Genomic DNA, 72,089 nt, shown 5'->3' with positions numbered 1-72,089 from the left:
AGTTTTACGTACTCCCACTAAACTTCTTATACATCTATAAGATTCATGTATATTTTATGAAACTAAAATACTTATTCGCTTACTAAAATACAGTTCTAATTCCCAATTGCTTGCTTATATCTGTACTTAGATTTCATAGGCTAGCTTTCCTTTTCAAGCATTATTTGGATCTGAAGGAAATAATGCCCTTGGTCCAAGTATGCATTCTATGTTAAGTCTAATAAATGCGGTTCAGTATTAATTAACAAGTTAATAATTCAGTGAGATCAAGTGAGCTGAATGCCTAGCTAGAGGCCGCTTCAGTTCAAGTGGAATTAATGATATTAATCCACAGCTTACTCTTGACTGAACCCGTAGGGTCACACAAATAGTACGTGAACGGATCAAGTATTTAATGGCATTAAATACTCCATCTATGGATATTCGGAATCGACGGATCTTGGTTTCAATGGGAGCGGAGATCGTCACAGGCAAGAAATGAATACTCCGGAAACGATGATATTGTCGGAAACGGAAATATGGATCGTATCGGAAATATAAATATTATCCAAGTCGTAGATGTTGCCGGAAACGGAAACATGGTACGTATCGGAAAATATTATCGGAAATGGAAATATTGCCGGAATCGGAAATATTGCCGGAAACGGAAATATTGTCAAAATCGGAAATATTATCGGAATCGGAAAATAGTTCCGGAAACGGAAATATTAAATATTTGTTCGAAACGGAAATTAATTCCGGAATCGAAAATATTAAATATTGTTCGTATCGGAAATGAATTCCGGAATCGGGAATTTAATCGGAAGCGTATCGTACGAATTAGCATCGGACGAGGCCCGCTAGACGAAGGCCCAGCACGAAGCCAGGCCATCGCCCAGCGAGCCAACACGCACCATCGCGTGCCAAGCCTCGACCAGGCCCAGCGCAAGGCCAGGCCCAGCCAAGGCCTGGGGCGCGCGCGCGAGAGCACAACAGCAGTGGGCCGAGCGCTGTGCGCCTAGCGTGGGCCGAAAGGCTTGCGCGGGTGTACGGTGCTCGTGCAATGCTTGTGCGGGAATCCTAAAGCAATCGGGATTCGAAATATGATTAAATCCTAAAACTATTAGATAATGATTATTTAATTAGAGTCCTAGTAGGGTTATAATTAAATAAATTAGTATCCTAATAGGATTCCAAAACCTTTTCCATAACTCTATAAATAGGTGCCTAGGGTCACATATTTATAGAGAGAATTCAAGTATTCAAAGTGAGTTTTTGAGAGAAAAATTCAGTCACACATTTGCCTATAAAGTGCCGAAAATAATAGTACCTTAAGGGCGATTCTAGTTGGTCAATCTTAAGGCGGATCCGGACGTGCTGTGGACTATCTACGGAGGGACGACACTTGGAGTCCTAAAGACTTGTTCTTGTTCGGTTCGGGCGCAGCTAGGGAAGGCAGCATCAAAGAGTATGCATCTAAACTATGCTAAATGATTATGTGTAAATAATATGTTTTCCTGGCGTTATGGTTTTTCCGCATGATTTATGAATTGTCATATGTATCATAACCTAACAGTGGTATCACGAGCCCCTTATTATTTTCATAATCTAAATTGCATGAACATGGTTAAATATTACAAATTTGCAAGAATTAAAAGGGGTGATTAATTTTCGTAATTGTTAATTAATTGCAAATTGCGTTTATTTAATTATACGTACGCAGTTTTTCGGCATTTTCTTCGTTACTCGTCCAAATCGAGTGATTTATGTGTCAATTCCGCATGTAAAAGGCATTCTAAAATTTTGACAAAAAAAGTATTTTTCTGCCGAACCCAGAATTCTCAAATTCGAAGCCTAACTATGACTTTTCGGAGGTTTTAGTTTTTCGAATGCAAAATTTCGTAAATTTAAGATGTTAAATTAAATATTTGTGATTCTTGTTGATAAATCTTGAATTTTTGATTGACCTACTGTATATGTTTAACAAGTTTGAATGCCTAGCCTTGTTAATTATGCAATCTAATTTGTAATTATGATTAATTTGTTGAAAATTAGAATAATTTAGAATTAATTTGATTTTCATAATTAATTATGATTTAATTAGATACCTATGATTAAAAACCACCATAAAAATTGTAAATTTATGATAAATTTTAAATTTTTATGACCTAGACTTGAATCCATGTTAATCGGAAATCAATTGAATAATAAATTTTCGATTTTTTCGCCCTAAAATTATGAAATTAATATTATTTATTAATTTGTCATTAATTTTAAATATAAATTTTTTAAATTTTATGCGATTCGTTCATATAACTTGCACGCACAAAGCAATGGACGCTACGTGTAACCCTTAAGGGGTGTTGTATAGTGCGGGCATGTGACGACGAGCAAGGGAGCTCGTCGCCCATGCGGCACGAATGCAATGAGGAAGGCCATGGTGCACGAGCACAAGGCAGCAGCCCTGCCTTGTGTCGTGGGCTATGAGCAATGGACGAATGGGCGAGGGCGAATGCAAGGCACAACAGTCGCGTGTGGGCAGCAAGCGAGCTGCGCCACAACGCGCACTGCCTCGCGCAAGCGCGCGCAGCCTCGCGTGCCACGAGTGCTGCGCCCAGCGTCGATGCCTCGCGTAGCGAGCGCTGGCTCGCACAAAGCAAGCGCTGGCGAGCGCGCGCAGCGAGCGCTGGCGAGCGCGCATAGCGAGCGCAGCGAGCGCGCGCAGCGAACGATGGCTCGCGTGCATCGAGCGCTGGCGCGCGCGCAGCGAGCACCAGCTCGCGCGATGGCTTGCGAAGGATAGCAGCAGCAGCTATGCGACGCAGCGCATGGGCTGCGCGCACATGGCCAGCGATGGCTGTGTGCGTGTGGCCCATGGGCGTACGTTGCGTGGGGTTGTTGCGTTACGATTAGATCGTTTTGAAATTTTAATTTGAAATTTTCAGTTTACGTAATTTTAATTAATTTTAAAATTAATAATTTAAATTATTTTCTTGGATTTTAATTTTGAATATTGTAATTATAATAAATTTTATTTATTCTAATTATTTTACTAAAATTAAAATCATGAATTAATTTAAATACGACTGAAATTAAATTAAACCTTTTGGATTCAATTATAAATTTATATGAGCTTTAAATTTTAATTAAATTTGTATGTTTCCGGTTAGACTAGAAATACATTTTTATGTTTAAAATTAGTAAAGCATATGAATTTATTGGTTTAAGTGGGAGCCCTTTTAGTCATAAACTCTTGATTAGGTCTACAAATCCTTAAGGTTAAAACAACTTGATTAGAATTAATAATGACTGAATAATTGGTAGATTATTGGTGCCCTTGATTAATTGCTGCAAATGTTTATGTGATGCATAATGTGTTTTACTAACCAGCTATGTGGGCCATTCATGATAATGAATGGGTGAATGGTATATATTGTATATGTACTGTTTTGCAGGTTATGAAGTGACTAGTATGGCCCAAATAGGATAGAAAATATGGTCTGCGTACCATTAATTTGAATGTAATTGGTCTAAAGTACCAAAATTATTTTTCAATTCAAATATGGTCTGCGTACCATCAAATAGTTGTAATTAGTTTTAATTATAGCTTATCCTATTTGAAGAAAATGGTGCCTCCCACGGAGATTTTCAAGACGGACTTTGAAGTTGAAGCTTCAAGATGAAGTCGGGCCATACTAGATCACATTTATCTTATGCATGTTTTAAGTTATTTATTGCTTTTAAATATGTCTTAAATATGCATGAGATCAAAGCTTGATTATGTTGCATGATTAAGGATTTTAGTTCACTTAAAATCTAACCAACATAGTAAGAGCCTTAAGTTCCAAACTTAAAAATTGAGTTAAAAGGTGCCATGCCAAAATATACACTTGCTTGGATATCCTTTACATCAATCTAGTAATAGTTTTCGCTCAGCGAGGTGTTACTTATTGGTCCTAAAGGGGCAAGGTACACAAATAATTGTGAGTACATGTTAGTTTTGGTGAAACTCAACGATATAAGTAAGGAGTCCTTTTATGTCGTGGCAAAATCGATAGGTTTACCTAATAAGTTCTTATACGTACCTATCAACCAAGAATAGTTTCTAGACTATTAGCAAAAGGATTTTGCTTACCTAAGATGTTTTAGGATTAAGTCGACAAACTTTGCTTAATTCTTCAATGGTTTTAGGGTCTTGGAATCATTTTATTCACACCTGCCGGAACACATAATTCGAATAAAATGCTAATGACTTGTTTAAATTGCATGATTGCTTTCATTTTCAAGTTTATTATTCATGATAAATGTTTAGACTTTGCATGCTTCAATGAATTTTTTAATTATTGTTTATAATTAAAAATCTTGCACTGCAGTAAACCCTTTTAGAAAGGTAACAGTAAATTTCCTCGATTGGTAGTGAATCCAAGAACGATTCACGGAAAAGAGAGAAAGTGAGCAATTTAAAATGTACGTTTCTTATATCAACTTTTATGGTTGTTTTCGAATGTCAAAATCGAATGACAAACCAATTGGTGCTTGTGAATTCAAATTACAATGTAGTTTTGAGATCACAAAGCATTGAGTTTAAACACTCAGCTTTACCAATGGTTAACAACCTAATATCTTTGTCCATTTAATTCTCGAATGAGTCTAGTCCCTAGACATTCGAATAGATCGATGCTTAGAGAACTTTAGAAGCTTCTGGTAAGATCATGTAGTTGAAACTTAATATTCAACATAAATTAAATGGTAAGAACCTTGTTGGTGACATTGGACATGTCTAACAAAGTATAAAAGTCAACACTAGAGAATTCAATTCTTAAAACTATAAGAAAGGGTACAAGAAATAGGAAAACAAGGAACAAGTGAAAGGAACTTACAATTCCGTTTCTACCTAAAAGTTAATGTTTAAAGAAAGTGACCTGGCAATCAAACTTCCTTGGTATCATATACCGCTTGAGGTTCTTACTTCGGTAATAACTCAAACAATGGAAGCTAGGCTACACTAATGGCCTACAATTGGGAAATGAAGCATGGCATTGCTACATTAATTGTAGGGTCATCTAAGTTTGTTTTAAGTCCTTTCAAAGGCTGGAACTTAATGGCTATTTTCTTCCATAATCAGCATACCTAAATTTCTGTTTTCAAACACAGAAAGACTCACATTCAGAAGAACAAAAACAATGTTCGTTTGTTTATTTGAATGAAATGGTCATTTACGGGTTGAGTCAATATACTTGATTAAAACAAACAACTCTTTAAATAAAAACTTTACTAGGTTCAAATCAACCCCTTGATTTGAGTTCCACTAATCTTTGGCATTGTTGCTTAGACCATATCAACAAGTTAACATTCATAAGCTCTATTTCGATGGACTTTTGAAAGTTGATTGATTTCTAGATCAATTTAAGACAAGCTAGTCTTACTTGTTGAAAGTAACAAAAGATATGAACTATTGTTAGAACGCCTAGACAATAGAGTTTAAAGCTAAAGAAAGATTTTATGACTTTATTATTTCACATGGATTTGAGTGAATATAGGTTTATTTACTCAAATGTGATATAAGTTGAATCTGTTTGGCTAGTTCAAAGTTTCAGAAGTATAAAATCCACTTGGCAAGAAATCATAAAGATCTAGGTTAGATCATGTTGATGATTACTTGAGACCAAATATGATCATCAATGATTGTGTGTTGTAATTTCACAATCTAGGTCCATAAGATATGTCATATCTTAGTTGGAATAATCGAAGTCAATTAGTACTTGATTCGATTAATGATGAATCATAAAGGCTTTTCCTATAATTTCTAAAACAAAATGCTCAACCACCACCAAACTAAACCAAATTCGTCAAAGCTATTGAAAAGTAATTTCAGAATAACTTTTCATAAAATATATCTAGAGAGTTGCAAAACTCAGTGGGAGCTTAGTGTTTGTCATTCGACAAACTAAGGCCCAAGTATAGATATATGTTTCATTGTGATTTATTCAAATGAGACACAAGGGTATTGTTTCTACCACGAATTTTTGAGAACATAATGTGTGTTTGCTCGAAATAATGTCCTTTTGGAAATTCGTTTCCAAAATGACAAGTGGGAGAAAATAGACCTCGAAAGTTTTCGAGGCGAACAACAAACATAAACGGACATTCCGGAGGCTTTTCGAAGTACTTCAGAAAATCCGAACTTATCCTTTAAAGACTTTAGAAGTGGCTTTAAAGAATAGACATCTCTTAGAAGACTTTACAAGTGCTTCAAGGAGAACAGAATATTCAAAGGACTTTCAAGTGGCTATTGATATTCTATTGTTTGATGTTCTATACCCAAGTAGGCATAGAGTTCAAATCACTGAAACTATGAGATTCTTCTATTAGATAGTAAAGAAACATAGAGTTCTGGTCAATGAAACTATGAGATTCTTCTATTAGATAGTGAAGAAACCTACAACTTGCAGTCAAACTATTATCATGTAGATTAATGAGTTTGTGACCTGTAAGAAAGCTATGACGAAACCCAGATTCCCTAAAATGGTTAGAGGCTATATATAGACTCAAATGTTTTAAATGGTTAGAGGCCATAAAACATACTCAATGTTTTGATGACAAAATTGAAATTTTGTTGATTTGCAAGAATAGTTTCACACCTATTGGTTGCAAGTTTGTTTTAAGGATAAAAACCATCAAACATGAAATTGTGTTCACACACAAAGCTAGATTAGTTGCTAAAGGTTACAAGCAAATTCACGGCGTGGATTGTGTTGAAACCTCATGCATAATCGTAATGCTCAAGTCTATGATTCAAGCAATGATTGCATATTGGTACATATGACAATTGGATGACAAAACGTATTCCTCAATCAAATGTTGGAATAAACTATGTACATGGTATGTCATAGGATTTGTGGATCCAAATAAATGCTTGAAAGAGAAAGCTAGCTTATAAAATCTAAGTACAGATTTAAGCAAGCAATTGGGAATTGGAATTGTATTTTAGTGAAGCTAATAAGTATTTTAGTTTCATAAAATATACATGATTCTTATAGATATATAAGAAGTTTAGTGGGAGTACGTAAAACTTATTTGGTCCTATGTGTATCACACATATCTCTCTATTGTGAAATAACATTCAAATGCTAATGACTTAGGTTTGAAATTATTCATCAATGATGGACCAAGGCGAAACTTAGTACATACTGGGTATTAAGATCTATTTACAAAGATCTTATGATATTGTTTAGTAATGGCATTTACTAAATCAAACACGAAAGACTCCATTGGAGATATTCGATCCATATGAATAAATCTAAGTAATGAATGTTTGAACTATGTATAAGCATTTACTAAGTTAAACATCAAAGAATCTAATGAGATTCTTCACCTATATTATATGTCAAAGAATTTAGTTGGATTCAGTATCTACTGTAACTGAATGAGCTAACGTTACATGAATAGAATTCAATTAGGAATTATTCTGCAAAAGAATTTATCATGTATATAATATAATATTAGGATCGCCAAAAACGTATCGTATGACTTTAGGCATGACGAACATATACCAATCTCTATTGATCTAAGTGAAGATCAACTAGATTGAGATCAAGAACACTTATGGTACTTGAAAAGGTACATAGGAATAGTTCTTGATTCAAGGAAATAAAGATATGCTAAATATTGATGCTACACGCAGAAACACTGGCAAAGGATCAAGCAAGATCCCTTTGGAGTTAACCATTGATAAGGACGAGCTATAGAGCATCGTGTTTTGAAATGGCAACATGGATTGGAGACCATGAGTTGTTGCGTGGGATATTAAAATATTAATTTCTATGTTCTAAGATACAGCTGGAAAGTATTCCACATATATGTGAACTGCTTGGATAAGTAATTCCAAACAAAGCATCACTAGCAACCTATAAAGTTGAAGTAAAAGTACTTATTGCCTAAGAAGCAATAAAACAGGGTTGTTTATGTTAAAGAGTTCTTCACTGAACTTGGGTAGATCACATGTCTGCTGGCTTGATGGTTCTTCATTGAAAAAATGCGTAGAACCACTCTTGAAGCAAGAAAAGACTAGATCACAAAATAAACATACTCAAAAGATCTTATCATCTATCTCGAAGAACATTCGATGAAAAGGATATTAAGATTGGCAAAGCATGATAACTAAACCTATGCAACAAGTGAGAAACAACACTCACATTGTAGCACTGGAAATCAAGCATAGCTTTGAATTCCATGAATTGTTTTAAAGATGGGTTTGAGGCCCATGGTTGTAAAACAATGGGGTTGAACATTTATCATATATGAAATGTATTTTCATATTCCATGGGGTTTAGTATTAAATGATGAGTCCCTTCAATTTGACGATATATTCAAGATAGACTGTCAGGACCAGTCCTGTGACTAAGAAATGTCTATCAAGTGAACTTGAATGTCAAAGGTTGAAAATGGTCCCTAGTCGGAGTTTTCTATAAAATTGGACGCATAGAAAACGTTAGACGACTAGAATGCAAGATGACTAGTAGTTCTGTTTCTTGAACTATGTGGACATGGCAATGTCATAATCATTTGCATAGATACTTACTTTGGGAAGACTAGTATCGGACAAGACCTATGAAACTTTACTGTAAGAGATGAAAATCTGTCATAAGTAAATTTCATTAAAATTATTAGACACTAAATCCTCAATACCTGAGTGATTTGAGATTACTTGTTTGAGAACTGGTTGCTTTGACGTTGACCAACCGTCCGCACCGTAAAAGGAGGCCATAAAGGCAACGCTCAGGTAATCACCTATCAAACGAAGTCTAATCTCAAGATCGCAAGATTGGGATTGTCCTCCCATAAATCGGGATGAGATGCTTAAAAGTTGTACAAGGCCACTCGGAGAGCTAGAAACTGTGAAATGCATGGCCGTGCTCGGATGAATCATAGGCTATGATTATCTGTTTATTTGATTAGTTGAACTCTGAAACCGAGGAACACCTCTGGACATAATAAGGATGACAACTCTTACCTTATGTTCAAGAGCAAGCATCGAGCGACAAAGGAATTAGGAAATGCACACTTTTCCCTAAGGACAAGTGGGAGACTGAAGGAAATAATGCCTTGGTCCAAGTATGCATTCTATGTTAAGTCTAATAAATGCGGTTCAGTATTAATTAACAAGTTAATAATTCAGTGAGATCAAGTGAGCTGAATGCCTAGCTAGAGGCCGCTTCAGTTCAAGTGGAATTAAGGATATTAATCCACAGCTTACTCTTGACTGAACCCGTAGGGTCACACAAATAGTACGTGAACGGATCAAGTATTTAATGGCATTAAATACTCCATCTATGGATATTCGGAATCGACGGATCTTGGTTTCAGTGGGAGCTGAGATCGTCACAGGCAAGAAATGAATACTCCGGAAACGATGATATTGTCGGAAACGGAAATATGGATCGTATCGGAAATATAAATATTATCCAAGTCGTAGATGTTGCCGGAAACGGAAACATGGTACGTATCGGAAAATATTATCGGAAATGGAAATATTGCCGGAATCGGAAATATTGCCGGAAACGGAAATATTGTCAGAATCGGAAATATTATCGGAATCGGAAAATAGTTCCGGAAACGGAAATATTAAATATTTGTTCGAAACGGAAATTATTTCCGGAATCGGAAATATTAAATATTGTTCGTATCGGAAATGAATTCCGGAATCGGGAATTTAATCGGAAGCGTATCGTACGAATTAGCATCGGACGAGGCCCGCTAGACGAAGGCCCAGCACGAAGCCAGGCCATCGCCCAGCGAGCCAACACGCACCATCGCGTGCCAAGCCTCGACCAGGCCCAGCGCAAGGCCAGGCCCAGCCAAGGCCTGGGGCGCGCGCGCGAGAGCACAGCAGCAGTGGGCCGAGCGCTGTGCGCCTAGCGTGGGCCGCAAGGCTTGCGCGGGTGTACGGTGCTCGTGCAATGCTTGTGCGGGAATCCTAAAGCAATCGGGATTCAAAATATGATTAAATCCTAAAACTATTAGATAATGATTATTTAATTAGAGTCCTAGTAGGGTTATAATTAAATAAATTAGTATCCTAATAGGATTCCAAAACCTTTTCCATAACTCTATAAATAGGTGCCTAGGGTCACATATTTATAGAGAGAATTCAAGTATTCAAAGTGAGTTTTTGAGAGAAAAATTCAGTCATACATTTGCCTATAAAGTGCCGAAAATAATAGTACCTTAAGGGCGATTCTAGTTGGTCAATCTTAAGGCGGATCCGGACGTGCTGTGGACTATCTACGGAGGGACGCCACTTGGAGTCCTAAAGACTTGTTCTTGTTCGGTTCGGGCGCAGCTAGGGAAGGCGTGCAACAAAGAGTATGCATCTAAACTATGCTAAATGATTATGTGTAAATAATATGTTTTCCTGGCTTTATGGTTTTTCCGCATGATTTATGAATTGTCATATGTATCATAACCTAACAGGATCCACAAATCCTATGACATACCATGTACATAGTTTCTTCCAACATTTAATTGAGGAATACGTTTTGTCATCCAATTGCCATATGTACCAATATGCAATCATTTCTTGAATTATTGAATATAGCATCACGATTTTGCATGAGGTTTCAACACAATCCACGCCATGAATTTGCTTGATACCTTTAGTAACTAATCTAGCTTCGTGTGAAGACACACTTTCATGTTTGATAGTTTTTCAACCTTAAAACCAATTTGCATCCAATATGTGTTAATCTATTCTTGCAAATCAACAAAACTTCAAATTTGTCATCAAATTGTCATCAAAACATTGATTTTGTTTTATGGCCTTTAACCATCTAAAACATTTGAGTCTATATATGGCCTCTAACCATTTTGGGGAATCTAGGTTTTGTCATAGCTTTCTTACACGTCACAAACTCATTAATCTTCGTGATAATTGTTTGACTGCAAGTTGTAGGTTTCTTAACTATCTAATAGAAGAATCTTATAGCTTCAGTGACCTAAACTCTATGCCTACATGGGTTTAGAACATCAAACAATAGAATATCAATAGCCACTTGAAAGTCCTTTGAATATTCTGTTCTCCTTGAAGCATTTGTAAAGTTTTCTAAGAGATGTCTATTCTTTAAAGCCACTTCTAAAGTCCTTAAAGATAAGTGTTCGGATTTTCTGAAGAACTTCGAAAATCCCTCTGGTGAGAACCTACCTTATAATGAGAACCTCTGATAGCCATTGGATTAAAACAAGGTTCTGGTGAGAACCTACCTTATAATGAGAACCTCTGATAGCCATTGGATTAAAACAAAACGGACAGTTGAGATCAAATCTCGCAAATTTGGTTGCGCGATTACTTTCTCTCTGCCTCGCAAGAAATGATAGTTTCTCTCTCTTCACCACTCCTCTATAGTCTTTGGTTTCCTTCTGGTTCGTCGAAATTTCGTCAAAAATTGCCCAAAGTCGATCTTGATACGAGTTTAAAAACTCGTTGTATAAACAAGGATAGTTGATTAACAAGCTAGACCTTTAACTCGTTGATCGTGAATGCAAGACAAGACCTATTGACTCACAATCAGTTCTTTGAATAGGAAACGCGTCCAAAATAAAGAAAAAAAGCTGAATTTTAAACTATAATTCGAAATGTAACAAACAAGTGTTTTAATCATCCAGTTGGTTGTTTATTCCAATCAAGAAGCTGACTATAAATAGCCAAAAACCAACAGCTACAAGAGCTTTAAACGGCTAATTAAGAGCCATTTAAGAGCCTTTAAAACTGGCAGTTACAAGCTCTAAAGCCTCCTAATTCAGTCACTAAATTGGAGGTTACAAAGGCTTAAAACTCTCCTTACAAACAGCAATAATCAAAGCTAAGTAATGACTGAATTTAAATTGGGGATTTAAACAAATATCCCTTTATTAAACCGACTTTAACCAAAGCAATTAAAAATAATAAGTGCGTACAATCTGTTTAAACAAGCGGACCAATGTGATTAAACGGACCAGTTTGATTAACGTACCACCTGATAATAAGGACCATATAACGAGCTCACTCAATCCAAGTCACCATGCACACAAAATGAGCCATTGAACCCAAATCAGTTTTGGTTCCAATTGCTAGCATAAGACTATCACTTTCATCCATAACCGTATCATCCCCTACCCCTTTAAAAGGAATTGACCTCAATTCAGCAAGGCCATCATCATCAAGATAAAGTGAAAGATCACCTACATTGAAAGTAGCATGGACACCATAGTCTCCCGGAAGCTCAATCTTGTAAGCATTATCATTCACACGTGCAACCACCTTGTAAGGACCTTCAGCCCTAGGCATAAGCTTGTTCTTGCGTTTGCTTGGAAAACGCTCTTTCCTTAAATGAACCCAAACCAAATCACCTTCTTCAAACAACCTCGGTTTGCGATTCTTATTTGATTTTTCTGTTTATAAGAGGCATTAATAGCTTCAATTCGCTCACGAACTTGTTGGTGCAGTTTCATCATAGACTTTAACTTAGCATCGGCATCCTTGTGAACCAACTCATCTTTTGGTAATGGAATTAAATCCAAGGGCAAGTATGGATTAATCCCATATACTACCTCAAATGGAGAATGACCAGTAGCATAAGTAGGAGACCGATTATAAGCAAATTCAGCGTGAGCAAGCTTGACATCGCAATCCTTTTGCGTTTTACTTACCAACCCTCTCAATAGCGTTCCCAAGGTTCGATTTATCACCTCTGTTTGCCCATCAGTTTGAGGGTGATGTGAAGTGCTAAACAACAACTTGGTTCCCACCTTTCTCCACAATGTATTCCAAAAGTAACTCAAGAACTTGGAATCTCGATCAGAAACAATAGTCTTTGGAATTCCATGCAAACGAACAATCTCCTTATAATACAAATCAGCCACATTACAAGCATCATCCGTTTTTTGAAAATCTATCCACCACGACCATAATAGCATCCTTACCTCTTTGAGTACGAGGTAAAGCCACTATAAAATCCATGGATACATCTTCCCAAGGGCGAACTGGAACCGGCAAAGGTGAGTATAAACCGGGTTTGAAAGAACTCTTGGCCATATGACAAGTCACACATTTATTCACAATGTTCGTTACATCACCTAACATTTTAGGCCAAAAGAAATGTTCTCTCAAGATTTCCAAGGTCTTGGCTATGCCAAAGTGACCAGCCAATCCTCCACCATGAGCCTCACGCACTAGTAACTCACGAATTGAATGCTTAGGAATACAAAGGCGATTACCTTTGAAAAGAAACCCATCTTGCAACATGTACTCCCCATAAGCACCAACTGCACATTTCTCGAATGCAACTCCAAAATCACCATCATCATGATACTAATCTTTTAAGGTTTCAAACCCCAACAAACGAACATCAAGTGTAGCAAGCAAAGTGTACCTTCGTGATAATGCATCAGCCACCACATTGCTTTTACCATCTTTGTATTTCGAAGAAAAATGAAAGGATTGCAAGAACTTAACCCATTTAGCATGCCTTGGGCTCAATTTTTGTTGCCCATTAATATACTTCAAAGATTTATGATCAGAATGCAAAACAAAGTGGCTAGAACGCAAATAATGACTCCAATGATCCAAAGCTCTAACAATGGCATAGAACTCTTGATCATAAGTGCAATTATTCAAACGAGCACCCCCTAACTTTTCCGAAAAATAAGCTATGGGACGCTTACCTTGGATCAAAACAGCACCAATCCCCACTCCACTAGCATCACACTCGACCTCAAAAGGTTGAAAGAAATCTGGCAGCGCCAAAATAGGAGCAGCACACAAACGCTCTTTAATCACATCAAACGCCTTTTGAGCGTCCTCTCCCCATACAAAAGCACCTTTCTTCAAGCAACTAGTGATAGGACTAGTAATAGTACTGAAATCACGAATGAAACGTCTATAAAATGAAGCAAGACCATGAAATGAACGCACCTCACTTATAGTTTTAGGATTAGGCCACGATTTGATAGCCTCGATCTTGGACTGATCCACGGACACTCCATCTTTCGAAACCACATAGCCCAAGAATACAACATTGTCAACAAGGAATGAACACTTCTCTAGCTTCCCATAGAGTCTTTGAGCTCTAAGTGTTTCAAAAACATCCCTCAAATGAATCAGATGCTCCTCTTCGTTCCTACTATACACCAAGATGTCATCAAGATATACCACAACGAATCTGCCCAAAAATGATTTAAGCACTTCGTTCATTAGCCTCATAAACGTACTAGGAGCATTAGTGAGACCAAATGGCATGACGGTCCACTCATACAAACCATGTTTTGTCTTGAAAGCCGTTTTCCACTCATCTCCTTCACGCATCCGAATCTGATGATAACCACTTCGCAAATCAATTTTTGAGAACAACTTCGAACCATGGAGCTCATCTAACATATCATCAAGTCTCGGAATTGGAAAACGATACTTGATGGTAATGTTATTCACAGCCCTACTATCAACACACATTCTCCATGTTCCATCTTTCTTAGGCACAAGCAACACCGGAACAGCACATGGACTCAAGCTTTCTCTAACATAGCCTCGATTCACAAGTTCATCAATTTGCTTTTGTAATTCCTTTGTTTCCTCCGGATTGCAACGATAGGCAGCCTTATTAGGCAAAGAAGTTCCTGGAATAAGATCAATTTGATGTTCAATACCACGAATAGGGGGCAAACCTGGTGGTAATTCATCCGGAAATACATCGTTGAACTCAAACAGCAATTTGGCAATGGGACTGCCTTCTTTCCAATTTTGGCCTTCAATTGGACTCTCCTTAGCCACGAGCAAATACACCAACTCTCCATGATCAAGAGCTTGCTCAATTTCTCGTTCACTAGCCAACATGGTGAGATTCGGCTTTTTCTTTTGTTTCACACTCATGGATCGAACCGCTTGAGATGACATAGGCTTTAGCACAATTTTCTTGCCTTTGTCTCTCAATTCATACTCATTGCTTCTCCCTTTATGAATCACGTCCCTATCAAACTGCCAAGAACGACCCAACAAAATATGACAAGCATCCATAGGAATAACATCACAAAGAACTTCATCCACATACGAACCCATAGTCAAACCAACCCTTACTTGCTTCGACACTTTTACACTATTACCATCATCAAGCCAATGGAGTGCGTATGGCCTAGGATGGGCAGTAGTGATTAAGCCTAATTTTGACACCATTTCACTAGAAGCAGCATTGGTACAACTCCCCCCATCAACAATTACACTACACCACTTATCTTTCACTAGACATTTAGTATGAAATAACTGATCTCGTTGGTCTAGATCAGTAGGTGAAATTTGAGTTTGTAGCGCTCTAAGAACCAGATTTGTGTCATAAATTGGAGCCTCATACCCTTCCTCTTCCTCCTCATCACCACTCTCATCAAACACAAATACGTCCCCCAACCTCTTTTCCTCTTCCAACAACTCCTCACGACATTCAACAGCTTCTCTCAAGGTCACTACTCGTTTATTTGGACACGCATTTTGATAATGCCCAAACCCTTGACACTTAAAACAACGCACCTTGGACAGACTTGTTTCTTTGGTTGGGTTAGATAGTTTAGGGGCAGCCGTAGAATTACTTGAACCTACGGTACTAGGTGATGTGTTTGGTTTCAAGCTAGGTTCGGATTTAGCCCAAGACTTGGATTTACCATCCATACTAGACCCTCCCCCATATTTTGCCTTCCCTTGATTTTCCAATTTTAAACAAAGTCCACAAAGAGTGTCAAAATCAGAATATGGATAAAGGTCTACGGTATTGGCAATATTATAATTTAGACCCCTTAAAAATCTGGACTGTTTTTGTTCCTCAATTTCCTCAATTTCTCCCATTAAGGATAACTTTTCAAACTCATCAATATATTCAGCCACACTCATTTTTCCTTACCTCAATTCGGCAATTTTACGATAAGTTGTTATTCTATGAGTTGTTGGCACATACCTTTTACGTAGCTTACGTTTCAAAGACTCCCAAGAGGTAATTTTCTCCTTGCCTTCACGTATTCTCTTGGATTTCAGTCCCTCGAACCACAATGAAGCCCCTCGTCCTAGCTTCAATATGGCATATTTGCAACGCTTCTCATCATCAATGTCCTTGAAATCGAACATTCTCTCTATTTTGCGCTCCCACTCCAAATAGGCTTTCGGATCTGTTCCACCAACAAATTTAGGAAGTTCGGTGACCTTGAATTCATCCATAGCCCGTAGATCACGCCTAGGAGGCCTACGATACCCCCCATCTCTAACGTTCTTCAAGGCTTCTTGGAGATGTTATAGAAAGTCAGGATCATCAAAATCCATATTTCAGTTTGTAAGAATTACGAACAGCAGCTCTTTTTTTTTCTCTTTTTTTTTTTTTTGGGCGGATCACACGAACAGCAGCTCTGATACCACTAATGATACGAGTTTAAAAACTCGTTGTATAAACAAGGATAGTTGATTAACAAGCTAGACCTTTAACTCGTTGATCGTGAATGCAAGACAAGACCTATTGACTCACAATCAGTTCTTTGAATAGGAAACGCGTCCAAAATAAAGAAAAAAAGCTGAATTTTAAACTATAATTCGAAATGTAACAAACAAGTGTTTTAATCATCCAGTTGGTTGTTTATTCCAATCAAGAAGCTGACTATAAATAGCCAAAAACCAACAGCTACAAGAGCTTTAAACGGCTAATTAAGAGCCATTTAAGAGCCTTTAAAACTGGCAGTTACAAGCTCTAAAGCCACCTAATTCAGTCACTAAATTGGAGGTTACAAAGGCTTAAAACTCTCCTTACAAACAGCAATAATCAAAGCTAAGTAATGACTGAATTTAAATTGGGGATTTAAACAAATATCCCTTTATTAAACCGACTTTAACCAAAGCAATTAAAAATAATAAGTGCGTACAATCTGTTTAAACAAGCGGACCAATGTGATTAAACGGACCAGTTTGATTAACGTACCACCTTGATAATAAGGACCATATAACGAGCTCACTCAATCCAAGTCACCATGCACACAAAATGAGCCATTGAACCCAAATCAGTTTTGGTTCCAATTGCTAGCATAAGACTATCACTTTCATCCATAACCGTATCATCCCCTACCCCTTTAAAAGGAATTGACCTCAATTCAGCAAGGCCATCATCATCAAGATAAGGTGAAAGATCACCTACATTGAAAGTAGCATGGACACCATAGTCTCCCGGAAGCTCAATCTTGTAAGCATTATCATTCACACGTGCAACCACCTTGTAAGGACCTTCAGCCCTAGGCATAAGCTTGTTCTTGCGTTTGCTTGGAAAACGCTGTTTCCTTAAATGAACCCAAACCAAATCACCTTCTTCAAACAATCTCGGTTTGCGATTCTTATTTGATTTCTGTTTATAAGAGGCATTAATAGCTTCAATTCGCTCACGAACTTGTTGGTGCAGTTTCATCATAGACTTTAACTTAGCATCGGCATCCTTGTGAACCAACTCATCTTTTGGTAATGGAATTAAATCCAAGGGCAAGTATGGATTAATCCCATATACTACCTCAAATGGAGAATGACCAGTAGCATAAGTAGGAGACCGATTATAAGCAAATTCAGCGTGAGCAAGCTTGACATCGCAATCCTTTTGCGTTTTACTTACCAACCCTCTCAATAGCGTTCCCAAGGTTCGATTTATCACCTCTGTTTGCCCATCAGTTTGAGGGTGATGTGAAGTGCTAAACAACAACTTGGTTCCCACCTTTCTCCACAATGTATTCCAAAAGTAACTCAAGAACTTGGAATCTCGATCAGAAACAATAGTCTTTGGAATTCCATGCAAACGAACAATCTCCTTATAATACAAATCAGCCACATTACAAGCATCATCCGTTTTGTGACAAGCAACGAAGTGAGCCATTTTTGAAAATCTATCCACCACGACCATAATAGCATCCTTACCTCTTTGAGTACGAGGTAAAGCCACTATAAAATCCATGGATACATCTTCCCAAGGGCGAACTGGAACCGGCAAAGGTGAGTATAAACCGGGTTTGAAAGAACTCTTGGCCATATGACAAGTCACACATTTATTCACAATGTTCGTTACATCACCTAACATTTTAGGCCAAAAGAAATGTTCTCTCAAGATTTCCAAGGTCTTGGCTATGCCAAAGTGACCAGCCAATCCTCCACCATGAGCCTCACGCACTAGTAACTCACGAATTGAATGCTTAGGAATACAAAGGCGATTACCTTTGAAAAGAAACCCATCTTGCAACATGTACTCCCCATAAGCACCAACTGCACATTTCTCGAATGCAACTCCAAAATCACCATCATCATGATACTAATCTTTTAAGGTTTCAAACCCCAACAAACGAACATCAAGTGTAGCAAGCAAAGTGTACCTTCGTGATAATGCATCAGCCACCACATTGCTTTTACCATCTTTGTATTTCGAAGAAAAATGAAAGGATTGCAAGAACTTAACCCATTTAGCATGCCTTGGGCTCAATTTTTGTTGCCCATTAATATACTTCAAAGATTTATGATCAGAATGCAAAACAAAGTGGCTAGAACGCAAATAATGACTCCAATGATCCAAAGCTCTAACAATGGCATAGAACTCTTGATCATAAGTGCAATTATTCAAACGAGCACCCCCTAACTTTTCCGAAAAATAAGCTATGGGACGCTTACCTTGGATCAAAACAGCACCAATCCCCACTCCACTAGCATCACACTCGACCTCAAAAGGTTGAAAGAAATCTGGCAGCGCCAAAATAGGAGCAGCACACAAACGCTCTTTAATCACATCAAACGCCTTTTGAGCGTCCTCTCCCCATACAAAAGCACCTTTCTTCAAGCAACTAGTGATAGGACTAGTAATAGTACTGAAATCACGAATGAAACGTCTATAAAATGAAGCAAGACCATGAAATGAACGCACCTCACTTATAGTTTTAGGATTAGGCCACGATTTGATAGCCTCGATCTTGGACTGATCCACGGACACTCCATCTTTCGAAACCACATAGCCCAAGAATACAACATTGTCAACAAGGAATGAACACTTCTCTAGCTTCCCATAGAGTCTTTGAGCTCTAAGTGTTTCAAAAACATCCCTCAAATGAATCAGATGCTCCTCTTCGTTCCTACTATACACCAAGATGTCATCAAGATATACCACAACGAATCTGCCCAAAAATGATTTAAGCACTTCGTTCATTAGCCTCATAAACGTACTAGGAGCATTAGTGAGACCAAATGGCATGACGGTCCACTCATACAAACCATGTTTTGTCTTGAAAGCCGTTTTCCACTCATCTCCTTCACGCATCCGAATCTGATGATAACCACTTCGCAAATCAATTTTTGAGAACAACTTCGAACCATGGAGCTCATCTAACATATCATCAAGTCTCGGAATTGGAAAACGATACTTGATGGTAATGTTATTCACAGCCCTACTATCAACACACATTCTCCATGTTCCATCTTTCTTAGGCACAAGCAACACCGGAACAGCACATGGACTCAAGCTTTCTCTAACATAGCCTCGATTCACAAGTTCATCAATTTGCTTTTGTAATTCCTTTGTTTCCTCCGGATTGCAACGATAGGCAGCCTTATTAGGCAAAGAAGTTCCTGGAATAAGATCAATTTGATGTTCAATACCACGAATAGGGGGCAAACCTGGTGGTAATTCATCCGGAAATACATCGTTGAACTCAAACAGCAATTTGGCAATGGGACTGCCTTCTTTCCAATTTTGGCCTTCAATTGGACTCTCCTTAGCCACGAGCAAATACACCAACTCTCCATGATCAAGAGCTTGCTCAATTTCTCGTTCACTAGCCAACATGGTGAGATTCGGCTTTTTCTTTTGTTTCACACTCATGGATCGAACCGCTTGAGATGACATAGGCTTTAGCACAATTTTCTTGCCTTTGTCTCTCAATTCATACTCATTGCTTCTCCCTTTATGAATCACGTCCCTATCAAACTGCCAAGAACGACCCAACAAAATATGACAAGCATCCATAGGAATAACATCACAAAGAACTTCATCCACATACGAACCCATAGTCAAACCAACCCTTACTTGCTTCGACACTTTTACACTATTACCATCATCAAGCCAATGGAGTGCGTATGGCCTAGGATGGGCAGTAGTGATTAAGCCTAATTTTGACACCATTTCACTAGAAGCAGCATTGGTACAACTCCCCCCATCAACAATTACACTACACCACTTATCTTTCACTAGACATTTAGTATGAAATAACTGATCTCGTTGGTCTAGATCAGTAGGTGAAATTTGAGTTTGTAGCGCTCTAAGAACCAGATTTGTGTCATAAATTGGAGCCTCATACCCTTCCTCTTCCTCCTCATCACCACTCTCATCAAACACAAATACGTCCCCCAACCTCTTTTCCTCTTCCAACAACTCCTCACGACATTCAACAGCTTCTCTCAAGGTCACTACTCGTTTATTTGGACACGCATTTTGATAATGCCCAAACCCTTGACACTTAAAACAACGCACCTTGGACAGACTTGTTTCTTTGGTTGGGTTAGATAGTTTAGGGGCAGCCGTAGAATTACTTGAACCTACGGTACTAGGTGATGTGTTTGGTTTCAAGCTAGGTTCGGATTTAGCCCAAGACTTGGATTTACCATCCATACTAGACCCTCCCCCATATTTTTCCTTCCCTTGATTTTCCAATTTTAAACAAAGTCCACAAAGAGTGTCAAAATCAGAATATGGATAAAGGTCTACGGTATTGGCAATATTATAATTTAGACCCCTTAAAAATCTGGACTGTTTTTGTTCCTCAATTTCCTCAATTTCTCCCATTAAGGATAACTTTTCAAACTCATCAATATATTCAGCCACACTCATTTTTCCTTACCTCAATTCGGCAATTTTACGATAAGTTGTTATTCTATGAGTTGTTGGCACATACCTTTTACGTAGCTTACGTTTCAAAGACTCCCAAGAGGTAATTTTCTCCTTCCCTTCACGTATTCTCTTGGATTTCAGTCCCTCGAACCACAATGAAGCCCCTCGTCCTAGCTTCAATATGGCATATTTGCAACGCTTCTCATCATCAATGTCCTTGAAATCGAACATTCTCTCTATTTTGCGCTCCCACTCCAAATAGGCTTTCGGATCTGTTCCACCAACAAATTTAGGAAGTTCGGTGACCTTGAATTCATCCATAGCCCGTAGATCACGCCTAGGAGGCCTACGATACCCCCCATCTCTAACGTTCTTCAAGGCTTCTTGGAGATGTTATAGAAAGTCAGGATCATCAAAATCCATATTTCAGTTTGTAAGAATTACGAACAGCAGCTCTTTTTTTTTCTCTTTTTTTTTTTTTTGGGCGGATCACACGAACAGCAGCTCTGATACCACTAATGATACGAGTTTAAAAACTCGTTGTATAAACAAGGATAGTTGATTAACAAGCTAGACCTTTAACTCGTTGATCGTGAATGCAAGACAAGACCTATTGACTCACAATCAGTTCTTTGAATAGGAAACGCGTCCAAAATAAAGAAAAAAAGCTGAATTTTAAACTATAATTCGAAATGTAACAAACAAGTGTTTTAATCATCCAGTTGGTTGTTTATTCCAATCAAGAAGCTGACTATAAATAGCCAAAAACCAACAGCTACAAGAGCTTTAAACGGCTAATTAAGAGCCATTTAAGAGCCTTTAAAACTGGCAGTTACAAGCTCTAAAGCCACCTAATTCAGTCACTAAATTGGAGGTTACAAAGGCTTAAAACTCTCCTTACAAACAGCAATAATCAAAGCTAAGTAATGACTGAATTTAAATTGGGGATTTAAACAAATATCCCTTTATTAAACCGACTTTAACCAAAGCAATTAAAAATAATAAGTGCGTACAATCTGTTTAAACAAGCGGACCAATGTGATTAAACGGACCAGTTTGATTAACGTACCACCTTGATAATAAGGACCATATAACGAGCTCACTCAATCCAAGTCACCATGCACACAAAATGAGCCATTGAACCCAAATCAGTTTTGGTTCCAATTGCTAGCATAAGACTATCACTTTCATCCATAACCGTATCATCCCCTACCCCTTTAAAAGGAATTGACCTCAATTCAGCAAGGCCATCATCATCAAGATAAGGTGAAAGATCACCTACATTGAAAGTAGCATGGACACCATAGTCTCCCGGAAGCTCAATCTTGTAAGCATTATCATTCACACGTGCAACCACCTTGTAAGGACCTTCAGCCCTAGGCATAAGCTTGTTCTTGCGTTTGCTTGGAAAACGCTGTTTCCTTAAATGAACCCAAACCAAATCACCTTCTTCAAACAATCTCGGTTTGCGATTCTTATTTGATTTCTGTTTATAAGAGGCATTAATAGCTTCAATTCGCTCACGAACTTGTTGGTGCAGTTTCATCATAGACTTTAACTTAGCATCGGCATCCTTGTGAACCAACTCATCTTTTGGTAATGGAATTAAATCCAAGGGCAAGTATGGATTAATCCCATATACTACCTCAAATGGAGAATGACCAGTAGCATAAGTAGGAGACCGATTATAAGCAAATTCAGCGTGAGCAAGCTTGACATCGCAATCCTTTTGCGTTTTACTTACCAACCCTCTCAATAGCGTTCCCAAGGTTCGATTTATCACCTCTGTTTGCCCATCAGTTTGAGGGTGATGTGAAGTGCTAAACAACAACTTGGTTCCCACCTTTCTCCACAATGTATTCCAAAAGTAACTCAAGAACTTGGAATCTCGATCAGAAACAATAGTCTTTGGAATTCCATGCAAACGAACAATCTCCTTATAATACAAATCAGCCACATTACAAGCATCATCCGTTTTGTGACAAGCAACGAAGTGAGCCATTTTTGAAAATCTATCCACCACGACCATAATAGCATCCTTACCTCTTTGAGTACGAGGTAAAGCCACTATAAAATCCATGGATACATCTTCCCAAGGGCGAACTGGAACCGGCAAAGGTGAGTATAAACCGGGTTTGAAAGAACTCTTGGCCATATGACAAGTCACACATTTATTCACAATGTTCGTTACATCACCTAACATTTTAGGCCAAAAGAAATGTTCTCTCAAGATTTCCAAGGTCTTGGCTATGCCAAAGTGACCAGCCAATCCTCCACCATGAGCCTCACGCACTAGTAACTCACGAATTGAATGCTTAGGAATACAAAGGCGATTACCTTTGAAAAGAAACCCATCTTGCAACATGTACTCCCCATAAGCACCAACTGCACATTTCTCGAATGCAACTCCAAAATCACCATCATCATGATACTAATCTTTTAAGGTTTCAAACCCCAACAAACGAACATCAAGTGTAGCAAGCAAAGTGTACCTTCGTGATAATGCATCAGCCACCACATTGCTTTTACCATCTTTGTATTTCGAAGAAAAATGAAAGGATTGCAAGAACTTAACCCATTTAGCATGCCTTGGGCTCAATTTTTGTTGCCCATTAATATACTTCAAAGATTTATGATCAGAATGCAAAACAAAGTGGCTAGAACGCAAATAATGACTCCAATGATCCAAAGCTCTAACAATGGCATAGAACTCTTGATCATAAGTGCAATTATTCAAACGAGCACCCCCTAACTTTTCCGAAAAATAAGCTATGGGACGCTTACCTTGGATCAAAACAGCACCAATCCCCACTCCACTAGCATCACACTCGACCTCAAAAGGTTGAAAGAAATCTGGCAGCGCCAAAATAGGAGCAGCACACAAACGCTCTTTAATCACATCAAACGCCTTTTGAGCGTCCTCTCCCCATACAAAAGCACCTTTCTTCAAGCAACTAGTGATAGGACTAGTAATAGTACTGAAATCACGAATGAAACGTCTATAAAATGAAGCAAGACCATGAAATGAACGCACCTCACTTATAGTTTTAGGATTAGGCCACGATTTGATAGCCTCGATCTTGGACTGATCCACGGACACTCCATCTTTCGAAACCACATAGCCCAAGAATACAACATTGTCAACAAGGAATGAACACTTCTCTAGCTTCCCATAGAGTCTTTGAGCTCTAAGTGTTTCAAAAACATCCCTCAAATGAATCAGATGCTCCTCTTCGTTCCTACTATACACCAAGATGTCATCAAGATATACCACAACGAATCTGCCCAAAAATGATTTAAGCACTTCGTTCATTAGCCTCATAAACGTACTAGGAGCATTAGTGAGACCAAATGGCATGACGGTCCACTCATACAAACCATGTTTTGTCTTGAAAGCCGTTTTCCACTCATCTCCTTCACGCATCCGAATCTGATGATAACCACTTCGCAAATCAATTTTTGAGAACAACTTCGAACCATGGAGCTCATCTAACATATCATCAAGTCTCGGAATTGGAAAACGATACTTGATGGTAATGTTATTCACAGCCCTACTATCAACACACATTCTCCATGTTCCATCTTTCTTAGGCACAAGCAACACCGGAACAGCACATGGACTCAAGCTTTCTCTAACATAGCCTCGATTCACAAGTTCATCAATTTGCTTTTGTAATTCCTTTGTTTCCTCCGGATTGCAACGATAGGCAGCCTTATTAGGCAAAGAAGTTCCTGGAATAAGATCAATTTGATGTTCAATACCACGAATAGGGGGCAAACCTGGTGGTAATTCATCCGGAAATACATCGTTGAACTCAAACAGCAATTTGGCAATGAGACTGCCTTCTTTCCAATTTTGGCCTTCAATTGGACTCTCCTTAGCCACGAGCAAATACACCAACTCTCCATGATCAAGAGCTTGCTCAATTTCTCGTTCACTAGCCAACATGGTGAGATTCGGCTTTTTCTTTTGTTTCACACTCATGGATCGAACCGCTTGAGATGACATAGGCTTTAGCACAATTTTCTTGCCTTTGTCTCTCAATTCATACTCATTGCTTCTCCCTTTATGAATCACGTCCCTATCAAACTGCCAAGAACGACCCAACAAAATATGACAAGCATCCATAGGAATAACATCACAAAGAACTTCATCCACATACGAACCCATAGTCAAACCAACCCTTACTTGCTTCGACACTTTTACACTATTACCATCATCAAGCCAATGGAGTGCGTATGGCCTAGGATGGGCAGTAGTGATTAAGCCTAATTTTGACACCATTTCACTAGAAGCAGCATTGGTACAACTCCCCCCATCAACAATTACACTACACCACTTATCTTTCACTAGACATTTAGTATGAAATAACTGATCTCGTTGGTCTAGATCAGTAGGTGAAATTTGAGTTCGTAGCGCTCTAAGAACCAGATTTGTGTCATAAATTGGAGCCTCATACCCTTCCTCTTCCTCCTCATCACCACTCTCATCAAACACAAATACGTCCCCCAACCTCTTTTCCTATTCCTACAACTCCTCACGACATTCAACAGCTTCTCTCAAGGTCACTACTCGTTTATTTGGACACGCATTTTGATAATGCCCAAACCCTTGACACTTAAAACAACGCACCTTGGACAGACTTGTTTCTTTGGTTGGGTTAGATAGTTTAGGGGCAGCCGTAGAATTACTTGAACCTACGGTACTAGGTGATGTGTTTGGTTTCAAGCTAGGTTCGGATTTAGCCCAAGACTTGGATTTACCATCCATACTAGACCCTCCCCCATATTTTGCCTTCCCTTGATTTTCCAATTTTAAACAAAGTCCACAAAGAGTGTCAAAATCAGAATATGGATAAAGGTCTACGGTATTGGCAATATTATAATTTAGACCCCTTAAAAATCTGGACTGTTTTTGTTCCTCAATTTCCTCAATTTCTCCCATTAAGGATAACTTTTCAAACTCATCAATATATTCAGCCACACTCATTTTTCCTTACCTCAATTCGGCAATTTTACGATAAGTTGTTATTCTATGAGTTGTTGGCACATACCTTTTACGTAGCTTACGTTTCAAAGACTCCCAAGAGGTAATTTTCTCCTTCCCTTCACGTATTCTCTTGGATTTCAGTCCCTCGAACCACAATGAAGCCCCTCGTCCTAGCTTCAATATGGCATATTTGCAACGCTTCTCATCATCAATGTCCTTGAAATCGAACATTCTCTCTATTTTGCGCTCCCACTCCAAATAGGCTTTCGGATCTGTTCCACCAACAAATTTAGGAAGTTCGGTGACCTTGAATTCATCCATAGCCCGTAGATCACGCCTAGGAGGCCTACGATACCCCCCATCTCTAACGTTCTTCAAGGCTTCTTGGAGATGTTATAGAAAGTCAGGATCATCAAAATCCATATTTCAGTTTGTAAGAATTACGAACAGCAGCTCTTTTTTTTTCTCTTTTTTTTTTTTTGGGCGGATCACACGAACAGCAGCTCTGATACCACTAATGATACGAGTTTAAAAACTCGTTGTATAAACAAGGATAGTTGATTAACAAGCTAGACCTTTAACTCGTTGATCGTGAATGCAAGACAAGACCTATTGACTCACAATCAGTTCTTTGAATAGGAAACGCGTCCAAAATAAAGAAAAAAAGCTGAATTTTAAACTATAATTCGAAATGTAACAAACAAGTGTTTTAATCATCCAGTTGGTTGTTTATTCCAATCAAGAAGCTGACTATAAATAGCCAAAAACCAACAGCTACAAGAGCTTTAAACGGCTAATTAAGAGCCATTTAAGAGCCTTTAAAACTGGCAGTTACAAGCTCTAAAGCCACCTAATTCAGTCACTAAATTGGAGGTTACAAAGGCTTAAAACTCTCCTTACAAACAGCAATAATCAAAGCTAAGTAATGACTGAATTTAAATTGGGGATTTAAACAAATATCCCTTTATTAAACCGACTTTAACCAAAGCAATTAAAAATAATAAGTGCGTACAATCTGTTTAAACAAGCGGACCAATGTGATTAAACGGACCAGTTTGATTAACGTACCACCTTGATAATAAGGACCATATAACGAGCTCACTCAATCCAAGTCACCATGCACACAAAATGAGCCATTGAACCCAAATCAGTTTTGGTTCCAATTGCTAGCATAAGACTATCACTTTCATCCATAACCGTATCATCCCCTACCCCTTTAAAAGGAATTGACCTCAATTCAGCAAGGCCATCATCATCAAGATAAGGTGAAAGATCACCTACATTGAAAGTAGCATGGACACCATAGTCTCCCGGAAGCTCAATCTTGTAAGCATTATCATTCACACGTGCAACCACCTTGTAAGGACCTTCAGCCCTAGGCATAAGCTTGTTCTTGCGTTTGCTTGGAAAACGCTGTTTCCTTAAATGAACCCAAACCAAATCACCTTCTTCAAACAATCTCGGTTTGCGATTCTTATTTGATTTCTGTTTATAAGAGGCATTAATAGCTTCAATTCGCTCACGAACTTGTTGGTGCAGTTTCATCATAGACTTTAACTTAGCATCGGCATCCTTGTGAACCAACTCATCTTTTGGTAATGGAATTAAATCCAAGGGCAAGTATGGATTAATCCCATATACTACCTCAAATGGAGAATGACCAGTAGCATAAGTAGGAGACCGATTATAAGCAAATTCAGCGTGAGCAAGCTTGACATCGCAATCCTTTTGCGTTTTACTTACCAACCCTCTCAATAGCGTTCCCAAGGTTCGATTTATCACCTCTGTTTGCCCATCAGTTTGAGGGTGATGTGAAGTGCTAAACAACAACTTGGTTCCCACCTTTCTCCACAATGTATTCCAAAAGTAACTCAAGAACTTGGAATCTCGATCAGAAACAATAGTCTTTGGAATTCCATGCAAACGAACAATCTCCTTATAATACAAATCAGCCACATTACAAGCATCATCCGTTTTGTGACAAGCAACGAAGTGAGCCATTTTTGAAAATCTATCCACCACGACCATAATAGCATCCTTACCTCTTTGAGTACGAGGTAAAGCCACTATAAAATCCATGGATACATCTTCCCAAGGGCGAACTGGAACCGGCAAAGGTGAGTATAAACCGGGTTTGAAAGAACTCTTGGCCATATGACAAGTCACACATTTATTCACAATGTTCGTTACATCACCTAACATTTTAGGCCAAAAGAAATGTTCTCTCAAGATTTCCAAGGTCTTGGCTATGCCAAAGTGACCAGCCAATCCTCCACCATGAGCCTCACGCACTAGTAACTCACGAATTGAATGCTTAGGAATACAAAGGCGATTACCTTTGAAAAGAAACCCATCTTGCAACATGTACTCCCCATAAGCACCAACTGCACATTTCTCGAATGCAACTCCAAAATCACCATCATCATGATAATAATCTTTTAAGGTTTCAAACCCCAACAAACGAACATCAAGTGTAGCAAGCAAAGTGTACCGTCGTGATAATGCATTAGCCACCACATTGCTTTTACCATCTTTGTATTTCGAAGAAAAATGAAAGGATTGCAAGAACTCAACCCATTTAGCATGCCTTGGGCTCAATTTTTGTTGCCCATTAATATACCTCAAAGATTCATGATCAGAATGCAAAACAAAGTGGCTAGAACGCAAATAATGACTCCAATGATCCAAAGCTCTAACAATGGCATAGAACTCTTGATCATAAGTGCAATAATTCAAACGAGCACCCCCTAACTTTTCCGAAAAATAAGCTATGAGACGCTTACCTTGGATCAAAACAGCACCAATCCCCACTCCACTAGCATCACACTCGACCTCAAAAGATTGAAAGAAATCTGGCAGCGCCAAAATAGGAGCAGCACACAAACGCTCTTTAATCACATCAAACGCCTTTTGAGCGTCCTCTCCCCATACAAAAGCACCTTTCTTCAAGCAACTAGTGATAAGACTAGTAATAGTACTGAAATCACGAATGAAACGTCTATAAAATGAAGCAAGACCATGAAATGAACGCACCTCACTTATAGTTTTAGGATTAGGCCACGATTTGATAGCCTCGATCTTGGACTGATCCACGGACACTCCATCTTTCGAAACCACATAGCCCAAGAATACAACATTGTCAACAAGGAATGAACACTTCTCTAGCTTCCCATAGAGTCTTTGAGCTCTAAGTGTTTCAAAAACATCCCTCAAATGAATCAGATGCTCCTCTTCGTTCCTACTATACACCAAGATGTCATCAAGATATACCACAACGAATCTGCCCAAAAATGATTTAAGCACTTCGTTCATTAGCCTCATAAACATACTAGGAGCATTAGTGAGACCAAATGGCATGACGGTCCACTCATACAAACCATGTTTTGTCTTGAAAGCCGTTTTCCACTCATCTCCTTCACGCATCCGAATCTGATGATAACCACTTCGCAAATCAATTTTTGAGAACAACTTCGAACCATGGAGCTCATCTAACATATCATCAAGTCTCGGAATTGGAAAACGATACTTGATGGTAATGTTATTCACAGCCCTACTATCAACACACATTCTCCATGTTCCATCTTTCTTAGGCACAAGCAACACCGGAACAACACATGGACTCAAGCTTTCTCTAACATAGCCTCGATTCACAAGTTCATCAATTTGCTTTTGTAATTCCTTTGTTTCCTCCGGATTGCAACGATAGACAGCCTTATTAGGCAAAGAAGTTCCTGGAATAAGATCAATTTGATGTTCAATACCACGAATAGGGGGCAAACCTGGTGGTAATTCATCCGGAAATACATCCTTGAACTCAAACAGCAATTCGTCAATGGGACTGCCTTCTTTCCAATTTTGGCCTTCAATTGGACTCTCCTTAGCCACGAGCAAATACACCAACTCTCCATGATCAAGAGCTTGCTCAATTTCTCGTTCACTAGCCAACATGGTGAGATTCGGCTTTTTCTTTTGTTTCACACTCATGGATCGAACCGCTTGAGATGACATAAGCTTTAGCACAATTTTCTTGCCTTTGTCTCTCAATTCATACTCATTGCTTCTCCCTTTATGAATCACGTCCCTATCAAACTGCCAAGGACGACCCAACAAAATATGACAAGCATCCATAGGAATAACATCACAAAGAACTTCATCCACATAAGAACCCATAGTCAAACCAACCCTTACTTGCTTCGACACTTTTACACTATTACCATCATCAAGCCAATGGAGTGCGTATGGCCTAGGATGGGCAGTAGTGATTAAGCCTAATTTTGACACCATTTCACTAGAAGCAGCATTGGTACAACTCCCCCCATCAACAATTACACTACACCACTTATCTTTCACTAGACATTTAGTATGAAATAACTGATCTCGTTGGTCTAGATCAGTAGGTGAAATTTGAGTTTGTAGCGCTCTAAGAACCAGATTTGTGTCATAAATTGGAGCCTCATACCCTTCCTCTTCCTCCTCATCACCACTCTCATCAAACACAAATACGTCCCCCAACCTCTTTTCCTCTTCCAACAACTCCTCACGACATTCAACAGCTTCTCTCAAGGTCACTACTCGTTTATTTGGACACGCATTTTGATAATGCCCAAACCCTTGACACTTAAAACAACGCACCTTGGACAGACTTGTTTCTTTGGTTGGGTTAGATAGTTTAGGGGCAGCCGTAGAATTACTTGAACCTACGGTACTAGGTGATGTGTTTGGTTTCAAGCTAGGTTCGGATTTAGCACAAGACTTGGATTTACCATCCATACTAGACCCTCCCCCATATTTTGCCTTCCCTTGATTTTCCAATTTTAAACAAAGTCCACAAAGAGTGTCAAAATCAGAATATGGATAAAGGTCTACGGTATTGGCAATATTATAATTTAGACCCCTTAAAAATCTGGACTGTTTTTGTTCCTCAATTTCCTCAATTTCTCCCATTAAGGACAACTTTTCAAACTCATCAATATATTCAGCCACACTCATTTGTCCTTGCCTCAATTCGGCAATTTTACGATAAGTTGTTATTCTATGAGTTGTTGGCACATACCTTTTACGTAGCTTACGTTTCAAAGACTCCCAAGAGGGAATTTTCTCCTTCCCTTCACGTATTCTCTTGGATTTCAGTCCCTCGAACCACAATGAAGCCCCTCGTCCTAGCTTCAACATGGCATAATTGCAACGCTTCTCATCATCAATGTCCTTGAAATCGAACATTCTCTCTATTTTGCGCTCCCACTCCAAATAGGCTTTCGGATCTGTTCCACCAACAAATTTAGGAAGTTCGGTGACCTTGAATTCATCCATAGCCCGTAGGTCACGCCTAGGAGGCCTACGATACCCCCCATCTCTAACGTTCTTCAAGGCTTCTTGGAGATGTTGTAGAAAGTCAGGATCATCAAAATCCATATTTCAGTTTGTAAGAATTACGAACAGCAGCTCTTTTTTTTTCTCTTTTTTTTTTTTTTTGGGCGGATCACACGAACAGCAGCTCTGATACCACTAATGATACGAGTTTAAAAACTCGTTGTATAAACAAGGATAGTTGATTAACAAGCTAGACCTTTAACTCGTTGATCGTGAATGCAAGACAAGACCTATTGACTCACAATCAGTTCTTTGAATAGGAAACGCGTCCAAAACAAAGAAAAAAAGCTGAATTATGAACTATAATTCGAAATGTAACAAACAAGTGTTTTAATCATCCAGTTGGTTGTTTATTCCAATCAAGAAGCTGACTATAAATAGCCAAAAACCAACAGCTACAAGAGCTTTAAACGGCTAATTAAGAGCCATTTAAGAGCCTTTAAAACTGGCAGTTACAAGCTCTAAAGCCTCCTAATTCAGTCACTAAATTGGAGGTTACAAAGGCTTAAAACTCTCCTTACAAACAGCAATAATCAAAGCTAAGTAATGACTGAATTTAAATTGGGATTTAAACAAATATCCCTTTATTAAACCGACTTTAACCAAAGCAATTAAAATAGTACAATCTGTTTAAACAAGCGGACCAATGTGATTAAACGGACCAGTTTGATTAACGTACCACCTTGATAATAAGGACCATATAACGAGCTGACTCAATCCAAGTCACCATGCACACAAAATGAGCCATTGAACCCAAATCAGTTTTGGTTCCAATTGCTAGCATAAGACTATCACTTTCATCCATAACCGTATCAGATCTCCAATACGCATTTTCTCTCTCCAATTCTTCAAATTTTTATGAGTGTTTAACTTCTGTCTCGAATCTATAAATCGATTTCAAAATCGGAGTCTACATTGTATCATTTGGTGAATTTGCTGCCAATTTTCTCAAATTTAAAGGTAAACATGCGAATTTTGTTCGATTTATATGTATTTGATTTCTTAAATTTTGATTGCGAACTAAATTTGATCCTAGATTAGGTATTAACATTTTGTTTCTTAAATTTGTTCTAATTTTGAAGGTCGAAATGAACAATTTTCAAGTGAATGTTTCTGTGATTTGTCACAGTTGAATTAGTCAAGATTGTTGTTTAATTTCGTGATTCCATTCCAAAATTCTCAAATATAGAGGTATATGCTGCCAATTTAGTTCATTTAGATTTTTAGGTTATTAATTACTTCAATTTTCATTGCTAATTTTTCTTTGAGCTTAATACATGAGGAAAGGGTTGCTTAAATTGTCCAAAAGTAAAGTAAATCTCTATAAATGTAAATTAAACCTCGCTAAAAGTTGATGAATAGAAGGAGGCGAATGTAATTCGGTTTTCGGGTCTGAAAAGATTGTCAGTAGGCTAGGAGTTGTGTTTTTTTTCCCTGGCTTGAGTTTGGAGTGTAGATGTTATGAGCTTGGGCTGTATTTGCTTAGAAAAAGGCCAAAACAACTATAATTGTAGTTTGTTAAGTGATGGCTTAGAAAAAAAATCTTAGGACTGGATTTAGAGTTGTTGGAAGCCTCTTATGATGCAGACATGGTGTGAGGTACATATTTTTCGTTCATCCAACCATCTGCCAGCCATGCTGTTCTGGTTTTAGTTCACCGTACCTGTGTACTTTTGGTGTGTCTAACTAAAAACATAATTAGTGTTGCAGATTTTCGCACTGCCAGTCATTTACACCAACTAGAAATGTTGCAGAGTTCCTTGTTGTTGAGGAATTTACTACAACTAACATGCTGTTTCTCAAAAGACTAAAATTAAGATAAAAAGAGATGTCTATGTGGCATCTTTATCTCCATCGGTACCGACATAGAAAGGTAAACTTAGCAATTTTAGGCCTTGTAGAGTTTATAATTTAATTTAGAAAGTAAATTAGTTAGACTCTAAAGTAAATAAACATTTAGTAAAAGTAGATTAATTAAATTAAAAGTAAATAAAGGTTGGATGTTAAGTTGAGGAAGCATCTGTTGTTGTTAGCTACTGATTATGGGTTTTTGTCAAATGGGTGCCACTGATTTGTTAGGTGGTGCTAGAGGCACTGATTTTGAGCCTCTGTTGTTGTTAGCTATTGATTATGGATTTCTGTCAAATAGGCCCCAACTAAATAAGATTATAATGTATGTTTCCCTGCAATTCCTTTTGGTTTCTGTATAAATCTGAAACCATTAAGCATGAAAGTAGTTGTTGTATGCAGTTTTCTCGATACAGCTATACGAGATGCTCGTGTAGTTTCCCAGCAAGGTTTTACTGCCATATACTAAAAAGTAAATTAGTTAGCCTCAAAAGTAAATAAATAATTAGTAAAAGTAGATTAATTAAAATTAAAAGTAAATATTCTAAACGATATATGTTTGTACAACATCTCTTTTTCTCCTACGCTTTTTTTGCTTATGTCTTGCAGTGAGTGATTCACGAGCTTACTGGGATCCAACCATGTTCTGAGTTGTGTTGTTGTTGTTTGCTGCTACTGTTTAGATCTTACTGCTATTTCTGATCTTCTTGACTACTCTGTTTCTCTGATCTGTGTTGCTGTTATGTTGTTCCTGTGTTGTTGGTTTGGTATGTGGTTCCATGCTTTAAGTTGTTTTGCCAGGTTTAAGCCAAAATTATGTTGGTCAGTTTTGGTCGTTATATTCTGTTTCAATCGTGTTTATGCTATTATGTTGTTATTTGTGTAGTGTGTTATAGTTGTTGTTAGTTTACATAAGTTGAGTCAGTCAGCAAGGTTGTGTTGCTTACGTTAGTCGTGCTGATCTGATGCATTCAGCTGTCTAAAGGACTGCTGGTCAAGTTAGCATGGTTGGGTTACTACTGTGAAATAAGGTTTGATGCGGTGCTAGTTCCTGTGTTGCGGTGGTCCTGTTTCCTAGGCAAGGGATGTTGGTGGTTTTAGGTCTTCGGGTAGTTGTGTGCTAGGGTGGGTGATGGCTTGTTCTGAAGGTGTTGAGTGTGGTGTATGTATTGCGAAGAAGACGAGATCGTGTTGAGTATTTTGTATGACTTAATATCAGTTGGAGTTGAGTATTTTATTACTAGATGTGTTTAAACCTATTAGCTCAAATGGTAGAGCACTATGCATATGCATAGGAGATGTAAGTTCGATTCCTACATAGGTTGTCTCTAAAGTTAAAAAAAATTCAAAAGTAAATACAAGGAACTCCAAAGTAAATAAAAGAAAATCATAATAAATCAAAAGTAAATCAAAGTATTTCTAAAGTACATGTACAATTAGTGTACATTAAACTAAAAAAGAAAATAATTATAAAGCTTCTTTCAAAAGGAAAGCATAATATATAAAAGTAAAGAAAATAAAGATATAAGTAAATGGAATTGTTCCAAAAGTAAAGTGGAACTGTTTTCACTTTCATTCTCATCGATTTGATTCAAAGATAAAGATTATTTGCTCTAAAATAGATTGACACGATTTTCCTTTTGTTCAATGTAAAAGTAAACAAAGAACTCGTAAAAGTAAATAAAACTAATTCAAAAGTAAATAAAACAACCCATAGTAGATTACGATTTTTGTGTTCTGGTGGTGTCCTTGAATGGAACTGTGTGGCAAACATTGTCTGTGGTGGCAAACCTCGTGGCTAGCTGTAGTGATTTGATGTTGTGAATATGTGCTCTGGGTTGTATGCTCAAAAGAAAACTAAATCGCTCTAATAGTAAACTAAATCCTTATAAAAGTAAACAAAATAATAAACTTCAATTGTAAAAATGACAAACAACTCCAAAAAACCCAATAATATTCTGAAGTAATTCGAAAAATCTAAGAAGTAAATAATATAAACTCAAAAGTAGATAATATAAACTCAAAAGTAAACAATATAGACTCAAAATTAAATAAAGGAAACTCAAAAGTCAACGAACCTACGTGGGATTCGAACCCACGTCTTTTGTGCATTTGCACAATGCTCTACCAATTGAGCTAGTAGGCTAGTGTTTTTAAATAGAATAAATAAAAGTAAAGCAAAACCCAAAAAAGTAAATCAAAATAATTCAAAAGTAAAGGCCCCGATTACTTGTGAAAATTAGCTCAGTAAGGGTATTGATGCAATTATTCACACACAAGATTTAGCAGCAGCCAAATAAAGCAGAACAACTGCCCAAGATTTCAATCATGGCAGCATACCACCCCTGACTGACCTGCAAGTCTGTAACAGTCCCTCCCTGAAAAACAAACCGCTTGCAACAGCAGCTTACATCCACCTGAGACTAATACCAATATGCGCAACACCTATACTAGCCTATAATCTTGCACCTGAAAATACAACACAACTAACCTGACCAGGATCGTCATAAAAACAGGCCAAAAATCAGACCCAACGCACATTCAAGCATCTAGCTCAACAGACCAGAATCACCATCACATAAAACCCACCACTGCAACCAAACGACACAATAAGTCCTCCTAGTCACCTAAGATCAATGGCCAAGAAGAGTAGACTGACTGAAACCAATAGCACAAAGTCATCCATGGTCAACTTGCTTCAAAAACCCACAAACATAACATGACCAGAAACTGATCGAACCCTAAGCATGACCTTCTCACCTTAGAAAACCTTACAACAACAAGCAAACCAGAGCAGCTACACTAGGAACAACATAGTGTAGTCGAGACAGATACATTATACCATAAACTCGTGAATTTGAACATTACTCCAAGTAAAAGCAATAAGATTTACTACTAAGGTGATTTAACATTAATCATTTTGATTTTTCGTTCACATCTATCAGTTGGAACCAGGGGAGGAGAATTAGCTATCTTAGCTGATATAAACGGTGAATGTATGCAAAAAGGATCAAAATGTTTCAATATTTTCAAGAACCACCCAACATACTACTATATCATAAACTAGAATAACATGTGAGCTTAAGAACGTCCGAGTTCTTAAGCAAATCACTAACAGTTATTTGATCCAGTGACCAAATCAACTCAATTCTAGAAAATTAAGCATATTTCAGAAAATCAAAAGTAAAAACCGAATTCAATCAATTCAATTCAAAAAATTGGAATAAATTGCATAAACTTCAATCGAAAAAATTGAGACAATAAAGAATTTATTCCTTTTTTCTTCAACATACAAACTATAACGCACAATATTCGAGCGAAAGCGGGAAAAAAAATCAAATAAAAAGCAAAAATTTCAATTAAAAACTAATTAAAGAAAAATTTGCAATTTAAAAAGCCCTAATTTTTGCCACCAAAATCAAATATTCTTAAACAATTTTTTTTGAAACCCTAGTTACAACAATCGAAACTTAAAATGATTGAATCAAAAGTATAAGAGATAAAATAAATTGAATACTTACTTGACGAAAATCAAATAAAGGAGAAGATTCAAAGGTTGAAAAGCGAAGGCTGCGATGAACGCGAGCGAAGATGAGAAAAATCGCAGAGGAATTGAAGGAGGAGAGAGAAAACAGTAGGAAGAGAGAGGAAGAAATCTGGAAATCAGGTTGGAAGGGAGAGGTCATTCAGAACTTTAAAATTACAAATTTACCCTTAATATTTTCATTTGGTCGGGTGGAGCTTGGGCCGTTGGATTGGTTTGATCGACGGCTGAGATTAGTTCTCAGTTATCATATTAAGGGGTGGTTCTCACCGGATTTGGTTTAGTTTGGTGGTAGTTGAGCATTTTGTTTAGAAATTATAGGAAAAATCTTTATGATTCATCATTGATCGAATCAAGTACTAATTGACTTCGATCATTCCAATTTAGATAAACCATATCTTATGGAGCTAGATTGTGAAATTACAACACACAATAATTGATGATCATTCTTGGTATAAGTAATCATCAACATGATCTAACCTAGATCTTTATGATTTCTTGTCAAGTGGACGTTTTTATACTTTTCTATGAATATGTGAAGTAGCCAAACAGATTCAAACTTATATCACTTTGAGTAAATAAATCTATATTCACTCAAAACCATGTGAAATAATAAAGTCATAAAATCTTTCTTTAGCTTTGAACTCTATTGTCCAGGCGTTCTAACAATAGTTCATATCTTTTGTTAGTTTCAACAAGTAAGACTAGCTTGTCTTGAATTGATCTAGAAATCAATCTACTTTCAAAAATCCATCAAAATAGAGCTTTTGAATGTTACCTTGTTGATATGGTCTAAGTAATAATGCCAAAGATTTTAGGAACTCAAATCAAGAGATTGATTTGAACCTAGTAAAGTTCTTTATTGTTAAAGAGTTGTTTGTTTTAATCAAGCATATTGACTCAACCCGTAAATGACCATTTCATTCAAATAAACAAACACACATTGTTTTTGTTTTTCTGAATGTGAGTCTTTCTGTGTTTGAAAACAGAAATTTAGGTATGCTGATTATGGAACAAAATAGCCATTAAGTTCCAGCCTTGAAAGGACTTAAAACAAACTAGATGACCCTACAACTAATGTAGCAATGCCATGCTTCATTTCCCACTTGTAGGTCATTAGTGTATCCTAGCTTCCATCATTTGAGTTATTACCAAAGTAAGAACCTCAAGCTATGATACCAAGGAAGTTTAATTGATAGGTCACTTCTCTTTAAACATAAACTTATAGGTAGAAAAGGAATTGTAAATTCCTTTTCACTTGTTCCTTGTTTTCTATTTCTTGTACCCTTTCTTATAGTCTTAAGAATTGACTTCTCTAGTGTTGACTTTTATACTTTGTTAGACATGTCCAATGTCACTATAACAAAGGTCTTACCATTTTATTTATGTTGAATATTTTGCTTCAACTAGATGATCTTACTAGAAGCTTCTAAAGTTCTCTAAGCATCAATCTATTCGAATGTCTAGGGACTAGACTCATTCGAGAATTAAATGGACAAAGATATTAGGTTGTTAACCATTGGTAAATTTGAGCGTTTAAACTAAATGCTTTATGATCTCAAAACTACATTGTATTTTGAATTCACAAGCACCAATCGGTTTTCCATTCGACTTTGATACTCGAAAACAACCATAAAAGTCACTATAAGAAACGTACATTATAGAAAGATTCACTATCAATCGAGGAAATTTATTGTTACCTTTCTAAAAGGATTTACTGCAGGGGAAGATATTTAATTAAAAACAATAATTAAAACATACATTGAAGCATGAAAAGAATAAACATTTATCATGAGTAATAACTTGAAAATTAAAGCAATCATGCAATTTAAACAAGTTAGTGGCATTTTATTCGAAATATTTAGTTCCGGCGGGTGTGAATAAAATGAATCCAAGACCCCAAAATTATTGAAATATTAAAGCACGATTCGACTTGATTCTAAAATATTTTAGGTAAGCAAATCCCTTGATAATAGTCTAGAAACTATTCTTGGTTGATAGGCACGTCTAAGAACTTATTAGGAAAACCTATCCCATTTGCCACGACATAAAAGGACTCCTTACTTATATCGTTGAGTTCAACCAAAATCAACTTGTATTCACAACTAATTGTGTACTACGATCAGAAGTGACACCTCGCTAATTATATGGCGGAAAACCATCACTAATTGATCGACAAATGTACTCACGACATTGTGTACCTTAACCCTTTAGAATCAATAAGTAACACCTCGCTATGGTGGAAAACAATTACTAGATTGATGTAAAGGATATCCAAGTAAGCGTTATTTTGGCATGACACCTTTTAACTCAATTTTAAAGTTTGGAACTTAGGGCTCTTACTATGTTGGTTAGATTTTAAGTAAACTAAAATCCTTAATCATGCAACATAATCAAGCCTCAAGCTCATGCATAATATCAAGACATATTTAAAGCAATAAATATCTTAAAGCATGCATAAGATTTAAATGTGATCTAGTATGACCCGACTTCATCTTGAAGCTTCAACTTCAAATTCCGTCTTGAAAATGGATTTGAAACTCCGTCTTGAATTCACCATGGGAGGCTCCATTTTCTTCAAATAGGATATGCTATAATTAAACTAATTACTACTATTTGATGGTACGTAGACCATATTTAAATAAAAACTTTGGTGCATAAGACCAAATTTACATTCAAATTAATGGTACGTAGACCATATTTACTATCCTATTTGGGCCATACTAGTCACTTTCCACAACCTGCAAAATAGTACATTTACAATATACCATTCATCCATTCATTTATCAATGAATGGCCCACATAGCAAGTTAAACATTTGCAGCAACTAATCAAAGGTTCCAACAATCTACAAATTATTCAACCTTATTAGTTCTAATCGAGTTGTTTTAACCTTAAAGGAATAAAGACCTAATCAAGAGTTTAATGACTAAAAGCTCCCACTAAAACCAAGAATTTACATGCTTTACAAATTTCATACATAAAATTGTATTTCCTAGTCCAACCGAAAACTTACAAATTTAATTAAAAAGCTCACATAAAATAATTTTAAATCCCTTTTATTATTTTCAGTTGATTAAAATTAATTAATTATAATTTTACCAAGGTTTAAATTTTATTAAAATAATTAGTATAAAATAAATTATAATAATTACATTAATCAAAATTAAATTTCGAGAAAAATCAAATTACGAAATTAAATTTAATTAAAATCGTTTTTCAACCGAAAATTAAAACAAAACTAGACAAGTTAATCGGCCAAGGCAAGGCCCATGCCTCGCCAAGGCTTGCAGCGTCACAAGAGCTGACTGCACGCATGGCCTAGGCCATCGCATAGCCAGGCCCTCGCCAGCGCCCATTGGCTCGATGCCATCGCTGGCTGCCACTGCTTGCTTGCTTAGTTTGCGCGCATGGCACGAGGGCATCCATCGATGCCTCGTCGCCATTGCTGCTGGGCACAACGCGGGCTGGCAAACGCGCATGGCTCGAAAGCCATCGCACACTGCCTCGACGCCAGCACTGCTGGGCGTGTGCAGCGTTGCCCTTTCGCCTTGCTCGATCACTCGCACAACACACACTGCACAAGCTGCCCGCACGCGCATGCTAGTGCATTTCCTCGTTGCCTCGTACCTTATGGGCGACGAGCTCCCTTGCTCGTCGTTGCATGCCCGCACAATGCAACACCCCTTAAGGGTAACACTTAGCTTCCATTGCTTCGTGCGTGCAAGATCGTGAACGATTCATGAAAATCAAAACTTTTATATTTAAATTTAACGACAAATTAATAATCCATATCAATTTCACTAAATTTAGGCGAAAATCAAAAATTTATTTTTCAAATTAATTTCCGATTACATGATTTCTTAGGGATTAAAATCTAGGTCATAAAATTTAAATATTTCAATTTTAACAAATTTTATGGTGGTTTTTAATCATAGGATCCTAATTAAATTATCAATTAATTATGAAAATCAAAACAAATTCTAAATTATTTGAAATTCAACAAATTAATTATAATTACAAATTAGGTTGTATCCTAACCCTTTTAAAAGGAAGAGATGCCTCCCAATTTTCCTTAAAAATAGTGTAATTACGATTCTGCCCTTAAATTCTTCATGAATTACCACCTCACCCTTATCCCTTTAGAAAAATGCTTACTTCTGCTTTCCTCTCTCCCCTCCCATGCCTTTGGTACCTCCGCGGCTCCGCCCTCTTCCCTCCCATAGCGTTGGTACCAAAAAAAAATCTCATTCTTTTATCTTTTTCTGGGTATGATTTCATTTTTATTTGCACAAATAGATTTCCACAAATACTCATAATTTGCTGATTCAAATGACTTTGAGAGAGCTTGAGGCGAAAGATTAGGGTTTCAAAATGAGATGGATTGGGGTTCGCATTCATTTGACTTGGACGGCATTCCGGAAGGTTCGTGTTTCTCATTCAAGGTTTGGTTAGTTTTTCTTTTTCAATCGTTTGCATCTTCTCATTGATTTTTGTTTCTTCATTTTTTAGGGTTTATCAATTCGAGCATCAATGGCCTACTGCTAAAGGTATTTCTTCCATTTTTCACTTGAATGTATTAATTTATTTTGAAGTTTTTATACATTTATTTCTGGTTTTTAAATTTTTTTTGTAGAAAATCAGGATTATCGTTTCGGGGTATTTACACTGTAATGCCATTGTTGATTCTTTCAAATCCATGTTTTACCTGCAATTATCTGTTTGTAATTTTTCTATTGAACCAATAATTGACTATTAATTACGCCGACAAAAGCTTATTGTTCTTGGCTTTATGTTTGCTACATTCAATCACTTTTGTTGTTGGTTGTGATATTAAAGGCATTGCATTTTGTATGTCGCCCAGATGTGTTCGAAACATCGCAGTGCTTGTTTTGTAGTAAGGAACGAATTAAATTCTACAAAATAGCAAAATATTTAAAGACAACTGAATGATTGGGATAGAGGGGAGGGGGGGGGGGGTTGACATTTGTTAATGTACTAACTAAATAACAATACTAAATCAATATGATAATGTTATATGATATTTTCTCGACTTATGTATGAGCCAATGAGTTTGTAACCGGTTAGATAGTTATTTTTTATAGTTACTAATTAATAGTTTTGCTTCCTAAATTACAAAATACAAATAGTGCTCGAAGCTCGGGAAATACGGGCCATTAAGCTAGCTAGATTTGAATGTGTCTTATTCATTTATTTTCTTGGTCATATTTGCTCCCTGTAAAGCTGTAGTTTGAGTTTGCTATCTTCATACAGTGATTGTTTTCACTACTAGTGTATGTAACTAATTCCATCTAGGTTCAGCTACTCTCTGTTCTAGAAGAATACATCTTCTTAAGGAAAGAGAAGGGGGCAGAGTATTAGAGGCGCGCAAAGGATACCCTCACGACCCTTGTAGGTCCTCTACTTCTTCAAAGGTTAGATTTCTTTACTTTTGAAACTTTGGTGCTTGGCTTTTGTCCCCTCTATATATATTATCGGATTAGTTTGAATAAATTGAATTATATATGTGAATAAATACTTGTAATTGGAGAGAGCTAGAGAGTGGATTGGGGATCAGGGTTAGGGAGAGACGGTAAAGTATAGATGAAGGAGGGGATGAAGACAGTGAATTTGAAACTGGTTGGCTTGGAAATTGGTTTTTTTTATCTAACTCTGGATGCTACCACCATATTCTTGAGTGATTTTCATGGAGACTATCAATGAGAATACACATGTTGTAAGCCTCCTCTGTCACCAAATATCAGTTATACATCATATTCAGTTTCCATAAAATTAATCACAATATCAGACACAAATGAACAATACAAAAACTGTATTGGTCGTCGTATTGAGCATTGAATTTCATTATATCCATTAGAGTCGAACACGTATGAACACAAACTTTAGCTATTATTTGTTGCATCTGATATAATTATATTTGATTTCACAAGTTTAGTTTTCTTAACATAATCTGATAAGAATTACTTTTCATAATGGTTAGGAAACCTTTAAAAAGGTTCAACACATGCTGCAAAAAGACCATTTATTAGTGGAGGCTTTCTAGGAGCGACGTCTTGGAAAGGCACCTTAGGTCAGTTGGCTTGGAAGCGAAGGGCCTATAAGAGGATGAGGAATCCAGCATTGATGCAATAGAAAAGCGTTCCTTGGAAGAGAATGAAGAGGGTGGTCTTTTAGGAAATCCTTAATGTAGACATGAAGACATGTATCTTTTGTTGCAAGTTTAATATGACCGGGAAAACAACTACAAGTTAAGGGTTTAGGGTGAGTGCATTGATTAAAAAGGTGTTACCTAGATTTCTATTAGCTATTTTACATAGACATAAATGAAAGAGGTGTTGGAGGAGATCCTTTTACAACTACGGTTTTGGAGGAGATCCTTTTACAACTTTTGGTAGCTGCTGCTTGAGTCTCTTTATGCCTCCGAAGTTTGCATCATCTCTCTCCTCCAATCTCAAGCGCAGCCATGGTTCGTCTTCATCCTCTCCCTCCCTCCTCCTTTACTCGATCAACCTTCTGTAATTTCCATCGTGTAATTTTAATCATTTTCTTTCTCTTTTATTTCATGTAGATTATCTCAGAGAAGAATTGCAAGGATATTTCCAAGTACCTCTTCCAAGGTCCATTTCTATCTCCTAAATCCTAATCACAATATCAAATCTGGTCATCTGTGAATTTGTATATTTTTTGCTCTGTTTTGTTGGGTTTCTGTATCATTGTATTAGGTTTTTATGAATTCATGATATACGCGCTATGAGTTTTATTGTTTTTTCCTGAGAAATATACTGGTAAGAGATTATTGTTTTTTCTGGGAAATATATTGGTGCGAGATTGCAATTTGAAGATACGCAAGACGTGTGCATTTGATTTGTTGAATGGATATAGTTTATGTGTCGTAGTTAAAATGTAATACCCTCTGTGTTTGATTTGTATGGATTCAATTTTCTTAATTATTTGCAATTTTCAATTTAAGATATTGTTCTTGTTGTCTAAAGTTTGTGCAAATGATTGACTTGGTGTTGTTCCTTTGAGAAACCTTTTGCTAATTTTGAACAACACATTGTTTTCTACCACCATGTCAGAGCATGCTACCATGTGAGAGCATGCTATTATTGATGGATTCCATGGAGATTTGTTTGAGAGTCAAATGTTGGAGTGATCGACATATGACATATCTGTTCCAAAGTACTCCATCGGTCAGTAAAAAATTAACTGCATTCTATTTTTGGATTTCCCCAAAACCATACTCCATTTTATAAAGCTACTATGTTAAAACTTACAACTTGTCCATACCTAAGGAGTAATAATGATAATCTGATTCTTAAAAGTGACCTTTAGTAAAGGGTACTATAGTAGATTCCGTAGTATTCAGGAACGGGGGAGTAAGTGTGTTTATGTGTTGAGACGGGTGTGGTACTCTGGTACGTCCGTACCTGTCCTAAACTCCTAATTGAACAGTGTTTGTGAGCGTAGGGTGTGTGCTTTGCTAAGGAGGACTACAACCTTGCAAAACATCCTAACATCGATATCCCAAATCTGCAAGTGATTAAGCTCATGCAGAGCTTTAAGTCGAAGGAGTATGTCTGTGAGACCTTTGCCTGGATGCACTACTACCGGTACTAGACAAACGATGGTATTGAATTCTTACCCTTAAGAAGCAGATGAAGGCTGTTGTTTCATGGGTCCCGGTGGTGATCGCCTGGCTGTTGGTCGTCCCATGGGTCCCAGTGGTGATCGCCCACGGTATATTTTTGCTTGCTGCTTATGTGTGTTGTGCCTTCTCTAGCTAACTGGTCTTTTTTCCCTGTGATTATTTTCTTGTTAAATGGTTTGTCTTGTCTGTTTACAGTAGCCCACCTAGGTTTGGGGGTGAGCGACCAAGGTTCGGTGACTGTGAGGGTTACTATTCAGGACCTCGTGGACCACCTGGTGAATTCAGTGGTGAGAAGGGTGGAGCTTCAGTTGATTACCAGCCTTCATTTGGTGTAAGTAATTCGATACAAATGGTTTTATAGTACTTGCAAAGTTCTAGGTGTTTCAGATGGCTATTAAAATCTTTTAGTTTCCTTCTCTGTGTTTTGTGTGAACAAAATCACCCCCTTACCCCCAAGTTCGGATTAGCGAAAAGTGTGGTTTATTGTGCTCCAAGTTGAAGTGAATATTGTACAAGTTTGTACTTACAACGTGATGAAAATTTCTCAAATTATATTTATTTATTTATGATTTCACGTACCTTTGTCGTATTCTGACCTAAGTTATGGGCCCCGGTCATCAACGCCTGTGTTCTCACTAAAAAGTAAGAATCTGAGGGAGCGGGGGGTTGTATAGTTTGTTTTATAAGCTATTGGTTGTCAACGACTGGGTTCTCCTAGAAAGTAAGAGTTTAAGGTTTTCCTTTCATTATAAATATAGTTTGTTTGATAAGTTATAAGAGTTTGAGTAACTTCGAATTGAGGTAGCAAGATACCTGGTTGTTCTCTAATTACTGTTCTAATATCTGTGTGTATTGAATTATTGTATATTTATCTCTTGAAAAAGATACATAACTGGACGATTTGTCTGCTTTTTAACAGGGACGAAGTGTAATTTCTGTTTATGATTCACCGAAAGTCCTAGCCGTCTACCTCAACCTTAAAGGTCATGCTCATTGATGGATTATGTTCCTTGAAGTTGCTTTGATTTCAATGTTAAATAGTTAATTTACTGATGTGAACCTTCTGCTTGTCTATAGTGAGGACAATTAAGAACACAAAGGTGGCCTTTGCATCGATTTCCTCGGTTTCTTTACAAAGAATGGGTCTGATAATACATATTCTTGAAAGGACTCCCCACTAAGCAGACTACTTACAATGTAATAAAGCCCAACTAACAACCGTAAAGTTGAAGTTTTTCTATATTGTACTAAAGGCTCCCTAATTACGAGTTTGCTCATTGACGATAGCAGGTCTAAGTGTCGTTTAATTGTATCCGTATCTATCCCCAAGTTTAGGTTTGATCATTAACAATAATTTTTCATTTGCTATTAAGTGTGTTGCACTGATCTTTTCCGTAATCTTATATAACATAACAAATTTTTATATCTTGGGGGACCGTGCGCGCTAGCGCACGGGCCAACAACTGGTAATTAACAAAATTAGACCTTAAAATTGTTAAACATATACAGTAGGTCAATCATAAATTCAAGATTTACATACAAGATTCGCAAATATTTAATTTAACATCATAATAATTACAAATTATGCATTCGAAAAACAAAAATCTCCGAAAAGTCATAGTTAGGCTTCGAATTTGGGAATTCTGGTTCGGCATCAAATCTATGATTTTTGTCAAAATTTTAAAATGTCGTTTACATGCGAAATTCACGATAAAAACATAAGATTTCGACCATTATTGACAAAACTGCCGAAAAATCCTGCGAACATATAATCAAATAATCGCACGAATTTGCAATCAATTACATTCACGAAATTAACCACCCCTTTAATTCATTGCAAATTTATAAAATTTAATCCGTGTTAACTATAATTGATTATGGAATTAATTAGAGGCTGGTGATACCACTGTTAGGTTATGAATAATACAATAATATAATTCATGCGGAAAAACCAAAAAGCCGGAATCCAAATTAATTGCCACATAGTCAATTAGCATAATTTAGGTTACATACAATGTGATGTGTGCCTTCCCTAGATGCTCCCGAACCGAACATGAACAAGTGTTTAGAGCCCCAAATGTTGCCCCTCCGTAGAAAGTCCACAACACGTTCGGATCCGCCTTAGGTTCAACCAACTAGGATTTTACTTAAGGATTTATGTATTCGGGTTAGGCTATTATGTTCTCCCTTGAACACAATGTAAGTTAAGAATATTGTTTTTGATGTTGTATCAAATTATGAGGGCCTAGCCTCATATTTATAGTGTAGGAAATAAGGAGTTTGAGTCTTACTAGGAAAAGAATTACCAACCTTGCTAGGATTGAAATCCTTATCCAATTAGAACTGAAACAATAATTAAACTATGAATTAATCCAATTCTAGTAGGACTAGGAAAACTAATACTTAATCCCAAAGTTACTTGGAAACTAAGTAATCGGACTTTTCCTGGTGCCCAAGACGAAGCAACCAACGCATCACAATGGGCCACACTGGCGCGCGTGCCTGCCTAGGCCCAACTACAGCCGCAGCTGGCCAAAGGCCTAGCGCGCTGCAGTCTGGCCTTGGCGGGCTGCTCACTGCTGTTGCCTTGCCTTGCTTCTCGCAGCCAACAGCGCTCCAGGCCCATCGGCTGGGCGATGGCGCTGGGCTTCATGCTCAGTGTTATGCGCTTGGCCTTTTGCTTGTCGAGCGATAGGCTGGCTCGCTTGTCGGCTTGTCGCTCGTCGAGCTTCCGATTCATTTTTCGATTCCGGAATCCATTTCTGTTTCGAACAAATATTTACATTTCCGTTAATATTTTCGTTTCCGGTAATATTTCCGTTTCCGGCAATAATTCCGATTCCGGTAATATTTCCGTTGCCAGCAATATTTCCGATTTCGGTAATATTTCTATTTCCGATAATATTTTCCGTTACGAACCATGTTTCCGTTTCCGACAACATCTACGACTTGGATAATATTTATATTTCCGTTATGAACCATATTTCCGTTTCCGGCAATATCTTCATTTCCGAAGTATTTCTTTACTATGCCTTTTGACGATATCAGCTCCCACTGGAACCAAGATCCGTCATTTTTGAATGATCATAAATGGAGTACTTAATGAATAATAAATTCACTTGAATACTTGATCCGTTCACGTACTATTTTTGTGACTCTACGGGTTCAGACAAGAGTAAGTTGTGGATTAATATTATTAATTCCACTTGAACTGAAGCGACCTCTAGCTAGGCATTAGTTCACTTGATCTCACTGAATTATTAACTTGTTAATTTAATATTGAACCGCATTTATTAGACTTAGCATTAAATTCCTTAAATGCAAACTTGGACCAAGGGCATTATTTCCTTCAAAAAGAGCAAGAAAACTACTAGGGCTAATACATACGGACGTATGTTGGCCTATGAGTTTGAAAGCTAGAGGTAATTTTAGTTACTTCATAACGTTTACAGACGATTTCATTAGATAAGGCTATATCTACTTAATGAAACACAAGTCTGAATCGTTTGAGAAATTCCGAGAATTTTAGAATGAAGTAGATAATCAACTTGCCAAGAAAATTAAAGCTCTAAGATCATATCGAGGAGGTGAATATCTTAACCACGAGTTTGATGACCATCTTAAAGAATGCGGTATTCTTTCTGAATTGACTACTCCGGGGACACCTTGTAGACCTAAATCGTGTCTCCCCTCTAGGATGATGACGATACCATTATCCTTACTAGGCGGTCGGAGCAACTCCGTGCGGAAATCCCAATTGCTAAGAACATCTCCAAAATACAAGAGCAAAAATCCAGTCCCCGAGGCCGTTCCCCTTCCGGAACTCAGTACAAAAAAAACAATTTTAAAAAACCAATTTCAAAATCCAATTTCAAAATCCAATTACAATATCATCTAGTAGACCATTCCATTGGTTTTACTAAGCCTTTTCCACTCAAAATCATATAAGGCAAGCCAAATTCGGGCGCCGACCCACAAAACCGAGCAAGCCGGGCCTCATCCCGTAAAACTGAAATTCAAAACCCGAAACGGCTTGTTTTTAGACGCAAAATCAAGTCTTAACCCCCAAGAAAACACTACGTGCCAAACATCGTACTATTTGTACGAAGGTACATCAATACAAATCAAGGACGAAGCCCGTGTCCTTGTTTTGGCGGCATTCACGCCACATCACTAGCTCTGGGCGCTGCTTCGGCGTGCTGCGCTGGCAATGGCTGGCGTTTAGCAGCCATTCCCCCTATAAAAACCCCCTAATTCCAAGCATTAAGGAGGTAAAATCGACGCATAACGTCGTAATACAAAAATTGCACCTCAATATTCAATACAAAAATCAATACAAAATCCTCCACAAATACCATACAATCTTCAAGTTTTAAGCAATTGGGAGCTCTAAAAGGATTTCTTGCCTAAACCTAAATAGGTAATTCCGAATCCCACCATATTCAATCATGTTTCTTTGATTTTCCTATTTCAAAAATGATTAGCAAGTTGGCATTTTTACTACTAATAGTGTCACTTGCAACAATCATACATCTTTTCAAAATCCAAAACTTTTCAAAATACAAAAATGCAAACTTTTAAGATTCAAGGATGTTCAAAGATGTTTGTAATCACTTCATTGAACTAGAATCATTCTCAAGTATGGAGTAATCAAAGATGATGCCTTTCTAACTTTTAAAGGTTTATTCTTTGAGATTCAACACTCCTTTTTTCAATATACAAGTTCAAGTTTTCAAATTTCAAGATCCAACAATGTTTAGGGTTGGTCATGACTACTTCCCTAAACTAGGATCCTTTCAAAGCAAGAGCATATCAAAGATCTAACCTTTTCCAACATTAAAAGGCCCGATCTTTGAGATTCAAGTCTCTTAATTTCAATATTTCAATATTTCAAGTTCAAGTTCAATATTTCAAGTTTCAAGCTTTCAAGTTCAAGTTCTATATGCACAATCTAGGATACTTTGGGATGAGAAACTTCTCCCAAGTTGAGATTTTTGGCTTTGAATTCGTGTCGAGCGCACTTATTTTTAAGTAGCCGTTTGGCGTTCGGATCTCATGTGCCCAAGTACAAATTTCAATATTGCAATTTCAATTACGCACCTTTCAATTATGCACTTTCAATTCCGCACTTTCAATAACGCATTTCAATTCCGCACTTTCAATTATGCAACTGTACTTGCCCAGTCCTTCTAGGAAATGTGGACCTACTCCCTAGTCCATCTCTAGGGGGTCTTGTATTTACTAATTCCGCACTTATTTACTATTGTGATGTTGCTTTATTTGCTTTATTGCTTTCATCACCACACATGCTAAATACAACAAAATACAAGGTTACATCACGCTTAACAAAGATAATTTTTTGGACAAACCGATCTTAGGTTCCCTTAAATTAACTTTAAAGCAAAGTGACCGCCATACAAAGTATAAATTCAATTTGTCCTAAATTCAAACCCACATAGTCTAAACTAGGGTATTTTTGAAAATGTTGTGTCACGCACTTGAATTATTTCTAAAGCTCGCGGAATAAGCATGTCGTTCCCTTGCCCGGATCTCACCCATCCGTTTCGAAGATTCAAGTCTTATCCTAATAGAGTCATTTACGGTCTTTCCAAAAAAGACCCTAAACAATGTTTGGTGGCAACTCCTACAAGGTACAAAAATACGAAGGTTTCTAAAACAACCGCCCCCGTAGGGGAAAATCCAAAAACACCCCCTACAATTCTGGCGACTCCACTGGGGAGTTCCTGATTTCAACTTCGAAAATACGAGCAGACTTTGAGCATCAAGCCACTGATCTGCTAAAGTTCTGGATGGCAGCACTGGCGCCAAGCGCAGCTGTTGTGGGCAAAATTACCATGCCTTCGTGTACCAATGAGGATGCGACACATGGCACGTATTACGCCCCCTAAGCAGAGACCATACGAAGACTACTCCACAGCATGGGTACCAGTCTACGTATCTACAATGTATATGTATTTGTATTTAAGAGTGTATAAATGTATGTAGTGTACCCATACCTGAAAAGGGGCCTAAGTAGTAGGTATCCCAAGTAGCATGAATAAGCGCAATAGGCCCAAACAGCCCACTGTTACCAAAAGGGGCCAGAGAATTGTAAGGAGAAAGGACACATGTCCTCCTCCCACACCCTAGCCAATCATGTAAAGGGAGTATTAGGTCATTCCCACAAAAACCTAGTACTATAAATAGTCCCACTTCCCTAGAAAAAGGGGTCACAATCAATACAAAAAAGAGCAATTGCTGCTCTGCCTTCTCTCTACTTTCTCTCTCTATAAAAATACAATCTTGTGAAATCCTTAGAAGTTACCGGAAAACCTACGAGGTATCTCACCGGAAAAACCCCACAACATTTGGCGCCGTCTGTGGGGAGGTACGGTAACATGAAAGATCAACGACAGGACAACGATACTGGGCGGCCTACGCGAGTAGAGCGGCCACCCCTCGAAAGAGAAATGCCGACTGAACATCATACGCCGGCCACGAGAATCACTGGAGATGCCGCGCGTATATTTGCGGCCGGGCACACCCCTCGTCACGCTGCCGAGGTAGAGGTGCTCAGCGAGGAGGACGACCAGGCCAATCGCACCCCTCCTGGAGGACACCTGGATCCTCGGGCGGATACAGTAATAGAGGAGAACCCTGATATGCCTGTCTCTGTGGGTGCTCTTCGGGCTATTTTGGCTGAGTTCCAAGCTGATATGGGAAAGACAGTTAATGCTGAGGTACAGAAGAGTATGCTGATCTACACCACTGCTGTGGCTGCAAATCATGTGGGGCCGGCAAGCAATAGACCAACACTTTCTTTGCGCCCCCCAAACGTCTGGACCAGGCAGACAGGCGAGGACCTGAGGAGGCAGCCGCCAGCGAGTCAGCCCAATCAGGCAATGTCTTACCTACCACGCCGACTGCCACGGCGGCTGATTGGAGAAACGTCCCGAGGACGTGAGCAGCCACGCCCAGAGCAATTGCCTGACTCTGAGTCTGAACTTTCTGACACTGGGTCAACCCCCGTCATGCCGGATAGACCTCTCCCTCATCCAACTTACACGCATCTGAGCCAGGCGCGCCCAGGGGTCACCCGTCCAACCCGTCAAACTCGCGGACGCGAGTCTTCCCAGCGGGTACCCTACTCAAGGCGTCAAGATCCTGTGTATCACATTCAGGAGGGGGTGTCCAACATGGCCCTAGGACACACCACCCCTTTTGCAGACTCCATCATGAGAGCCCCGAGGGAACCTAAAGTCAAGCCGCCCAACATTGATGCTTACGATGGGACCACAGATCCAGACATGTACCTCTTGGTTTACCGGCATCACATGTATGTCCAAGGAACAACTGACTCAACCTGGTGTAAGTATTTTCCGGGCACACTCAAAGGAGTAGCATCTAAGTGGTTCGAGACACTTCCAGCCGGAACTATTCGCTCTTTTTCGGAGCTCGAGCTATTGTTCTCTACTCGGTTCATGGCTCACAAGGAAGAAAAGAAGACGAGCATGCATCTGAGTAGGATTCAGCAAGGGAAAGACGAGTCTGTGAGGAGCTATGTGAAGAGTTTCAATCTAGAGGCAGGGCAAATTCCGGATTTGCCAGATGGTGTTGCATTCGATAACTTCATTCGAGGGCTTAAAAAGGGCTCTTTCTAGTTTGATCTGGTAAAGAAAAGCGTCCGAACAATGCCAGAAGTGCTGGATGAGGCCGAGGCCTTCATCCATGCAACAGAGATTTGCAGCGTCCCGAAAGATCCCAGAGGAAGTGATACCGCCGAGCCGGCGGCAAAAAAGGAGAAATTTGAAAAGAAGAGCCGGCCTAACGGGACGTGGGCTATTGCAAAAGAGTCAGACAGGGCTCCCGGGGCGGCAGGCCAGAAACGGTCCAGAACTTATGATCGGGAGCGATTTGAGTATAACACAGACATGTACACAATTCTGATGGACGTCGGGTCCAAATATGGCATTGATCGTCCATTTCCCATGAAGTCGCCACCAGAAAGTAGGGACCCAAAACTGTACTGTCACTTTCACAGTGACATTGGGCATGACACCAAAGAATGTAAGAGCTTGAAAAGGGCATTGGACGGCCTAGCCGCCAAGGGATTCTTAAAGAGTTATATCAGCAGGAACACGGGAGGTGCTGGCAAACCCTTCTACAAGAAAAACAAATCTCCTCCCTCGGAGGAAGATGGGAATCGTACCGACCCAGAGTGCGTAGCGGTCATCTCCGGAGGATTGGCCGCCGGCGGGCCGACCATGAGGGGCCAGAGGATTATGCCAAGCGATTGGGGCAAGTGATGCTGTCCGGCAAGGCCACAGTTGACCCGTTTCCAAAAGTTGAAATCGGCGAGGCCGACCGTGGGAAAATCTCCACCCCGCATGACGATCCTTTGGTAATTGAGTTAAAAGTTGCTAATCTGAGGGTTAGGCGTATTTTGGTTGATACAGGAAGTTCGTCGGACATAATTAGTCTAGAGTGCTTGAATCGGCTGCAACATGATTCCTCAAAGATTGAGAAAATCCACTATCCCATTATAGGCTTCGGAGGTAGTATCATCCACCCAGTCGGCATAATTTCCCTTCCTCTGAGGATGGGAAATAAAAAGGAATCTCGACAAATGGACGTCCGTTTTCTCATAGTGAAAGACCTGACGGCATATAACATCATCTTGGGGCGTCCCACCTTGAATAGGGTAAAGGCTGTCATTGTGACTCATCTGATGCTTCTTAAGTTCATTTGTGACGATGGGAGTGTCAGCACTATACATGGTGACCAGCAACAAGCTAGAGATTGCTACCTAACCACCTTGAGTCCAGAAGCATGGGGGACGGATGAAGAGAAAGAGACATCGGGAAACAAACGAAAATGTGGCGACACACAACCCAAGATCGTCAAAGAAACATTAACTATATCAGCAGGGCACATGGAAGAGAGACGCCCAGAGCCTGTTGGGGCTCATTTCAATGTGGTATTAAACACAGATAAACCTGACAGAGTAGTGCCCATCGGGATTTCTCCTGACGACCCGCTGGCGGCAGAGTTGGTCCACCTTTTGAGAGAACTTGAAGATATCTTTGCTTTCACAGTGGACGAAATGCCGGGTATTGATCCTGCTGTGGCCGTCCATAAGCTGAATGTGGACCCAAACTTCAACCGGTTCGTCAGAAGAAAAGGAACCATGGGGAGGATAGAAATCAGGCGGCAGCCGCGGAAATACAAAAGTTGATGGAGGCAGGGTTCGTCAGGCCTAGTCAGTACCCCGACTGGGTTGCTAACGTGGTCCTCGTCAAAAAACCTAATGGTACCTGGAGAATGTGTGTTGACTACACCAACCTCAATAAGGCATGTCCCAAGGACAGTTTCCCATTGCCCAAGATTGACCGGCTCGTCGACTCTACAGCAGGGCATGCTATTATGAGCTTTATGGATGCATACTCAGGGTTTCATCAGATTCCGTTGTGGCCTGACGACCAGGAAAAAACGTCATTTGTTACTGAACAAGGCCTTTACTGCTACAAAGTGATGCCGTTTGGGTTAAAGAATGCACCGGCCACCTTTCAGCGTCTTATTAACACTGTGTTCATTAAGCAGCTCGGCAAAAATATTTAAGCTTATATTGATGATATGATCGTAAAAAGTAAGCTGAGGGCGGCGCACATAACTGATCTCAGGGAGACATTTGAGACTATTCGAGCTTACAACATGAGGTTTAATCCTAAGAAGTGTGTGTTCGGGGTGACGGCAGGCAAATTCTTAGGTTTCTTGATTGATGAAAGAGGAATTGAAGCCAACCCAGACAAAATCCAGGCAGTAATTGATATGAGCTCACCAAAGACAGTGAAGGAGGTCCAGCGGCTCACAGGTTGCTTGGCCGCCCTGGGCAGATTCCTTTCCAGGGCTGAAGACAAGTGCCACTACTTTTTTAGGTCTGTCAGAAAGAAGGCCAAGTTTGAATGGTCGGACGAGGCCGAGGCGGCATTGGTCAGATTAAAGGAGCACTTGCATACCTTGCCTCGTCTTGTTAGTCCCTTGCTAGGAGAGACTTTGTACATGTATCTCGCCGTGTCCGAACACTCGTTGAGTGTCGTTCTACTGACAGAGAGGGAGGGAATACAGATGCCGGCATACTTTGTCAGTCATGTTCTTCAAAATGCTGAAGTTAGATACCCTACAGTGGAAAAGTTTGGCTTAGCTCTGTTCATGGCCAGCAAAAAGCTCCGTCCTTACTTCTTAGCTCACAAAATAGTGGTCTACACAGATCAACCACTCAAACTGCCCTTCACAAAGCTGGAGGCGTCAGGACGAATGCTGAATTGGGCAATAGAGCTGAACGCCTTTGATATCACCTATGAGCCGAGGAAAGCTGTCAAGGGGCAGGCATGTGCCGACTTTATTGTTGAAATGACGCGGCCAGACTTTGCCAAGAATACAAACACGGTGTGGACAGTGTATGTAGACGACTCATCCACACAGAATGGATGTGGAGCTGGGATAATCTGTCACTCCCTAGAAGGAGATACTTTTGAGTATGCTATGCGATTTAACTTCCAGGCGTCAAATAATGAAGCCGAATATGAAGCCCTGCTTTGTGGCATTAAAATGTGTAAGGCGGCAGGCGCCGAGGAGATTGTAGCACTATCTGACTCCCAACTGATTGTGAGCCAAGTTAATGGGACCTACGAAGCTAGGGATCCGACTATGATCAAATACATGCAGGCCGTCCATCAGGAAGTAGAGCCACTGAAAAGTTTTGAAGTAAGGCAAGTCCCTCGCTCGGAAAATAACCAAGCTGATGCCCTGTCAAAATTGGCAAGTTCCGCGTCTTGTGATACCCCTCGGCACGTGTTTTGGGAGGTAAAAGAGCACAAAAGTGTTGAGCAAATGGAGGTGGAAACTCTTGACAGGACGTCCACATGGATGGATAACATAGTAAACTTCAAAATGAATGGAGTCTTGCCCGAAGACTCAAGGGAAGCGGCAAAACTTCAGAAGAAATACTCTTGGTTTGAAATGTGGAACGGCACCCTCTATAAAAAGGCCTACTCTTGTCCTTTGCTAAGATGTGTAACACCTGAGAAGGGGCAGGAAATTCTAGAAGACCTTCATCAGGGGTTGTGCAGCTCGCATATCGGTGGAAGGGCTTTGGCTGAAAAGGCACTTCGAACCGGCTATTACTGGCCGAATCTTAAGGAGGACGCAATTTCACTGGTCAAGAAGTGTGACAAATGCCAGCGTTTTTCTCACCTAATACACCGACCGGCACGAGTTCTGACGCCCATTACAAGCCCAATTCCATTTGCTAAGTGGGGGATGGATCTTCTAGGCCCATTTACGGCCGCACCGGGAGGAAGGCGTTATGTCATCGTTGCTGTAGATTACTTCACGAAATGGGTGGAGGCAGAAGCGCTCAAAAACATAAAAACTAATGATGTGAGAGCATTCATTTGGAAGAAAATCATGACTCGCTTCGGGATTCCACAGGCTATCGTCTTCGATAATGGGCCCCAGTTTGAGACGCCTAAGCTGAAAGAGTGGCTGGCAGATCACGGCATACACACTTGCTTTGCATCAGTCGGACGTCCCCAAGCCAATGGCCAGGTTGAGGCGTTCAACAAAATTATCTCCGAAGGAATGAAAAAGAAGCTTGACGAAGCCAAAGGTCTATGGGCTGATGAGCTGCCAAATGTCTTATGGTCCATCCGCACCACGGCTAAGAATTCAACCGGTGAAACACCCTTCTTGCTAGCCTATGGCGCCGAGGCTGTCCTACCCATAGAAATGTGCGAACCAACGTTGAGAGTCATGCTGTATGACGAAAATGCTAACTGGGAGACAATGAAAGCAACCCTGGACTTCCTGCCCGAGGTTAGAGGAAATGCAGCGCTCAGACAACAGCTGTACAAGATAAGAATGGCAAGAGAATACAACAAGAAAGTCTCTAATAGAGTGCTCAAAGTGGGAGATTTTGTCCTCAGGAAAATGGAATCCACAGGACGAGCAAACGAACAGGGTAAGCTGACGCCCACTTGGGAGGGACCTTATGAGATCTATGATGAGGTTAGAGATGGAACCTACCACATTCAAGACATGCAGGGCCGGCCTATTTTGCGCACTTGGAATGCCGACAATCTCAAGAAGTATTTCTTCTAGATATGTGCTAAGCTTTATCTTACTTACCACGATCCATTGCCCAAGGGGCGGCCTCTAATGGTCATAGTAGGGTAGTAATTACTTTTGTAACCGGCTAAATTCGCCTTGCAAAGTTATAAATAATACTACTCTATTTGTCTCGTAATATTTATTGCTCACACAATGAATATAAAAATGTACACTCCAATGCATAACCAAAGCCTAATTGTATGACGGCCTGAGAAGTGGCCCAGATTAGCAAAAACTCTCAGCAAGACTAATTGTTTGAAGCCTAAGAAGTGGCCCAGATTAGCACCAAGTTGTAGGCTGATCACCTATCCAACTCCCTTCCCAGTATAGCAAGCCGCTGGCCAACCAGTACGGCATAGTAAGTGCCAGCGGCACAAATAACCCTAAATCATAGGTTGTTCGTTCAAAAGCTCAGCGGCATGAACAACTTTGAAACATAGGTTGTTCGCTCAAAAGCTCAGCGGCACGATTAACTTTGAAACAAATGTTGTTTGCTCAAAAGTTCGGCGGCACGAACGTTTGGCCGTCTACTCCATTTGACGAGCATGTCTAGCGGCAATCATACCTATTGATTGACTTGCGTCAATCAATATCGTTATAGACACGCTCGCCAAAGAAAGCGACGACCACAGTGGTGCCTAGCGCATGCTTAGTTGCCAGCGGCACCAATAACTTTGAAACAAAGGTTGTTTGCTCAAAAGTTCGGCGACATGAACGTTTGGCCGTCCAGTCCATTTGACGAGCCTGTCTAGTGGCAATCATACCTATTGATTGACTTGCGTCAATCAATATCGTTAAAGACACGCTCGCCAAAGAAAGAGACGACCACATTAGTGCCTAGCGCATGCTCAGTTGCCTGCGGCACCAACGTGCTTAGTGTACACTCAGTTGCACCTTGGCTACCATACCTATTGATTAAGCCTATTGATTAAGGAATAATCAAATTATGTAGAGCAAATAAATGCGAGATAAAAGAAGCAACAAAAACAACCTATTTACTTATAAAACAACGCCCGTAGAAAGGCGTGTAAAAGTAGCCCAGAATTCAAAAACAAAAAAGAAAGAAATTGTTGTGTGCTCAGCAGGCACAATGGTACAGACGCCAGCAGCGCCAAAACTTAACAAAATAATTGTTTTTTGCCCTTAGGCACGGGAACACTTGAATAAAATTTTGAAGAACGGGGAAGGAAGCAAATCAGGGAGCAGCCGCATCGTCCTCATCATCAGAAGATACAAACTCAGGGGGCGGCTGACCGAGACGCTCAGCAGCCAACACAGCGGCACTGTGTTCCAATCGCCGCTGGAACCAAGCAAGATCATACTCTGGCATGTGGTTCTCCCAGGCGTGCTTAGCAGCGTCCTTGGCCGCTTGCTCCCCCTGATCATAGGATTCCAGAAGACGCTCACGCAAGGAGCGAACTTGCAACCTGGCCGTCTCCAGCTCCCCCCGAAGATGCTCGGCTTCCTCAGCCGCCTCTTTGACCTGAGGGTACTCCCGCAACTGGTCCTGGAGCGTCCGTATTTCCGTCGCTGCTGTCTTGGCCTCCTCGACCATTGCCACCATGTCTTTGTCCTGCGCCAAGATCTTCTTAAGCAGCTCGGCCTTGTCAGACCTCAATGAAGCTACCTCCTTTGCTTGAAGGTCTATGGTCATCTGCATCTGCAGGCGGACCTCTTCAATGGATTTGAACGCATAGTCGCCATGGTGGGTGGACTCAGCCACCTGAGCTTTGAGCTCCTCAGCAGTGCGGGTCTTCCAACTCTTGCAGAATTCCATGCGGCAGAACAACTGCAAAAGGAGCTACATGTTAGTAAATGACAAGAAAAGAAAAACAAGTACAAGCAAAGTGGGAAATAGACTCACGTCAAGTAGGGTGGCCTGGATTTCACTAAACTGGGCGTCAGTCTTGCGGCCAGGAAGAGAAGCTACATACTCTGCGGGGACGGCCTTAAATACCTTACGGCATATCGCCACCCTATCCTTTGACGAATAGTGAGGAGTAGCGGGTACGTTCTCGTCCTCTGCAGCAGCTGCTTCCTTCCCTTTGTCTTTAGCTATAGGAAAAACAACGGCCTTAGGATGACGCGGAGAGTAAGAAGAACTGCCAGAGGAGGCTCGATACGTCTGAACGACGTTCGAATAATACTTACCGCCCGATGACCTAGCTCGGCGAGCCACCTTCGCAGGAATCTAGGAACGGACGTCGGCCGGAATTCCCGAAAGAGGGTCCTCCAACTCGTCAGGATGCCCACCAGACTTTGATTTGGACACCAAGTCCACAACCAGAGACGGCTTGTCCACGCCAATCTCATCGTCATCGGGGCGACCCCCCTCAGCATCCTTTGACTCTCCCTTCTTCACCAGACGGCGGGGTATAGGTTTGGGCTTTTTGAAGGTACTCGGAGTCTCCGAGCCAGCCGGCACGGCTCTTTTCTTCAATTGGGACAGAGTCGTCCCCTTTTTCTTCCCTGACGCCTTAGCCGCGTCCTTAGCTTGCTAAAAAAGAACGTAAAGGACAGTCAGATATTTGGCCTCGTGATGAATCACAAGTCACTCACAAGATAGTGGCTCGTCATTAAAAAGGACGCCCGTCTAAAAAATGACGAGCCGTACCTTATCAATCACAAGTCACTCACAAGATAGTGGCTCGTCATTAAAAAGGACGCCCGTCTCAAAAATGACGAGGCGTACCTTATCAATCACAAGTCACTCACAAGATAGGGGCTCGTCATTCAAAAGGACGCCCGTCTCGAAAATGACGAGGCGTACCTTATCAATCACAAGTCACTCACAAGATAGTGGCTCGTCATTCAAAAGGACGCCCGTCTCGAAAATGACGAGGCGTACCTTATCAATCACAAGTCACTCACAAGATAGTGGCTCGTCATTAAAAAGGATGCCCGTCCCGAAAATGACGAGGCGTACCTTATCAATCACAAGTCACTCACTGAATAGTGGCTCGTCATTAAAAAGGACGCCCGTCTCAAAAATGACGAGGCGTACCTTATCAATCACAAGTCACTCACAAGATAGTGGCTCGTCATTAAAAAGGACGCCCGTCCCGAAAATGACGAGGCGTTCCCTATCAATCACAAGTCAATTGTAAAAAATAATGGCTCGTCACCAAAGGGACGCCCGTCTTAAAAAGTGACGAGGCGCACCTTGGCAACCGCAAGAAAAACAATAATTTAAGGGCCCGTCATTAAAAAGTGACGAGGCCTACCTTAGAAAACACGGGTCACATGTCAAGATAACGGCTCGTCACTAAAAAAGACGCCCACTGTAGACACTGGACGGGAAAAGCTTAACTTGCAAAGATAACAACCTAAGAGAATACTCACCTTCTCCTCCAACTCGGCCTTGGCTTTCTGCATCTTGGCCTCATAGATGTCGGCCATCCAATCGGTCATGTCGCCCTTCCCAATATCTGCCGCCGATAACTTGCTCATCCCTTCCTCTGTGAACAAAAAGAAATCCAAAGTTAGAAAAATGAATAGACCAACGCAGAACGGCACATAATTTGGCATACAACCTCGAGTCATAGAATATCCTAAGCCTACGGCCGCCAGAAAGGCCTCATTCCGAAACTGACTAATGTGCGGCAACCACTCGGCCGGCACATGGAAAGTCTTATCAGTGGTTAAGTGGTAAGTGTTGGCCTTGAACAGGACCATTATCTGATCCCACTCCTCGGCAGTAAGGGGTGGGAGGGGCTCGTCACGGTCCATATAGTTGGCATCGCAATTCCAGCGGCTCATCCTCTCGTACATCTCCTGGTCGTCCGTGTAAAACACGACCCACCTTTTCCTCCACATATGCCATTTGCTGAGCTTGCCGACCACTGTCTGGTATGTACCACGGCTGCTCAGATTAAACCACCCTTTGGCGGCACTGGGGGAACGAGAGAGGGAGACCAGATGCAGAAAAGCGTTGAAAGACGGCTCCACGTCGTTCAGCGCACATTTGGCAATATAGCCAAAGATATCAGCCCACGAGTTGGGGGTCAGCTGGGCCACCCCAATGTTAAAACCATCTAACACTTCCACAACGAAGGGGTGTGGAGGGAACCTCATGCCGAGCTTGATGGATGCGGCATACACTGGGAATTCTCCCTCGGCAAGAAGGCTGACGGTCGAGTCCAGACCGGCCGGCACACGCATCTGGTACCCCTCCCCCACGCAGAGGTCGTCCCTCATCTTGGCCCCATGCCTGTCTAGCCACCGCATCCAGCCTATGTCTGGGTGAATCTCCGACGGAAGCAGTTAGGCCTCCTCCCGTCCTCTGGGCCTAATAGGCTGGGGAGCAGCCTCTTGCTCCTCGGCGGCCGATGGCAATGGAGCGACGCTCGACTCCCCCACTGCCTGGCTCGCTGTACCCCCTGACGAGCTTGCCGTTTGCTCCTCCACCTCGACATATTCGTCGATCTCTTGAAAGAGTTCGGCATATTCTTCGTCGGCTGCCGGGGCGGTGGAAGAATACCTCTCCCTAAGGGGTGTGAATGTTTCCTCCCGCAAGCGCAAGCGCGTAGGATCCGCTGTTTGCTTGGTTCTAGCCATGCCTTCTGCATAGTGAACGAAGCACGGCTTAGGAGTGGCCAACAATGAAGAAAAAGACGCGATTGGACGTCCGCCCCGACAAAAGACGAACGGCGGAAAAATCTCAACTAAAACCTTCAAAACCCTTACCTAGTACTAGGAGGCCGGCCACTAACAAAAGGAAAAATGACGAGGAGATAACAAAAACAAGAAAGAAAGGCGAAAACTAACCTTGAAAGATCTGTGAAGTACTTGGTGAAGAACAAGTTGAGTTTGGTGAAGAACAGGTTGAGTTTGGCGAAGAACAAGTTGAGTCTTGCAGTGGCCGGAAATCGCCTGCTGGTGGTGGGAGTTCGCCGGAAATCGCCTGTGTATAGCTCTGTGAAAATGAAATGTAATAAATGAATTTTACCCCCCTCTATATATAGGGGGGAGCAAAATGGAGAAAGGTGACAAGTGTCACCACCTCAACACCTGTCCCAGAGACGAAGATGCAAATCAAAGGTCAAGAAGCGATACCCGGAAAGAGTTTCCAGAAATGCCCTTCTTGAGGGGCAAATGTTGTGGGCAAAATTACCATGCATTCGTGTACCAATGAGGATGCGACACATGGCACGTATTACGCCCCCTAAGAAGAGACCATACGAAGACTACTCCACAGCATGGGTACCAGTCTACGTATCTACAATGTATATGTATTTGTATTTAAGAGTGTATAAATGTATGTAGTGTACCCATACCTGAAAAGGGGCCTAAGTAGTAGGTATCCCAAGTAGCATGAATAAGCGCAATAGGCCCAAACAGCCCACTGTTACCAAAAGGGGCCAGAGAATTGTAAGGAGAAAGGACACATGTCCTCCTCCCACACCCTAGCCAATCATGTAAAGGGAATATTAGGTCATTCCCACAAAAACCTAGTACTATAAATAGTCTCACTTCCCTAGAAAAAGGGGTCACAATCAATACAAAAAAGAGCAATTGCTGCTCTGCCTTCTCTCTACTTTCTCTCTCTATAAAAATACAATCTTGTGAAATCCTTAGAAGTTACCGGAAAACCTCCGAGGTATCTCACCGGAAAAACCCCACAACAGCAGCCTCCTGCGCCCAACGCCACTGTCTGCATCCAGCACAGTGGCTCACAGTGGCTTGCTGCCCATATTTTGCTCAAATTTTCAAGGGGGAGTCAATCTATTTCTGTACTTTGAAGGACGCTCCCAACCCTTGAGAACGAATGTCAAAAAACGAGCTTTTCAAATACAATATTCAAGTGCGATTTCAATTTTCAATTTCTAGGCATTTCATGCATTTTTCGAAAACCATATTTGTGCAAAATGAATTTCTACCTTTGCCCAAACGGATGTGTTCTACATTTGGACTAGCCGCGGGGGAAACGAAATGGTGACTCTCCATACGGTTTCCGACCAAAGTGTGTGACCAGTTCCGCGCCTACCAAAACTTGGCATTTACTTGACATTCCCGATGTCAAGTATGGAGGCCGTCTGCCGACACACACGTCCCTTAGGCGGATGTGCAAGTTGTCGCCGGATCCGTCTCTTAGTCGAGTATCTTTTGACACCCAAAGCCGACCACTTGCATCATACAAAACTTAGACCGACCTTGGGTTGAGAACTTTGCATGTCGCATTCATATCCATGATTAGTGTGACAACGTGCTACTTGTGCATTGTGTGGGCGTCTTTGCACGCGTGAATGGCTAACCTCGAGTTCTAGCTTGCCAAAAACAATTAGCCTCCAACTAGGAAACCAAATCCCTAGGAGCATCATTCAAACCTCATGCATCTAAATCGCCGATTTAAGGTCTTTTAGGAGTGCCACTCCATTTGATTCAAAACCCTCAAACACGCCTCACGCGCAAATGCCAAATTTCAAATCCAAATCCAACGGCGTCATAATGCCGGATTTTCTAGTCCAAATTTCGAGTTTCAAATTCAAATTCCAATCCAACGGCGTCATAATGCCAAATTTTCTAGTCCAAATTTCGATCAAATTCAAAATTCAAATCCAACGGCGTCATAATGCCGGATTTTTTAGTCCAAATTTCGAGTTTCAAATTCAAATTCCAATCCAACGGCGTCATAATGCCGGATTTTCTAGTCAAATTTTCAAATTCCAACGGCGTCACGCCGGATTTTCTAGTTCAAGCATCCAACTTCCAAGTTCAAAAAGAATTCAATTCTAGTTCAAGTCTTCAAAGGTTCAATTCCATCCTTCAAAATCTCAAATTCAAATTACCAATTTCAATCTCAAAACCTCAAGTTCAAATGTCCAAACTCATGTCGTCGTAATGCCGACTTTTCCATTCCCTTTTCCAAAACCTCAAGTTCAAAGTTCCTATATTCAATCTTGCGAATCTCAAGTCCCATATTCGAAATTTCCCAATTCTAAATCCATGTTGGCGTAATGTCGGATTTCCCTCATTCAATTTCAAATTCAAAATTCCATGATCAAACACTTCAAAATTCCAAGTCCACAGCGGCATGATGCCGGACTTTCCCATTTTCGAATCCAATTTCAAATGGCATGACGCCAGAATATTCAAATTCAAACATCTCATGCTCTATACAAAAATGCCTCTTTCCCATTTCAATGTTCAAACTTCGAATCAAATTCAAACTTCAAATTCATCTTCAAGCTACAAATCCTTGCTTTCCATTGCTCTCAAATTCAAAATTCCAAACATTTCCAATGGGTTGAAAATCCCTTGAAATAGTACAAATTCAAATTCTATTATGGGTTGAAAATCCCTTGAAATAATACAAATTCAAAACCCTCTTTTCCAATGGGTTGAAAATCCCTTGAAATAGTACAAATTCAAATTCTATTATGCGTTGAAAATCCCTTGAAATAATACAAGTCCAAATACCAAATGGGTTGAAATTCCCCTAAAATAGTACAAATTCAATTTCTAAATTCTATTCAATGGGTTGAAATCCCCCTAAAATACTTCGAAATCCAATGGGTTGAAATCCCCCTAAAATACTTCGAAATCCAATCGGGTTGAAACTCCCCAGAAATAATACAAGTTCAAAATTCCATCCGATGGGTTGAAATTCCCCTAAAATATTCCAAGATCCAATGGGTTGAAATTCCCCTAAAATATTGACGGGTTGAAATTCCCTTGAAATAATACAAAAATCAATGCCCTTTCAATCGGGTCGAAATTGCCTTCAAATACTCCAAGTCCGACGGGTTGAAATTCCCCTAAAATATTGACGGGTTGAAATTCCCTTGAAATAATACAAAATTCAATCTCCTAGTACAAGTCCAATTTCCAAATTCTTGATGGGTTGAAATTCCCCTAAAATAGTTCAATTTCCAATAGGTCGAAATATTCTTTTTCGATATTCCAAGTTCTAGTACAAAGAGTCAACTTCCACCAAAGAATGAAGGCTCCTCTCAAACACTTCCAACGGGTTGCAAATCCCGAATACAAGTACAAAATCCAAAATCCCGAATCTTCGGAGTGGCACTTAGAGTCAAGTCTAGGTCTCATTCATTGCATGCATATCATATCATGTGTCGGAAAGTTCAAGTTCTAAAGTTCTAAATAATGTGGTGTGTCCTAACTAGGAGCCCAAGAATCCTGTGGGTTCGCCGAAGAGGAGAAAGGTTGAAAAGAACTCCATCAGCCCTAGCCTCACTCATAGCCGGCATCGAACGAGCAGCCAGTTCATCTCCTACAAATCAAACTTCCAGTCCCTTTCAAGAATCAGTCCAAATGTCTGCCGCCGATCAACTCACCCAGCTCATAACAGCTGTCGCCAGCCTCGGCACCAATGTGGAGAGCATAAGCAACCGACTGGGTATCGTGGAGCAGGTCGCACCCGCGGATGACCTAACCAAAAAGATCTCTGCTCCAAATGGAAAAATGTTCAAGATTACTGTGGGCGAAGGATCTATGATGAGCGAGTCCGAGTCAGAGGATGAGTCTAGATCTGAGTCTAACAACGAGTCTAAGAGTCTAGGACTAGAGTCTTGCATCAATCAAGAGCCTCTAAAGGTCGAACTTCAAGTTAAAGTTGTCGATGTAATGATTGCTAATTTCAATAATACTTCAATTTCCTCCAACTCTTCAAGTCCAATTTCAATACACACTTCTAATCCAAATAACCTTGCTTCACAAGAAACTGACCTTGAAACTCTAAAATTTATTGAAAATCATGAAAACAGGACGCCCATAATTGAGGAAACAGAAAAAGTTAACCTTTCTAACAGCGGTGATTCAAAACTAGTTCAGATTGGTTTGACTCTATCTCAAGCAGAGCGGGATGATCTTATCAAGCTACTTTCAGAGTACGTAGACGTCTTCGCATGGTCCTATCATGATATGCCAGGGGTTGATCCAAGCACCGGTCAGCATATAATTCCCCTTATCCCAGGTTCAAAGCCCATCAAGCAGAAACTCCGTCTCATGAAACCGGATGTTTCCCTCAAAATTCAAGAAGAAGTCTCTATGCAGCTAGAGGTCGGGTTTATTCGAGAGTCCAAGTATCTAGATCTTTCAAGGTATTGGGTTCCAAGCAAGCGTCCCAGTTCATTCAAGAAAACATTATATGCATATATGGTGTTCCTCACAAGTCCATCAGTGATCGGGAAACCCATTTCCAAGAAGAATGTGAAGACCCATTCAACAAGTACAAGATTCTAAATTCAATTTCTATAATCTCTAACCGAGCAAGGTTGTGCCAAGCAAGAAATCTACAATTCCAAAGTACAAAATTCAAGTTACAAACTTCAAAGGTTCAAGTTCTAGAAACATCTACAAGCTTCAATAGTTCAAACTTTGAAAGAGGATACCGTACAATCTTCAATACAACAATCCCAACGGACCCATGCTCCGGGAAATTCAGCATCACCGTTCTTCGCCTTACCGCCCGCAAACTAATGAGGCAGTCGAAGCAGCCAACAAAAATGTCAAAACCATCATCATGAAAATGACAAACAATTACAAAGACTGGCCCTAGAAGCCGCACTTCGCATTATGGGGTATCGAACTTCAATTCGCACTTCAATTGGTGCAACCCCATTCTCATTGATCTATGGACAGGAGGCAGTACAACCTATCGAGCTGGAGATACCCTCTCTAAGGATAGTCCTCGAAAGAAAAATCCCCGAAGCTGCATGGGTACAAGCAAGGTATGAGGAGCTAGTCATGCTTGATGAGCATCGGCTTCAAGCCGCTCACCATGTACAAGTCTATGGCGAGTGGCCAAACATTTCAACAAAAGGGTCAGAACCCGAAACATCAAGGAAGGCGAGCTTTTCCTGAAAGCCCTTCATAAAAGCATTATGGACCCAATGGGAAAATTCAAACCCAACTGGGCAGGCCCATACATTGTCAAGAAAATCCTCTCCGGGGGAGCAGTCGAACTAACAGACATCGATGGAACATAATTCCGATCTCTCACAAACCTTGATCAACTCAAGAAGTTCTATGTCTAAGTTCTAAGTTCAAATTCAAGAATCCAATTCAAAGTCCTGTAAGGTAGTCACAACTACGTCCGGCCTGATTCCTTAACGGGACACGTAGGCAACCTCATTCCGAGGCCCGGCCACTTTAATACAAAAAAAATTCAAAATGTCCTCAATTCAGGGCATCCTAAAAATCAAATCAAACTTAAAATTCAAAATCTAATTGTTGTTGTCTTTATTCCAAATGTGCCAATTCAAAGCAAAGCATGTTCAAACGGAATTTAGCACAATAACTTTTTTGAGTTTATTCGGCTCTAAGGCCTTCAAAGCTAATTCAAATACAAGGTTGGGATCAAGTGAAGCAAAGTTCAAAAGCCTTTTCACTTCCTAAACACATTTTCTAAACACATCTTCCAAACACATTCTTCAAACACAATTCCTTCTAGTACAATTCAAACACATTCAGCCTACAAAGATCTAGGGTCGGGCGACTATGCTCTTGAGTCCTTGCACCTTGAGTATTATCCCCCGGCTCCTCTTGCAATCAATCATCAATCTTCCCCTTGCCCAAGCGGCGGGAGAAGGAACTTGCAAGCCTTCCAAAACAGGAGGATGACGAACCTCCTTTGGACTGAGATCGGTCAAGCACCGGACGGGCCACGCTCTCGTCACCTTCCTCATAATCAGTTGATGTAAGGCGTCTAGCCCTAGAACCTCGCACTCTAGCTGATCCGGAGAAAGAAATGTCCCTCTGGCCTGGGCCTTTCATCCATATAATATACCCAGCAGACAGAGTAACTGGCTCGGGTGGGAACTAAATACTCAAGAATGGTTTGGCGACCCAATACCGCCTCCAAACTTCAAATCGACTCGCATTTAGTTCAACAGGTTTCGAGTTCTCTTCAGCACAGTCCGAGATTTCTTGTTTCAAGCCATATTGTCTCATCACTCGGGCAGGCGAGTAGAAGACCAGCATTGTGAGGCTTGGTACCCTCAAAGCAATAGAACCAGGGGTATGTCTCATGGCAGAAATTCCCCACCAAGGAACTACCCACCTTATACAAGATTCAATCCCAGAGAGTGCGCATCGCCACTCGTCCAATGAAAGCCAGCCGTACATCAGGGGCCGCACGGTGAACCCTTTTCTCTTATAGCTCTCCATGTTCTCCGGTGGTGCCACCAGCATGAGCCTCTCCATAAGACAAACCTTGGGGAGTATACAAAAAATGCATTAACATTCAAGATTCAAATACAAGTACAAATTCAATATACAAGAAGGCTCCAGATCCTTACTTGGAGTAATACCCGACTTCCCGACGGCAAAGAAGAGGGGTCCGACTTCAGCATGTCAAGGCCCATCAATGTTTCGCCAACCACGAGCGGCATTGGGTCTCGGACACTAGCAAACTGCTCTACAATCTCTATTAGGGAGGCATCGCCATTGCCAAGCCCCTGCTTCGAAAAGAGGAAGCGAGAAAAGATACAAAAACTCAAGGCCCTCAAGCGGAAAACCTTGGGAACATCAAGCCCAGCAAAGTAGGTGACAAGAAGAGACAAGTCCACCCCTCTGTCGTATACAACAGCACTCAAAAGTGGGGGCTTCAAGCCCAAATATTTTTGAAAGCCCAAGAAAAAGTGTTCTTCAACACTAGGCATGCATGGCTCCGGCATAATGGGCCACCCCAATATGGCGCTAAACTCTTTAGGGAGGGGACATACCTCATTATTCCCAAAGCGGAAGACATGATGATTCGGATCCCAAGCCTCCAAAGCAGGAAGAATGAAGTGCACATCCAGCTTTACAAACCGGAAGGATGCGAGCACCCCAAGATGCATGCCATCGAGCTCCCTTTTCTCCAATTTGCCTAGCGAACCAAGCCAAGAGTTCAAGGCATTTTCAAAGGACATAGCCATATTCTCCTTCTTTTTCGTGAGGAAGTAGTATGCAAGGATTAGAAGGGAAGGATTGATGCAAGGAACGATTCGGAATACTCCCTATTTATACAAGAGTCGGCTTGCACGACAGCACGCTGGCGCCAGGCGCAGGAGCCTGCAACGAAGGACGAGGCCACCGTCCTCTCTTATGGTTCCGAGTACGCACTCTTTAGTGCTTCGGACAGCAAAGTACAACCTCCATTATTCAAGATTCCAAAGCCGCAAGTCGCGGAAATTCATGCAGTCCGAGTCAGCGCTTCAGGCAGATTTCAGTTCAATTTATTCAAATTTCACGCATTCTAGTCCTAGATCGGCGTCCTAAGTCGAGTCCGCATATGCATAAGCAAAAGTGGAATATACTTTGACTTGCGCTTTTTCTTACCAAAAAAACTCAGTCAAAGTGGGGGCTTATATGGGTATATACACCCGAAAAATAGGCAAATTTTTTCAATTTTTTTGCAAATTTTTCATGCATGCATATAGCTACAAATTTCAAAGCACACACAACGCATACAAAATTCAAATTTTCAACCATACAAGATTCAAAGATTCCAAACCTTGCAAATTTCAAGTACAAAACCATCAAAAAAATCCAATTCAAGTCATACAAGATTCAAAATTTCAAATCCATACAAATACAACCCAACCTATACAAAATCAACCCAGGCAAGCTGGAACTCGCTACCATGCAGGGTCAATCCGAGTCATCATCAGCTGTAATGTCAACCATGGGCTCCTTGTTCCTGTTCCGCCTCCTAAGGCGCTCAAAATCCTGATCCAGCTCTGTCCCAGGGGTACCAGGATCCTGCTCCGAGATACGAAGAGTATCGGGAGAACGATAGGGTCCCTGCTGAGGGGAAGGGTACTGATAAGGCTGCTGCATCACCATGAACTGGCGCTGTGCCTCAAACATCTGCGCCTGACGCATCCTCTCCATCTCCTGCCAGCAAGTCCAAGGATCTGCACTCCAAGGATGAGGACCGCTCCCTCCGAAATAGTAACCGGGAGGAGGAACGAAAGGCCTCGAACTGCTTGCACCCCCAAAGGAATGCCTGGTAGGGTCAGCATATACAAAAGGGGCAGCTCCCCAATCAGCATCAGAGTGCCTCTGATGAGTACCAGCACCGGACCCCTGTCCTAGGTCCAAGCTCGGTCCCTCCTGCCTCGAAGAAGTCTCCACCTGGGGCTCCCTATCAACGGAACCTCTACGGCCTCGACAGCGCTCCTATACAAAATACAAATTTCAAGAATCAGACATCCAGGTTCGAGTTTCCAGAATACAAATTTCAAAATCAAGAAAAGAACCTCTCTGTCCCGGCCAGAAAGCTTCTGGGTCAGCTTGGAACACTGCCTCTTCAAAGAATCAATCAAAAGCATCCAACGACGCACTCTCACCCGAGGCGCCTGCATACAAAAATTCAAGATCAATTCCCAGATGCAAGATTACAATCAGTTTCAAGAAAATGCAACAAGTACTTACAGCTGCATAATGCTCGGGTACAGCATCATACGATCTCCGGTGCGGAGGAGAAGCTACATGGATGGTCACCTCCACCTGTTCTCGGTCCGAGTTCTCATAGCGGATGACCCTATCATCATAGGGAATGTCCTCAGGATCAACCTCATCCTCCTACAAACATTCATACATGATACAAGAATACAAGGTTCAAGAGCTCACCGGCAGTACGAAGCGTACTGGTGGAGCCAGCCTCCTCAAGAAGTCGTCATAGCTGCCCTTCCTTTGTACAAAGTCCCTCCAAGAGCGGTAAACAGCATTGCCCCTAGCATTCACATAGAGCCGGGCAAGCTCTTCATCCGGCGCCAGCATGGACTCCGGTGGGTCCTTGGGGACAAGCCTATCCCCCGAACTGTGCTGAAGGGACACTCGCTCCCCCAGATACCACATGTGGCGATACACCCCCGGGAGAAAAACCCGACGTCCACACAAGAAATGGGCACGAGCAGCCGAGGCAGGTACAGGCGCGTCAGCAAAAGGACGCCACACCACCTACAAAGAAGACAACTCAGGCAACTATACAAGTACAAATACAAAAGAGCAAAATATTACAAAAATATTACCTCATCAGCAGGTAGAACTCTCCAAGCTCTGCGGGAGGCCGACAGAGGCACCCTCCTGCGCACCGCTCCTATCCAAGAGGCAGCATACGGGTAAGCCGCATTTCCAATACGATCCGGCGCCAAAGTCGGAAAGTGCTCGTACATCCAAATCTTTCAAGAAAGCAAGCAAAACATCAGTCGAGTTCAAAATACAAACATACAAGTACAAGGCACAAAGTACAAGGAGTCTTAAATACCTCCAGCACACTCCACAGAGCAGCAATGCTCGGCGCAGTCCGGGAGGCCCACTTCATCTCGTACAAGAGGTGGCTATATGCCAGACCACACCAGCTGTAGCTCGAGATAGCCCTCAAGTCCTGCAAAGCTGACAAGGAGCTAATGTGCACCCGACTATTCCTGCTCGGGGCCACCACCCTACTCATCAAAGCTAAGAGGAAGAGCCTAACCCTCTGCTCAGTAGACACACCCACGCTACGGATAGCGTCCATGATCACCGTCACAGAAGCATGGGTGTCATCATCCGACAAGTCAAAAACAGGGGCAAGTAAGTAGTCCCTGGCAGCCGCCGAGCGCCACGTCAGCTCCGAATCGAAGGTCACGTTCATCTCAGAAAAAGGAAGACCCGTAATCATGGCAAACTCAAAAGGGGTAATGGTGATCTCCCCCCATGCCATATGAAAAGTGTTAGTGGTATCCCACCACCGCTCCAGCAAAGCCTGTAGCCGGGGTTTGATCCTCGTTCTCCTCGGAGTATCTCCCATAGCACGCCAGAAATCGACCAGGCCCGTCTGCAACCAGATCTCCATAGCCTCCTCGTCATCACGGATGGCTTTAAAAGCCTTCTGAAGCTCCACCAAGGACCAGAAGGTGCGAAACGGCTCTCCATCAGCCTACAGATGAACGAATCAGCTCAAAACCTATACAAGTACAAAATACAAATTCAAAGCATAGTACAAGACTCACCAAGCCAGCGCGAGGCCGCTGAGACAAGTGAAACTCCGGTAGAAACACCAGATCGGAGGACTCCAGCCAGTACCGACAAAAGTGGGTGCTCTCCGGGGAACCATACCCCCATCCGGCGCATTTAACGCAGCCGCTTCATCGTCCGAAGCATCCTCCTCAACAGCTCGAACCACCGAAGATTCGGCGAGCTTCCTCCGAGTATGACGAGGCATACTAAATCAAGCAGGGTACAAAGTGTCAAAATTCTAAACTGGGGGCTATCCTATACTAGCCCGTGCAAAAATCAAAGTTCAGAGGCTATCCTATACTAGCCTATACAAAGTCAAAAATTCAAAAATCCCCAGTGGCAGTACAAATTCAGCCAGGGACCTCTAGTTCAAAATACAAGTTCTACACCAACGCCTAGGCTATCCACGCCGAAGCAGATATACAAGTTCTACACCAACGCCTAGGCTATCCACGCCGAAGCAGGTATTCAAGTTCAACACCCACGCCTAGGCTACCCATGCCAAAGCCAGCATTTCAAAACTCTACAAACAACATCTAGGCATCCTAGCCTATTCTCTCCTGAGACCCCGCAAGGTCATCAGTGAGACCACTATCTACAAATACCAGGTACAAGATTCAAGAAAATTTTCAAAAATTCAAATCTAAAAGTTCCAACAGTTCCAGTTCAAGT

General features: G+C 40.4%; 1 long non-coding RNA gene across 4 annotated transcripts; it reads left to right on the top strand.

The window, feature by feature from the left end:
- The first annotated feature begins 31,995 nt into the window (after nt 1–31,995).
- LOC110797585 (uncharacterized) lies at nt 31,996–45,713 on the top strand. Of its 4 annotated transcripts, none has more exons than XR_008926477.1 (10): nt 31,996–32,193; nt 32,316–41,050; nt 41,138–41,175; nt 41,948–42,060; nt 42,627–43,112; nt 43,215–43,263; nt 44,117–44,386; nt 44,493–44,628; nt 45,217–45,280; nt 45,375–45,713. It is a non-coding gene; the product is annotated as an uncharacterized lncRNA (long non-coding RNA). The 4 variants fall into 4 exon arrangements; XR_008926478.1 differs by having other exon boundaries at nt 31,998–32,193; nt 34,057–41,050; XR_002535874.2 differs by lacking the exon at nt 31,996–32,193 and having other exon boundaries at nt 32,210–41,050; nt 41,942–42,060; nt 45,375–45,705.
- The last annotated feature ends 26,376 nt before the right edge of the window (nt 45,714–72,089 follow it).

The sequence above is a fragment of the Spinacia oleracea genome, chromosome 1 (assembly GCF_020520425.1).
Source record: "Spinacia oleracea cultivar Varoflay chromosome 1, BTI_SOV_V1, whole genome shotgun sequence".
NCBI classification, from domain to species: domain Eukaryota; kingdom Viridiplantae; phylum Streptophyta; class Magnoliopsida; order Caryophyllales; family Amaranthaceae; genus Spinacia; species Spinacia oleracea.
Note: the sequence above shows the minus strand (reverse complement) of the source record. Positions and strands in the feature narration are given on the sequence as shown.